The following is a 72,089-nucleotide window of genomic DNA, read 5'->3' on the forward strand; positions in this document are numbered from 1 at the left end:
GCACACAGCGTGTGGTCGACAGCCTCAGCTCTGTTCCTGTGTGAAGGTGGGTGTTCCCCTTCCCTCCAATCAGCTCTCAGACCTCTCCTCACTGAAGTCTGCAGAGTGTAATTTAAGCTCTCCGCCCCCTTTTTTCTGAACCCTCAGACAAGCTTTAACCACTTCCATACAGGGCACTTATACACCTTCCCGCCCAGACCAATTTTTAGCTTTCAGCGCTGTTGCGCTTTGAATGACAATTGCGCGGTCAGTTGGGATCAGTGGCAGGGCTGGCGGGGGGGGTTGGGATCAGTGGCAGGGCTGGCGGGGAGTTGGGATCAGTGGCAGGGCTGACGGGGAGTTGGGATCAGTGGCAGGGCTGACGGGGAGTTGGGATCAGTGGCAGGGCTGGCGTGGAGTTGGGATCAGTGGCAGGGCTGGCGGGGAGTTGGGATCAGTGGCAGGGCTGGCGTGGAGTTGGGATCAGTGGCAGGGCTGGCGTGGAGTTGGGATCAGTGGCAGGGCTGGCAGGGAGTTGGGATCAGTGGCAGGGCTGGCGGGGAGTTGGGATCAGTGGCAGGGCTGGCGGGGAGTTGGGATCAGTGGCAGGGCTGGCGGGGAGTTGGGATCAGTGGCAGGGCTGGCGGGGAGTTGGGATCAGTGGCAGGGCTGGCGGGGAGTTGGGATCAGTGGCAGGGCTGACGGGGAGTTGGGATCAGTGGCAGGGCTGACGGGGAGTTGGGATCAGTGGCAGTGCTGGCGGGGAGTTGGGATCAGTGGCAGTGCTGGCGGGGAGTTGGGATCAGTGGCAGGGCTGACGGGGAGTTGGGATCAGGGGCAATGTTGGCGGGGAGTTGGGATCAGTGCAGGGCTGGCGGGGAGTTGGGATCAGTGGCAGGGCTGGCGGGGAGTTGGGATCAGTGGCAGGGCTGGCGGGGAGTTGGGATCAGTGCAGGGCTGGCGGGGAGTTGGGATCAGTGGCAGGGCTGGCGGGGAGTTGGGATCAGGGGCAATGTTGGCGGGGAGTTGGGATCAGTGGCAGTGCTGGCGGGGAGTTGGGATCAGTGCAGGGCTGGCGGGGAGTTGGGATCAGTGGCAGGGCTGGCGGGGAGTTGGGATCAGTAGCAGGGCTGGCGGGGAGTTGGGATCAGTGGCAGTGCTGGTGGGGAGTTGGGATCAGTGGCAGGGCTGGCGGGGAGTTGGGATCAGTAGCAGGGCTGGTGGGGAGTTGGGATCAGTGGCAGGGCTGGCGGGGAGTTGGGATCAGTGGCAGGGCTGGCGGGGAGTTGGGATCAGTGGCAGGGCTGGTGGGAGAGTTGGGATCAGTGGCAGGGCTGGCGGGGAGTTGGGATCAGTAGCAGGGCTGGCGGGGAGTTGGGATCAGTGGCAGGGCTGACGGGGAGTTGGGATCAGTGGCAGGGCTGACGGGGAGTTGGGATCAGTGGCAGGGCTGACGGGGAGTTGGGATCAGTGGCAGGGCTGACGGGGAGTTGGGATCAGTGGCAGTGCTGGCGGGGAGTTGGGATCAGGGGCAATGTTGGCGGGGAGTTGGGATCAGTGGCAGTGCTGGTGGGGAGTTGGGATCAGGGGCAATGTTGGCGGGGAGTTGGGATCAGTGGCAGTGCTGGCAGGGAGTGTTACTCACTGTGTCTCCAACTTTGTGGTGTCTAGTAGCAGTGAGTAGCCCCTCCCACTTCACATTCCTCACCAGTCAGCTGACCTCTAGTCTCTCCCCCTCTATCCATGCCATGAACTGAATGGGTGGCTGCGAAGTGGCTGGGAGAGCAGTGCAGGCTTCAGGAACAGCCCAAGATTCAGTGACCCCTGGCAAATCATCATTCGACCCCCGAGGGGGTCCCGACCCCCAGGTTGAGAACCACTGATCTAATGGCTATAATGTGGCATTTTCCTGACAGAGATATTTCAGAAACTACTGTATTATAGCCACTAGATGGAGATGATGATCAAATAAACATATATATAAAAAAAAATATTCAATAAAACCTATTGAACAAATGCTGGGGAAAATTTGTTACAGCTGGGCGAATACCCTTGACATTCATCCAGCGAGTTTTTTGTAGCAATAAACCCTCTGAATGTGCATAATATGTGCACAATATATATATATATAAAACGATTTTACTGTGTATCAAAAATACAAAAAAACACAAATTAACTAAAAAAATTCTCAATCAACAAATCCCTTCCCTTTTATTGATGCCTTTAAGGATGCCACATTTGAAATTTACTTTATTTAACTGGGTCAGCATTATATTTTATTTCCAAGATGGTGATAAGCTGGCGGCCGTCCACCCGTCTGCACTATCTAGAGAGATTAGTCCGTTATCACAGGACAGGCTGAACACGACCTGACCTGTCATCAGTACAGCAAACAGGAGGTGAGGTCGCGTCATTGCGCCCAGCAATTGCTACTATATTTTACATGCACTGGAAGAATGATAGGAGGATGAAAGCCACGTGTGAGTTTCAGTGGCATTGTGGCAAACTGGTGAAGGTACTCATTCCAATAAAAATAAAAATAATTTATAAAGTAAAATAGTGTAGTGACTGCAACATATAACCTGTTTCTCACAGAACTAATTTTACAAAAGCAAGCCTGCATTAGAGGTCAGAACAGGGCTGGGACAAGGGGTGGGCATGAGGGGAAGCAAAGTGAAGCAAGGTGGTAAGGAATGGATGCAGGGTGGTTCACCTATTCTGCGGCATGTATTAACAGCGGAGAGGGAGGTGCCGTTCGGGATCCTTGCCCTGGGAGTTGAATGACCCTGTCCCGGTACTGAGTCAGAGTGACAGAAGGCTGGAGACCACACATGGGTTTCAGGAGCATTGTGCCCTTGAGGTCAGGTGGATTTTAAATCTTGATATATCTTTGGTGATGCCAAGTTAGACTCCAGTTCCACGTAAGACTGTGAAATAGAAGTTCATCTGGATACCTTACAATTGAAATCCCTCCTGACTGTAAGATGCCCAAAATGAACCCCATCATCCTGGTGGACACCAGAGCAGAAGCGTTGTCCTCCAATGAATAAAGTACTTAGCAAGCATTCTGAAGGTTGCAATAGAAAGTCATCAAAGTACCCAACCATTGGTATTCCTCTTGACCTCAAGATGGCTAACAATGGCAGCAGTGTCTTGGTGGACACCAGTAGGTTAAGATCTAAAGCATAATCTGTGACCTCTATTGAACACAAAGAGAATGATTTTATGTTTAATGCTGCATACACACGACTGTTTTTCGGGTTCTAAAAAATGAAGTCATTAAAAACGATCGTGTGGGCTCCAGAGCATTTTTCACGTAAAAAATGGTCGTGTGTGGGCTTTAACGACGTGAATAAAAACGCGCATGCTTAGAAGCAAGTTATGAGATGGGAGCGCTCGTTCTGGTAAAACTAGCGTTCGTAATGGAGTAAGCACATTCATCACGCTGTAACAGACAGAAAAGCGCGAATCGTCTTTCACTAACACCAAATCGGCTAAAGCAGGCCAAAGGGTGGCGCCATCCGCATGAAACTTCACCTTAATAGTGCCGTCGTACGTGTTGTACGTCACCGCGCTTTGCTACAGCATTTTTAATGATCGGGTTGAAAAAAATGTTGTTTTATCTACCCTTAAAAACGTTGGGCTAGATTCAGGTAGGGGGACATAAATTTGTGCGGGCGTAGCGTATGTTATTTACGCTACGCCGCCGCAATTTAGAGAGGCAAGTGCAGTATTCACAAAGCACTTGCTCCGTAAGTTGCGGTGGCGTAGCGTAAATCTGCCGGCGTAAGCCGAATTCAAATTGTATAGAGGTGGGCGTGTTTTATGCAAATAAAACATGACCCCACGTAAATTACGTTTCTCACGAACGGCGCATGCGCCGTCCGTGAACGTATCCCAGTGCGCATGCTCCTAATCACGTCGCAAATAGTCAATGCTTTCGACGTTAACGTAATTTACGCAAAGCCCTATTCGTGAACGACTTATGCAAACGACGCAAAATTTTACACTGGCCCGACGTCTATACTTAACATTGGCTATGCCTCATATAGCAGGAGTAACGTTACGCCGGGTCTTAAAAAAAAGTCTTAAGCAAACGACGTAAAAAAATCCGCCGGGCGCACGTACGTTTCTGAATCGGCGTATCCAGCTCATTTGCATATTCTATGCTGAAATCGACGGAAGCGCCACCTAGCGGCCAGCGTAAATATGCACCCTAAGATACGACGGTGTAGGAGACTTACGCCGCTCGTATCTTAGCCTAATTTAAGCGTATCTGGTTTCCATAATACGCTTAAATTTACGACGGTGTAGATTCAGAGTTACGACGGCGTATCTACTGATACGCCGGCGTAACTGTCTCTGAATCTAGCCCTTTATTTTTTAGAACCCGAAGAACGGTTGTGTGTACGCTGCATTATCCATCCAGAATCCAGATGTTGGACTCCATTTACAAGTAAGACCCAATATGCAATAGAAGGTCATCTGGGTACCCTACAATTGGTATCTTGACTGCAAGATGCCCAAAACTGACCCCATCATCCTGGTGAACCCCAGAGCAGAAGCTTTATCCTCCAATGAATAAAGGAAATACCCTCTTCCGCTGTACACAGCAAGCATTCTGAAGGTTGCAATAGAAAGTCATCCAAGTACCCAACCATTGGTATTCCTCTTGACCTCAAGATGGCTAACAATGGCGGCAGTGTCTTGGTGGGCACCAGTAGGTGAAGATCTAAAGCATAATCTGTGTCCTCCAATGAACGTGGAGAGAAGGATTTTACAGTAAGCACAAAACTCGGATTTATCATTTTGGTAGGACTCCATAGACAGCAGAGAGCCCCGCAGAGCCAGGCTAAGTGGGAAGAACATTTTTTTTTATGGTCGAAACCCTTTCAGCCGATCTGCGCACAGCTGATGCTTGTTTTGGAGACAAAATCCCCCTGACGTTTACTGACATCGCACCTTCCAATAAAATATTTACACTGCCTGCTTACGTTGTTTGCTATAATTATTCTCTTCTGCTGCTGGATTGTACATTGTTTGTTAGAGTTGTCCGCCTGCAAAAGAAACATAACAAAACGAAACATAACAAAGCTTTGCTGGCGGTATAGATGCCGTGCCCATTCATTTCAATAGGCAGGAGCGGCGGAGGAACGCTATACACACCGCTCCTTCACCGCTCCAAAGATGCTGCTAGCAGGACTTTTTTTAGTGTCCTGCCAGCGCAGCCCCCGGGTTTTTACGTCGGCAGAATAGCACGGCTGGGCAAAGTGACGTATATATACGTCACTTTGAAATTCCTGCCGTGCGGGCGCGCCCCTGCCACGAGCTCCGTGACCGTGCCCGCGGGACCCGCAGGCTTTATATCCGCCGGTGTCCCGGGATCGGGTCACAGAGAGTGCAGAACGGGGAGAGGTAAGTGTAAACATGCATCTCCCCGTTCTGCCTAGTGACACTGTCACTGATCGTCTGTTCCCTGTGATCAGGAACAGCAATCGGTGACGTGCAGGGCCGACCTGCCCTATAGGCTCACTATGCAAGCCGCTTAGGGCCCCGCAAAGCTGCGAAGGGCCCCCCAAATTACTAGAGGCCCCGCCTGGTGAGAAGTCATTTTTGCCCCCTCACCCCGCTTCTCAACTCGCTGGCTGCATGGGAGAAGAGGTAAGAAGTCAGCACCCCCTGCTTTTCAATTTAATGTAAGATGTCATTTCCGAAAGCAGAACACCCCCTACCCCCGCTTCTCAACTTTCTTTAATGTGACGTGTCACTGTCGTCAGCGCCCCCCGCTTCTCATTTTTAATGGGCCATGTCATTTTGCCTAGGGCCCCAGGGAGGTCAGGATCGGCACTGGTGACGTGTGTCACATGTAGCCACGCCCCCTAACAGTAAGAATCACTCCCTAGGACACATTTAACCCCTTCAGCGCCACCTAGTGGTCAACCCCTTCACTGCCAGTGTCATTTACAAAGTAATCAGTGCATTTTTATAGCACTGATCGCTGTAAAAATGACAATGGTTCCAAAAATTCGTAAAAAGTGCCCGATGTGTCCGCCATAATGTCGCAGTCACGATAAAAATCGCTGATCGCTGCCATTACTAGTAGAAAAAACAAATTATTAATAAAATGCCATAAAACTATCCCCTATTTTGTAGACGCTATAACTTTTGCACAAACCAATCAATAAACACTTATTGCGATTTTTTTTTTTTTACCAAAAATATGTAGAAGAATACGTATCGGCCTAAACTGAGGAAGAAAAATGTTTTTTTTAATATATTTTTGAGGGATGTTTATTATAGCAAAAGGTAAAAAATAATGTTTTTTTTTTTCAAAATCGTTGCTCTATTTTTGTTTATAGCGCAAAAAATATAACGTCAATTTTGTTTGGGAGCCACGCCGCACGCCCGCGCAATTGTCAGTTAAATCGACGCAGTGCCGAACCGCAAAAAGTGGCCCGGTCATTTGGCAGCCAAATCCTCCGGGGCTGAAGTGGTTAAAGGGCCCTGTAAGCAGAGCGCACCGGACAGCACTGGACTCCTGAGAGGATCAACAGGTATATGAAAAGAGCCTGGGGCAGATCCACAAAGAAAGTACGTCGGGCGTATCTACTGATACGCCGGCGTAATTTCAAATTTCCCGCGTCGTATCTTTGTTTTGAATCCTCAAAACAAGATACGACGGCATCTGGGTTAGATCCGACAGGCGTACGTCTTCGTACGCCTTCGGATCTTAGATGCAATTCTTCGGCGTTCGCTGGGTGGCGTTCCCGTCGTATTCCGCGTCGAGTATGCAAATTAGCTATTTCCGACGATCCACGAACGTACGAGCGGCCGTCGCATTCTTTTACGTCGTTTCCGTTCGGCTTTTTTCGGCGTATAGTTAAAGCTGCTATCTGGTGGCGTACGAAATGTTAAGTATGGCCGTCGTTCCCGCGTCGAATTTTAAAATTTTTATTTTGTTTGCGTAAGTTGTCCGTGAATGGGGCTGGACGCCATTTACGTTCACGTCAAAACCAATGACGTCCTTGCAACGTCATTTAGCGCAATGCACGGCGGGAAGTTTAGGGACGCCGCATGGGCAGTTCGTTCGGCGGGGGGACGCGCTTCATTTAAATGAAACACGCCCCCTACTCGCCGCATTTAAATTCCGCACTGTTACGCCGCGAGAGATACACTACGCCGCCGTAACTTATGGCGCGAATTCTTTCTGGATTCGAACCAAAGCCAGGTAAGTTTCGGCGGCGTAGCGTATCTCAGATACGCTGCGCCGGTGCAGATCTATGTGGATCTGCCCCCCTATATTTAACGTACATCCAAACAGGGTGATAGATAGTGTGGATATACTGGTAATCTGTGCCACCGTCCCGATATTGTATAGATCTGGCTGAAGACTAGTGGTTTTGGACTTTGAAGGCACACAGTACAAGTAGTAAGAAACTAGATAAGTTTATTTTAGAAAAATGTCATAAAAAAGCAGTTATAGATATAAAATCAAAGAAATTAAATGAATAACTGGTCCACACAGGTTAACACAATGGTGATACAATTCTACCACACGGGGCTAAAACATAGAGCATAGTTTTAGAGTTGACTTTACAATGTGTAACCAGGCGGTGGGTCCAGAGGACAGGAGGGCTTTCTCTAGATGTTACGCGTTACACATAACGCTTCCTCAGGAGCACCGACAAATCGATCTATTAAAATGTATACAAAATTAGTTATCTGTATAAGTACAATAAAAAACAAACAACAATTACATAATAGATACAAAAACATAAATAAATGTCGAGTGTGTGGCAGAGCAACAATAAAGCGATTACCCAACGAGCGCTGCGGGAGGGGCCTGGCATGCACTACCGCGATCAAGCATATATAGATTGTAAAGAATTTATAGTCATACCAAAGTCAACATTTATGGAAATTAAACCTACATTTTTACTTGTAGGGAACATGTGTACTCACATAGTTAGCCGCGTTGGTGGTAAACAACAACCGGTTTTTGTCTACACCTAGCATTAGCCGCGGTTCATAAAAAACACTCTCATTGGCTAATTTGGGAGGTATTATCTGTGAATAACAATGGTATCAAAAAATATAATAGTAAGTATCTTATTGATATGTGAACATTGCAAGGCCATAGATATGAGGGGTAAATGATCTCACCAATTAAACAGAAATATAGTGGTAAGTGACGAGGCAGTCATATGCTGGTAAGCAGGAACTATAGGCCAGATTCACGAATAATTGCGGCCGTGTAACGTAACCCGTTTACGTTACACCGCCGCAAGTTTTCAGTGTAAGTGCCTGATCCTCAAAGCACTTACCTGGAAACTTGCGGCGGTGTAACGTAAAGTCGTCTGGCGTAAGCCCGCCCAATTGAAATGGGGCGGGCACCATTTAAATTAGGCGCGCTCCCGCGCCGGACGTTCTGCGCATGCTCCGTTCGCAATTTTCCCGACGTGCTTTGCGCGAACTTACAGCGGCCCGACGTGTTTGTGAATCGCGACGTGCGTAACGTACTTACGCCGGGAAAAAAATTCAAAAGCGACGCGGGAACGACGGCCATACTTTAACATGGTGGAGTAATTTTACACCATGTTAATAGCACACCTAACTTTGCGACGGGAAAAAAAGACTTGCGCCGACATAACGACGGGAAAAACCTTTGTGGATCGCCGTAACTACTAATTTGCATACCCGATGCTGGAATACGACGCAAACTCCCCCCAGCGGCGGCCGAAGTATTGCATCCTAAGATCCGATGGTGTAAGTCAATTACACCTGTCGGATCTTAGGGCTATCTATGCGGAACTGATTCTATGAATCAGCCGCATAGATACGACAAGAGATACAACGGTGTATCAGGAGAAACGCCGTCGTATCTGTTCTGTGAATCTGGCCCTATGATCTTCAGGGGACACAAGGCTAGACAAAAGGCAGTGGCTAGATTGTGGGTCAGGCAGCAATAACCAGGAGGGAAATCCTGAATTGCAAAATGCTGGCTTGTCCAATCCAATAAGGAAAGGGATACAGGAGGTAGGAAGATCCTAAAATCAACAGACAGAGCAGTACATGGATTAATCCAGAAATCCTGCGTGTCATCATTCAGAAGATAGATTGCAGCCGTGCATATAAAAGGGAGCTTACCTTAAAGGGTTTGTAAAGGAAATTATTTTTTATCTTAATAGCTTCCTTTACCTTAATGCAGTGCTGTTTTCATGTCCTCATTGTTCGTTTTTGCTCTCAAGTTGCTGTAATTCTTCTCTGATCTCCACACTTCCTGGTTGTCTGTTTCCTGATGACCACAGTACTAGGAGCTTTCTCTCTGTGGTCACTAATCAAGGAGGTGTGATTACTGTGGGCCAGATCCACAGTGAGAGTACGCCGGCGTATCTATTGATACGCCGGCGTACTTTCAAATTTCCTGCGTCGTATCTTTAGTTTGAATCCTCAAACCAAGATACGACGGCATCTGGGTTCGATCTGACAGGCGTACGGCTTTCTACGCCTTCGGATCGTAGATGCAATACTTCGGCGTCCGCTGGGTGGAGTTCTCGTCGTTTTCCGCGTCGGGTATGCAAATTAGCTATTTTCGACGATCCACGAACGTACGCGCGGCCGGCATTCTCTTACGTCGTCTCTAGTCGGCTTTTTCCGGCGTATAGTTAAAGCTGGTATTTTGCGGCGTATAGTTAGATTTGCCATGTTAAGTATGGCCGTCGTTCCCGCGTCAAATTTTTTTTTTTGCGTAAGTCGTCCGTGAATTGGAATGGACGTAACTCACGTCTAAGTTAAAAAAATGACGTCCTAGCGACGTCAATTTAGCGCAATGCACGGTGGAAAATTTCGAGACGGCACATGCGCAGTTCATTAGGCACGGGGACGCGCTTCATTTAAATGAAACGCGCCCCCTACTCGCCCAATTTGAAATCCGCCACCAGAAATACACTACGCCGCCGTAACTTACGGCGCAAATTCGTTGTGGATTTGATACAAAGCCAAGTAACTTACGGCGGCGTAGCTTATCTCTGATACGCTGCGCCGGTGCCGATCTATGTGGATCGGCACCGGCGTATAAGACGACCCCCTAATTTTCCAGGAAAAAATTTGGTTTTGGGATATACTCACTGTATAAGACGACCCCCTTCCTACTAGTCTTTCTGGAAGCTGAGGGTTAGCCAGAACAACCGCTGACAGAAACAGGCTTTTTTCAAGCCTCACTATGCCATTACATGCCCCCACTGTGCCATTACATGCCCCCACTGTGCCATTACTTGCCCCCACAGTGCCATCACATTACATGCCCCCACAGTGCCATCACATTACATGCCCCCACAGTGCCATCACATTACATGCCCCCACAGTGCCATCACATTACATGCCCCCACAGTGCCATCACATTACTTGCCCCCACAGTGCCATCTCTTGCCCCCACAGTGCCATCTCTTGCCCCCACAGTGCCATCATTTGCCCCCACTTCCCCCCCCCCCTCACTGTGCCATCACTCACGTTTTGCAGGCCGGTGACAGTCTCCGTCTGCTTCGAGCGTCCATGATTTCAAAGCCGCGCCGTCTTCTCAGCGTGTCCTGTGATTGGCGGAACACAAATTTTCACAGTAGCGCCTCTGTTCTGTATTCCGCCAATCACGGATGCCTTCTCACCTCGTCCAAGGATGTACACTTGCCAATCACAGGACATGCTGAGAAGACGGCGCGGCTTTGAAATCATGAACGATCGCGGCTGCACGGAGACCGTACCCGGCGTATAAGACGACCCCCGACTTTGGATGCATTTTTTTGCATCCAAAAAGTCATCTTATACGCCGGAAAATACGGTAATTGGTGTACTGTTAACCAATGGGGTGTACAGCGTGCATAACACAACACACAACAGTGACTGAAATAGGCTAAGTTAAATGTCCATGCAACAAAAAACCTATAAGCATAACAAAGGAAAAATCCAAAAATAAAAGTGCAGGTGTAGATGCCAAAATAACGTGAAGAAAAGGTAGGTTTCCGGTGTTCTCTTCAAAATAAGTGAGGATGTCCCCTTGCCTTACTGCTGTAAGGTAACAGCATATCAGCCCAAATACACTTTCTGGTTGTGTCCGCATAGGATGTTATCCGGATGGACTGTAATTGAAGAGATAGATCCCTCTCGGTAGTCACGTCAGTCACGTCAGTGACTCGCACCCAGGGAGATAAAGTGCCAATAGTGCACTATTGTTTTAACCACTTCCAGACCTTAGGTGTTTTTCAGATTTGGTGTTTGCAAGACTAAAACATTTTTTTCTGCTAGAAAATTACTTAAAACCCCCAAACATTATATATATTTTTTTTTCTAACACCCTAGAGAATAAAATAGTGGTCATTGCAATACTTTTTGTCACACCGTATTTGCGCAGCAGTCTTACAAGCGCACTTTTTTTGGAAAAAAAACACTTTTTTGAATTAAAAAATAAGATAACAATAAATTTGGCCCATTTTTTTTATATATTGTGAAAGATAATGTTACGCCGAGTAAAATGATACCCAACATGTCACGCTTAAAAATTGCCCCGCTCATGGCATGGCGTCAAACTTTTACCCTTAAAAATCTCGATAGGCGACGTTTAAAAAATTCTATAGGTTGCATTTTTTGAGCTACAGAGTAGGTCTAGAGCTAGAATTATTGCTCTCGCTCTAACGATCGCGGCGATACCTCACTTGTGTGATTTGAACAGTGTTTTCATATGCGGGCGCTACTCGCGGATGCGTTCGCTTCTGCGCGCGAGCTCGTTGGGACGGGGCGCTTTAAAAAAAAAAAAATTTGTTTTCTTATTTATTTTTATTAATTTTATTACTTTTTACACTGAAAAAAATAATAATAAATTTGATCACTTTTATTCCTATTACAAGGAATGTAAACATCCCTTGTAATAGAAAAAAGCATGACAGGTCCTCCTAAATATGAGATCTGGGGTCAAAAAGACCTCACATCTCATAATTAGACTAAAATGCAAGAAAAAAAAAAAATTGAAGACACTGGGTGGGATTGACGTTTTGACGTCACTTCCGCCCAGCAGAGCTATGGGGACGGGTGAAGGAGATTTTTCCTTCAGTCGCAACCCCCAGTGAACAGCCGAATGGTCCCGATCGCCTCCGCCACTATAGACGGCTCCGGTAAGCGGCGGAGGGCCCAGGAGAGCGGTGGGAGGGGGGGGCCCTCTCCCGCCACCGATAACGGCGATCTCGCGGCGAAGCTGACGTTACCGAGATATCCATCTTTAAAATGCCGACGTAAATGTACATGAGCGGGTCTGGAAAAAAATAATACACTAGGTACTCACATAGCTGTGATAAAATCAGGCATGTAAAATGAAAGAGTGCGTTCGCCGACGTCACCTCCGGTACCTCTTGGTGGACTCTTGGTTACACTCGTACGCGTATTCGTCACCTCTCGTGACTTCTTCAGACTCCTGAAGAAGTCACGAGAGGTGACGAATACGCGTACGAGTGTAACCAAGAGTCCACCAAGAGGTACCGGAGGTGACGTCGGCGAACGCACTCTTTCATTTTGGCCTTCGGCTACCGCGTCATCTGTGGCTCTGCGCATGCGCATTGACCGCCAGTCCTCACGAAAAACGCCACCCCTGATGGGAGGTGACGTTAGAACCAATCAGGGGGGGTATATATAGACGTGGAGGACGCTGTTATGTTGTACAGGCCCCCTTCACGACCAGGGGATAAACACAGAGCTGCATATTCAGGCACCAGGCTTTTAAGGTAAGCTCCCTTTAATATGCACGGCTGCAATCTATCTTCTGAATGATGACACGCAGGATTTCTGGATTAATCCATGTACTGCTCTGTCTGTTGATTTTAGGATCTTCCTACCTCCTGTATCCCTTTCCTTATTGGATTGGAAACGTACAAGCCAGCATTTTGCAATTCAGGATTTCCCTCCTGGTTATTGCTGCCTGACCCACAATCTAGCCACTGCCTTTTGACTAGCCTTGTGTCCCCTGAAGATCATAGGGGGTAATCCACAAAGATCCGGCGTAACTTAATTTTTTCCATTTAAGTTACACTGCCTTAAAATTTCTACCTAAGTGCCCGATCCACAAAGCACTTACCTAGAAATTTTTGGCTGTGTAACTTAAATTCCGCCGGCGCAAGGCGTTCCTATTTTCATGGGGGCGATTCCCATTTAAATTAGGCGCGCTCCCGTGCCGGCCGTACTGCGCATGCTCGTGACGTCATTTTCCCGACGTGCATATCGCGAAATTGCGTTACGCCGAGCTTTGTGGATTGCGACGGGTCAATAAAGTTGCGTCGGGAAAAAAAAAAGATACGGCGCGAAAAAAAAAATTCAAAACAAAAAAAAAATCGCGACGCTGGACAGAAGGGTCTGTTTTTACAAGGTGTAAACAGTTTACACTTTATAAAAGCAGCCCTAATTTTGCATTTGCAAACTAAAACTTACGGAGAAAAAATGAAGCTGAAAAGCTTAGTGGATCTCCGTAAGTGCTAATTTGCATACCCGGCGCGGCATTTCGTGTACTGCATCCTAAGATCCGGCAGTGTAAGTCCCTTACACATGCCGGATCTTCTGCCTAACTATGAAAAACTGATTCAGGGATATGACGACGTAACAGCAGTTACGCCGTCGTATCCCTTTTGTGGATCTGGCCCATAGTTCCTGCTTACTAGGGATGAGCCGAACACCCCCCTGTTCGGTTCGCACCAGAACTTGCGAACACACCAAACGTTCGTGTGAACTTTAGAACCCCGTTAAAGTCTATGGGACTCGAACATTTGAAATCTAAAGTGCTAATTTTAAAGGCTAATATGCAAGTTATAGTCCTAAAAAGTGTTTGGGGACCCGGGTCCTGCCCCAGGGGACATGTATCAATGCACATTTTTTTTTTAAAAACTGCAGTTTTTTCGGGAGCAGTGAATTTAAAAATGCTAAAAGTGAAACAACAAAAGTGAAATATTCCTTTAAATTTCGTACCTGGGGGGGGTGTAAAGTTAGCATGTGAAAAAGCGCATGTTTCCCGTACTTAGAACTGTCCCTGCACAAAGTGTCATTTCTGAAAGAAAAAAAGTCATTTAAAACCGAACTTGTCGGCTCCCGGCAATTCAGAAAGGATTCATTCATAAAAAAATAAACGTGGGGGTCCCCCCAAATTCAATTACCAGGCCCTTCAGGTCTGGTATGGATATTAAGGGGAACCCCGTCATCAATTTAAAAAAAAAATGACGTGGGGTTCCCCCCAAATATCCATTCCAGACCCCTTATCCGAGCACGTTAACCTGGCCGGCTGCAGAAAAGAGGGGGGGGACAGAGTGCATCCCTCCTCTCCTGAACCGTACCAGGCCACATGCCCTCAACATGGGGAGGATGTCCCCATGTTGATGGGGACAAGGGCCTCATCCCCATAACCCTTGCCGGTGGTTGTGGGGGTCTGCGGGGGGCGCTTATCAGACCCCCAGATCCTGCCCCCCCCCATGTGAATAACGTTGTCTGTATCCAGTGACAGGTGATCTCCTCTCCTGTCCAGCAATGAGAAGATCATCCGGGATCCAGAGCAGCATCGCCGGCCTCCTCTCTCCGCCGGACACAGCACGACGAATGACGCGGCTGAAGCTGTGACATTTCTTTTATTGGTGAGGCGGGGCCACCCGTCACGTGACCCCATCCCACTCGACATTTATTTTTGTTTTTGTATCTATTATGTAATTGTTGTTTGTTTTTTATTGTACTTATACAGATAACTCATTATGTGTTTTTTGTATACGTTTTAATAGATCGATTTGTCGGTTCTCCTGAAGAAGCGGTATGTGTAACGCGTAACATGTACAGCAGGCCCTCCTGTCCTCTGGACCCACCGCCTGGTTACACATTGTACAGTCAACTCTAAAACTCTGCTCTATGTTTGAGCCCCGTATGGTAGAACTGTATCACCATTGTGTTAACCTGTGTAGACCAGTTATTCATTTTATTTCTTTGATTTTATATCTATAACTGCTTTTTTATGACATTTTTCTAAAATAAACTTATCTAGTTTCTTACTACTTGTACTGTGTGCCTTCAAAGTCCAAAGTCCAGAGGCAATTCAGTTCGCATGTGCAGCGCTATACAAGTCATTCATTCATTCATTCAAAACCACTAGTCTTCAGCCAGATCAACAAGTATACATTATTAATTGCAGATTTAACAAAATGCTTTTGATGGTACATTTCATACAAAAAAACGGTCAGTTAAAGCGACGGCGCACCGAATCGCAAAAAAATGCTCTGGTCTTTGGCCAGCAAAATGGTCCGGGGCTGAAGTGGTTAATAGCAATAAGATGCGACTTGCATGCGATTTTTGAGGGTTTACATTGCGGTCTGTGGCACTCAAGTCTCATAAAAGTCGGATCAAAGTAGTGCAGGAACCGTTTTTAAAATTGCTGCAACTTTAAGTCGCATAGATTTGAACAACTTCCATTAAAATAATGCGCGCCGCACTTTTCACATATTTTAAATAATGTTGAAAAACGTTTATTATTTTCCTTCCACTTCACAATTACGTGCCACTTTGTGTTGGTCTATCACATAAAATCCCATTAAAATATGTTGATGTTTTTGGCTGTAACATGACAAAATGTGTAAAATTTCAAGGGGTATGAATACTTTTTCAAGACACTGGGCCAGATTCTCGTCCAGCGGCGTATCTCTGCGGCGGCGTAACGTATCCGATTTACGTTACGCCGCCGCAACTTAGACGGGCAAGTGCTGTATTCTCAAAGCACTGTCTCCGTAAGTTGCGGCGGCGTAGCGTAAATCGCCCGGCGTAAGCCCGCCTAATTCAAATTTGGATCAGGGGGGCGTGTTTTATGTCAATGTGCTGTGACCCGACGTGATTGACGTTTTTCCCGAACGGCGCATACGCCGTCCGTGGAATTTCCCAGTGTGCATTGCTCCAAAGTACGCCGCAAGGACGTCATTGGTTTCGACGTGAACGTAAATGACGTCCAGCCCCATTCACGGACGACTTACGCAAACGACGTAACTTTTTCAAATTTCGACGCGGGAACGACAGCCATACTTAACATTGGTACGCCGCACTTATGCCTCATATAGCAGGGGCAACTATACGCCGGGAAAAGCCTAACGTAAACGGCGTAACTTTACTGCGTCGGCTGGGCGTACGTTCAGGAATTCGCGTATCTACCTAATTTGCATACTCAACGCGGAATTTCGACGGAAGCGCCACCTAGCGGCCAGCGTAAAAATGCAGTTACGATCCGACTGTGTAAGAGACTTACACCTGTCGGATCTAACAGATATCTATGCGTAACTGATTCTAAGAATCAGGCGCATAGATACGACTGGCCGGACGCAGAGATACGACGGCGTATCTGGAGATACGCCGTCGTATCTCCTCTAAGAATCTGGGCCACTGTGAGTATCAGGGGGCTCCTGTCACCTAAATGTTCTCCTGGGGTGATGTGCAGCAAATGTGACTTGCAGCAGAATCCATCCTTGAAGTGGTTAAAGGATGAGCTCAGTCCCCATTGGCCCAGCCTCCCCTCCTCTGTCCAGCAGTGACAGCACACTCACTGGGAGGACCGGGAACACACAGCTACAGGCAAGGATCTCAGGACTCCTCTGAGTGCTGGGACTCTTCAAGGACTGACCGAGCGTCTACTGGAGAGAGCGACCCACCGACAACAAAAGTAAGAAACATTTTGTACATTGATCATGTCCCTTCTTATCCCTACAAACACCGACCTCTGAAATATTAGAGACAGGGATTTCTGGCTTTATTTTGCAGGTTTTGCTAAAAAAAAAAAAGAGTAAAAAGTGGTCTCTGTATATTGGTATTTGGTAAGCCCCCCTGTGCACCTTATACAATGAGACCTCTGTTGTTGTTTTTTTGTTGTTTGTCTGTTTTTGTTTTTTATATATAAAATATCAGAGAGATTTTTTATTTTTTTGTGTGATATATATATATATATATATATATATAAATATCAGAGAGGATTTTTTTGTTTTTGTTTTTGTTTTTGTTTTGTTTTTTACATATAAAATATCAGAGAGTTTTTTTGTTGTGTTTTATATATATATATATATATATATATATATATATATATATATATATATATATAAAATATCAGAGAGTATTTCTTTTGTTTTTGTTTTTGTTGTTTTTTTGTTTTGTTTTTTTACATATACAATATCAGAGATTTTTTTTAGTTTTTTTTTTTTGTTTTTTTTAGGCGTAAAAGCAGATTCCCCATATGCAGCTTATTAAATGAGACCTCTGTCTTTATGAAATATTCAAAGGTCTCTGCGTTTTGTATTTGGTTAAGTCCCCCTGTGCACCGGCTTAGAGGATGAGAATTTATAAAATATTGGAGAGAGAGTTTATTCGTTTTTTTTTTGTGTTTTCCATTAGCAGGCTTTGTTAAAAGCAGATGTCTCTGTGTTATGTATATGTATATATATGTATATATATTATATGTATGTATATATATTTTATATATATTATATATATATATATATAGGGGCAGATTCACATACAATTGGACAGGCGCAGCGTATCAGAGATACGCTACGCCGCCGTATCTTACCTGGCTTAAATTTGAATCCAGGACGAATTCGCTCCGTAAGTTACGGCGGCGTAGTGTATTTCTGGCGGCGGATTTCAAATTGGGCGGGTTTGGGGCGGGTTTCATTTAAATGAAGTGCGTCCCAGGGCCGAATTAACTGCGCATGCGTCGTCGCGAAATTTCCCGCCGTGCATTGCGCTAAATGACGTCGCTAGGACGTCATTTTTTTAACTTAGACGTGACTTACGTCCATCCCTATTCACGGGCGACTTACGCAAAAAAAAAAAAATTTAAATTTCGACGCGGGAACGATGGCCATACTTTAACATGGCAAGTCTATCTATACGCCGCAAAATAGCAGCTTTAACTATACGCCGGAAAAAGCCGACTACAGATGACGTTAGAAAATGTGACGGCCGCGCGTACGATCGTGGATCATCGTAAATCGTTAATTTGCATACACGACGCGGAAAACAACGCGAACTCCACCCAGCGGCGGCCGAAGTATTGCACCTACGATCCGAAGGCGTACGAAGCCGTACGCCTGTCGGATCGAACCCAGATGCCGTCGTATCTTGGTTTGAGGATTCAAACTAAAGATACGACGCAGGAAATTTGAAAGTACGCCGGAGTATCAGTAGATACGCTGGCATACTCGCTCTGTGAATCTGCCCCTATAATATATATATATATATATAATTTCCTATGAACACCATAGAGAATTTATCTATATACTATATACTATATACTGCTTTTATGAAATATTAGAGATGCATTTTGTTAGCTTTTAATTTGCAGGATTTGTTTAAAACAGAAGACTTTGTGGCCAAATCCACGTACCTCCGCGCTTCTTTACGTCCGGCGTAGTGTATCTCAGATACACTACGCCGCCGTAACTTACAGCGTATTTCCCGTATCCACAAAGAATTTGCGCCGTAAGTTACGGCGGCGTAGTGTAACTGTGTCGGCGTAAGGGCGCGCAATTCAAATGGATGAGATGGGGGCGTGTTTTATGTTAATATGTCTTTACCCCGACGTAAATTACGTTTTTTCTGAACGGCGCATGCGCCGTCCGTGGGGGTATCCCAATGCGCATGCTCCAAATTAACCCGCAACAAGCCAATGCTTTTGACGTGAACGTCATTCTACGCAAAGCCCTATTCGCCACACGTTTTACGCAAACGACGTACACGACGGAAAATTTGACGCTGGCCCGACGTCCATACTTAACATTGGCTATGCCTCATATAGCAGGGGTAACGTTACGCCGAAAAAAGCCTTACGGAAACGACTTAAAAAAATGCGCCGGACGTACGTTTGTGGATTCGCGTATCTAGCTAATTTGCATACTCTATGCAGAAATCGATGGAAGCGCCACCTAGCGGCCAGCGTAAATATGCACCTTAGATCCGACGGCGTACCAAGACGTACACCAGTCGGATCTAGCCCAGCTTCAGGCGTATCTTGTTTTGTGGATACAAAACAAAGATACGCCGGAGCAACCTAGCAGTTACGCGGCGTATCAATAGATACGCCAGCGTAACTGCTTCGTGGATCTGGCCCTCTGTATTTTGTACATAGCTCATTCCCCATATACACTTGAGAGCAGTGGCAGTCGGTTCTCAATATATTAGGGGGTGGGGGTCGGTCAACTAACACCAAACTCCCCGCCGCCGTGGGAGATGGGTGTGAATGCATCGATTGAACTCCCCCCTCCCGCAGGAGACACACAGGAATGTGATAATCGACCCTCCCCCCCATGAGAGACGGACGGGATGGCGGCGATCAGGGCATCACCTTTGGAGTCAGGAGGAATGAAGCGTCGGGCTGTTGATTCTCCTCCCTGGCAGGAAGTGTGTCCTGATACACGATTGGGAGTCCTAAGACTCCTTGGCCAATCGGGTCACAAGAACTGCTTCCTGATTGGCCAGGAGGAGAATTAGGAAGACAATAGAGAATAATAATTTGCTATTGTCACACAACTGGGTGGGCTCGGGGCGTAGTGCTCTGCGCCCCGAGCCCACATATTATTAAAGCCAATTAGAGCTTCAGGCTCTAATCATGTGCTTAGAAAAAAAAAACCCCATTGGAATCCATGCGTCCGGCACCCTGTATGTAGATTAGGGGCCGGGCGCATGGATTAGGGGGGCGGCGCTGCCACTGTTTGAGAGAATGAAACTTTTGCTTTTTGCTTTTAATGGCTATAGAAATACTTGTGGGATTTTTAAGGATGCATGTACTAATAAATTGATCCAAGGAGGTATATTAACCACTTCAGCCCCGGAAGAATTGGCAACCCAATCACCGGGTCACTGCGTCACTTTAACTGACAATTGTGCGGTCGTGCGACGTTGTACCCAAACAAAATTTATGTCCTTTTTTTCCCACAAATAGAGCTTTCTTTTGGTGGTATTTGATCACCTATGCATTATTATTTTATTTTTTGGCGCTATAAACAAAAGAAGAGCGCCAAATTTGAAATAAAACACAATATTTTGTAATTTTTGCTGTAATAAATATCCCAATTTTTTTTAAGAAACATTTTTTTTTCCCTCAGTTTATGTATTCATCTACATATTTTTGGTCACATTTTTTTTGCAATAAGCGTATATTTATTGGTTATAGCATCTACAAAATAGGGGGTAGTTTTATGGCATTTTGATTATTATTTATTTTTTTACTAGTTATGGCGGCGATCCGCAATTTTTATCGGGCCTGCGACATTATGGCGGACACATCGGACACTTTTGCCACATTTTTGGGACCATTGGCATTTATACAGCGATTAGTGCTATAAAAATGCACTGATTACTGTCAAAAGTCACTGGCAGGGAAGGGGTTAACACTAGGGGGAGATCAAGGGGCTAAACGTATTCATTAGGTGTGTTCAAATTGTAGGTAAAGGACCTGGCCGGTTTTTGCGGTTCGGCACTGCGTCACTTTAACTGACAATTGCGCAGTCGTGCGACGTGGCTCCCAAACAAAATTGGCGTCCTTTTTTTTCCCACAAATAGAGCTTTCTTTTGGTGGTATTTGATCACCTCTGCGGTTTTTATTTTTTGCGCTATAAACAAAAATAGAGCGACAATTTTGAAAAAAAAATTCAATATTTTTTACTTTTTGCTATAATAAATATCCCCAAAAAAGATATAAAAAAAAACATTATTTTTTCTCAGTTTAGGCCGATACGTATTATTCTACCTATTTTTGGTAAAAAAAATCCCAATAAGTGTTTATCGATTGGTTTGCGCAAAATTTATAGCGTTTACAAAATAGGGGATAGTTTTATGGCATTTTTATTAATATTTTTTTACTACTAATGGCGGTGATCAGCGTTTTTTTTTCGTGACTGCGACATTATGGCGGACACATCGGACAATTTTGACCCATTTTTGGGACTATTGTCATTTTCACAGCGAAAAGTGCTATAAAAATGCACTGATTACTGTGAAAATTACAGTTGCAGTTTAGGGGTTAACCACTAGGGGGCGCTGTAGGGGTTAAGTGTGACCTCATGTGTGTTTCTAACTGTAGGGGCTGGACGTGTGACGTCAGTGATCGTCGTTCCCTATATCAGGGAACAGACGATCACTGACATTGCCACAGAGAAGAACGGGGAAGGTTTGTTTACACTCCCCTCTCCCCGTTCTTCAGCTCCGGTGACCGATCGCGGGTAAGTGCCGGGCGGGGGGGCAATCTGACTGGCAGCATTTTACAGGGCACTGTGGGGACAATTGATGTGGGCACAGTGGGGACAATTGATGTGGGCACAGTTTGGACAATTGATGTGGGCACAGTGGGGACAATTGATGTGGGCACAGTGGGGACAATTGATGTGGGCACAGTGGGGACAATTGATGTGGGCACAGTGGGGACAATTGATGGCATGGCACAGTGGCTGCGTTTGATGGCGCAGTGGCTGCGTTTGGCATGGCACAGTGGCGACAATTGATGTGGGCACAGTGGGGACAATTGATGTGGGCACAGTGGGGACAATTGATGTGGGCACAGTGGGGACAATTGATGTGGGCACAGTGGCGACAATTGATGGCATGGCACAGTGGCTGCATTTGATGGGCACAGTGGCTGCCTTTGATGGGCACATGTCTGCCTTTGATGGGCACAGTGAGGCTGCAATTGTCTTTTTTTTTTTCATTTGTTTGCGCCCCCCTAAAAATTTTGAGCACCAGCCGCCACTGGTCTGTGTGTACTGTGCCACGCCATATGTTAGAGATCCAGGAAGTGCGTCCTGTAGAGAACCATTTGTTCGGTGCGGTAGCAGCGCTTGTGCCAAGAGGAACATTTACTTATCGCCTCTAATTGCTTCCTAGTAGAAAGTGTGTCCATGTGTGTGTGTGGGGGGGAGGGGATTTGGGACTCAGGGATGGGTTGCAGCTCCTCATAATGGACACAGCAGGTAAGTAGACCTGAGAACTCGGCACAGGGATGGTGGGAACCCCTCATAGTGGACACAGGAGGTGTGCAGACGCAGGAACTCAGCAAAGGGATGCGGGAACCCCTCATAATGGACACAATAGTTGTACACAGGGGCATTGCTAGGTGGCAAAAAGAACAGGGACTTAAAGCGGTTGTATACCCTTTTGAACCACTTGCACCTGCATTCACACCTAGGCGTATATACGCCTGAAGCGCGACGCCGCAGCCGCCCCTCATACGCTGGAGGGGTGATTTTACATGGTCGGCTATGGAGATGGTTCACATCTCCACGCCGAACGCCGGACGCCTGCCGCCTGAAAACAAGTCCCGGACCTTTTTTTCAGGCGTCTTTCGGCGTTCGGCATAGGAGATGTGAACCATCTCCATAGAGGGGGTGAGGCTGCATTCACAATCGCGGCGTTTTGTCGCCGCGAATCGCGGTACAAAACGCCGCTATTTGCCGCCGCAATTCGCGGGACAAAACGCCACGATTCAGTACGCGGAGGTGTGAATGCAGCCTTACCTGTAGGTGCTTGCAATATCTCCTTAACCCATGTGGTTAAGGAGATATTTGCAATGAGCACGCCGGCTCTTGAATGGGAGCCTGAAGGAAACGTGCGCATGTGCGGCGATCATGCCGTTCCACGTGCGAATGCGCGAGAGTGATGTCATCGCCGCTACGGCCGGTCACAGAGCCGGAGCAGCGATACCTGGAAGTCACTCCGGGTATCATGGTGGCGACGGAGGACTGAGGACCGATGCAGGGTAAGGTAGTAATTGATCTAAGGTAAGAAATTGATAATGAGCTAGTATGCTAGTCATACTAGCTCATTATGCCTTTGCCTTGCAGGTTTTTTTTCTTTTTTGTTTTCTGGGTATACAACCGCTTTAAGCCCGAAGTCCGTGGCCGGCACCAGGGGGGTGGATGGGGTTAAGCTCACCTACCTTACATACATACACTGACCTACCTGACATACATACACTGACGGTAGTGACATACATACACTGACGGTAGTGACATACATACACTGACGGTAGTGACATACATACACTTACCTACCTGATCAGGAGACAGACTTCATGTGCCCGGCAACTCTGCTCAGCCTAAGCCATAGTGTGCGCGCGCCCATCATCATCACAGTAGGCAGCCAAAGGAGGAGAGCCGCCCACCTGAGCGCCGAGCGGGGACCGGGGATCTCATAGTGATGTGGCGGCACTGTAATTCCCGCCTTCTGGAGCCTGCAGCGCCTATGATGGACGTCACACATCCTGCAGTCCCGCATTGGACCAATGGGGCGTCCATCATAGGCGCTGCAGGCTCCAGAAGGCGGGACCCACTATGTCACTCGGCCACACTTGGCGGCGCTCGGGATCAGATCGGTCCCCGCTCGGCGACCGCCGCCAGCGCTCAGGGCTAACAAATGGACAGTGTATGCCTGAGACACAACGCTGAGTGATCTGCGAGCGCCCAGCATGGTGCACACTGTTCACCTTTTTGGACGCCTATTAGAATGGCCCAGTCAAAGTCCAGACCTAAATCACATTGAAAATCTGTGGCAAGACTTGAAAATTGGGCCCCCTGGTGGAGATTTTCAAGCAGCCGTGCCACATGGTGTTGGCAGCATCATGTTGTGGGGATGCTTTTCTTCAGAACTTCAAGGCACTGTAAGATAAGAAGTGCATTACTGGCTGGATCACCAGGTGAATAATTTTTTTTTTTTTTTTAGGAAAAGTAATGCAGCCGTCACATATAAATACTGGTAAGCTGTAATACATTTTTGTTTTTGGGCTTTAATAGCGCTTTAAGCATTGAACCCCCAATTGGCTTACAGGACAACCCACGAAATGTTTTATAGCCGGCGTTGCTGGTAAAACCGATAGAAATGCTCGCTGATCCTCCGAATGTCTGCTCTGTTTCTATACCAGATCAATATTCAGGATCCGTAGGAAATGGCACTGGAAATGTAATTACATCACGCTGTGACTGCTAGATTAAGCGCTCGCCATCTGCAGAGGTGCTGCGCGGCGATTGCCGGAGGGGAACTGCCTTGCAACACCAGTAATTGGATTGGAGGAAGTAAATTGTAACTTTGTGGCTAAAGAGTCTTTTCTTCTTCCAGGTAATTATATGGGATTCGGCACGTTGTATCCATATCGGTCCCTGCCCTAATGAGCTTACAATCGAATGTCTCTATTTCATATACATATAATAGGGCCAATAATGATTGGAGACGGCGAACCCTACATATAATAGGGCCAATAATGATTGGAGACGGCGAACCCTACATATAATAGGGCCAATAATGATTGGAGACGGTGAACCCTACATATAATAGGGCCAATAATGATTGGAGACGGTGAACCCTACATATAATAGGGCCAATAATGATTGGAGACGGTGAACCCTACATATAATAGGGCCAATAATGATTGGAGACGGTGAACCCTACATATAATAGGGCCAATAATGATTGGAGATGGTGAACCCTACATATAATAGGGCCAATAATGATTGGAGACGGCGAACCCTACATATAATAGGGCCAATAATGATTGGAGACGGCGAACCCTACATATAATAGGGCCAATAATGATTGGAGACGGTGAACCCTACATATAATAGGGCCAATAATGATTGGAGACGGCGAACCCTACATATAATAGGGCCAATAATGATTGGAGACGGCGAACCCTACATATAATAGGGCCAATAATGATTGGAGACGGCGAACCCTACATATAATAGGGCCAATAATGATTGGAGACGGTGAACCCTACATATAATAGGGCCAATAATGATTGGAGACGGTGAACCCTACAAATAATAGGGCCAATAATGATTGGAGACGGTGAACCCTACATATAATAGGGCCAATAATGATTGGAGATGGTGAACCCTCCAACATGTGTTTGGAGTGTGGGAGGAAACCACGTACACATATATTACTCCTAGTCACTCCCAGTGTAAGATGGAGGAAAATCTTGCAAATTGAAGGAGATGTTGGTAGCAGAACTTTTTAGTTGCTCTCTTTTTCCATGGGAAGGTGGGCATTTGGTGGCAAGTGGGCCGGCACAGGTGAGCGAGCTAATAAGGTGTTCACAAAAGGTAGGGGTAGTGTTAGGGTAACAGGGAGGGTTAGTGTTAAGGTTACAGGGAAGTTTAGTGTTGAGATTACAGGGAAAGTTAGTGTTGAGATTACAGGGAAGGTTAGTGTTGGGGTTACAGGGAAGGTTAGTGTTGAGATTACAGAGAGGGTTAGTGTTGGGGTTACAGGGAAGGTTAGTGTTGAGATTACAGAGAGGGTTAGTGTTGGGGTTACAGGGAAGGTTAGTGTTGAGATTACAGAGAGGGTTAGTGTTGGGGTTACAGGGAAGGTTAGTGTTGAGATTACAGAGAGGGTTAGTGCTGGGGTTACAGGGAAGGTTAGTGTTGAGATTACAGAGAGGGTTAGTGTTGGGGTTACAGGGAAGGTTAGTGTTGAGATTACAGAGAGGGTTAGTGCTGGGGTTACAGGGAAGGTTAGTGTTGAGGTTACAGGGAAGGTTAGTGTTGGGGTCACAGGGAGGGTTAGTGTTGGGGTTACAGGGAGGGTTAGTTTCAAGGCTACAGGGAATATTATTTTTGAGATTACAGGGAAGGTCAGTGTTGAGGTTACATGGAGGATTAGTGTTGGGGGGTTACAGGGAAGGTTGGTGTTGAGGTTACAGAGAGGGTTAGTGTTGAGTTTCCAGGGAAGTTTAGTGTTGCCGTAACAAGGAGAGTTAGTGTTGGGGTTACAGGGAAGGTTAGTGTTGAGATTATAGAGAGGGTTAGTGTTGGGGTTACAGGGAAGGTTAGTGTTGAGATAACAGAGAAGGTTAGTGTTGGGGTTACAGGGAAGGTTAGTGTTGAGATTACAGAGAGGGTTAGTGTTGGGGTTACAGGGAAGGTTAGTGTTGAGATTACAGAGAGGGTTAGTGTTGGGGTTACAGGGAAGGTTAGTGTTGAGATTACAGAGAGGGTTAGTGCTGGGGTTACAGGGAAGGTTAGTGTTGAGATTACAGAGAGGGTTAGTGTTGGGGTCACAGGGAGGGTTAGTGTTGGGGTTACAGGGAGGGTTAGTTTCAAGGCTACAGGGAATATTATTTTTGAGATTACAGGGAAGGTCAGTGTTGAGGTTACATGGAGGATTAGTGTTGGGGGGTTACAGGGAAGGTTGGTGTTGAGGTTACAGGGAAGGTTAGTGTTGACGTTCCAGGGATGGTTGGTGTTGAGGTTACAGGGAAGGTTATTGTTGAAGTTACAGGGATGTTACGGGGAAGGTTTGTGTTGAGTTTGCAGAGAAGGCTAGTGTTGCGGTTCTGTGGAACGTGTTAAGTTTCCAGGGAAGTTTAGTGTTGAGGTTACAGGGAGGATAAGTGTTGAGATTACAGGGAGGGTTAGTTTTAGAGTTACAGGGAAGGTTAGAGTTGAGATTACAGGGAGGGTTAGTTTTAGAGTTACAGGGAAGGTTAGAGTTGAGATTACAGGGAGGGTTAGTTTTAAAGTTACAGGGAAGGTTAGTGTTGAGATTACAGGGAGGGTTAGTTTTAAAGTTACAGGGAAGGTTAGTGTTGAGATTACAGGGAGGGTTAGTTTTAAAGTTACAGGGAAGGTTAGTGTTGAGTTTCCAGTGAAGTTTAGTGTTGAGGTTACAGGGAAGGTTATTATTGAGGTTACAGGAAGGATCAATGTTGAGGTTACAGGGAGGATTAGTGTTGAGGAAACAGGGAGGCATAGTTCTGAGGTTACAAAGAAGGTAAGTGTGAGGATAACATGGAAGGTTAGTGTAAGGGTTACAGAGAGTGTATAACAGTTAGTGTTAGGGTTTAAACATGGGATTAATTTGAAGATAATTTTTAAGGTTAGGATAGTGGGAGTGTTAGGGTAAAAGGTTAGTGTAAGGATTAGTGTTAGGACTCCTGGGAGGATTTGAGATAGGGATAGAATTAGGGTTACAGGGAGAGTCATTGTAAGGATTAGTGTTAGGGTAACAAAGAGAGATAATATGAAGATTTGTTTTAGGTTAGTGAGTGTGAGAGGGGGAGTTATGCTGCGTACACACGATCGGGCTTTTGCCCGGCCAAATCACATCGGAATTCTGACGGAATTCCATTGGAAAAATATAGAACACGTTCTATATCTAAACTCTGATGGAATTCATCGGAATTTCCGATGAAAAATCTCTGATGGGGCTACACACGATCGGAAAATCCGATGGAAAAAGTCCTGATCGTGTGTACGGGGCATAAGTGTGGGAGGTACAGGAAGGGTTAGTGTTGGGTTTCTTCTGGCTCTGGAACCTCATGTATCATCCTTAAGGGGCTCCATAGATAATTAATGGGCAGACACAATCTGGCCCTCTCAGGTAGCAGGATCGGGGGGTGGGTCTACGTACATGATCTTTTGTTTGGCCAATCACCAGGCCCGAGATTCCTCACATGGGCGGCGGCTGTGCGCCCAGCAATAAAAGTATACTCTCTACCCAGTGGTGCCTGGTGTTATCTAATATTTGATTGGTTGAAGACGGGTATGCTCTAACTTATGGCAATGACTGGCGGGCACAATTTTTAATCCAGCGTATATGTTATTGTTTCATTTCATGTTTAATGTGATAATAAATGATAAGTGAGATCAGAAGCAGATTTCTCTGTTTTATAATCAGGCAGCTGTCCACAATCATTAGACGTTCCCCTCGCATGCATTAGATGGCTTCCAGCAAGGTAACGAATGATAATGATTTGCTCTTTACAGTGTAACCTAATTAAGACAATATCTGTGTGGCGATGATGTCATTAATTAGGACAAAGATCATTGGACTGATTATCACATTGTGACAATATTTGCTAATCGTATTTCCTCCCTCTTAGATAAAAATTTCTGTCTTTGGTGAGTCACCTGCTGACGTGTGCCTGAACTCTGTGAGAACTTTGCACACTCAACCAACGATGAATAGTATTATCGTAATTGTAATGAATCGTAATATTATCTGACTGAGGTTCGGGTAACAATGGATGCTAAGGCCCAGATACTCAGTGGAGATACGACGGCGTATCTCCAGATACGCCGTCGTATCTCTGCGTTGTGCCGTCGTATCTATGCGCCTGATTCATAGAATCAGTTACGCATAGATATCTATTAGATCCAACAGGCGTAAGTCTCTTACGCCGTCGGATCGTAAGTGCATTTTTATGCTGGCCGCTAGGGGCGTGTACGTTGATTTAAGCGTCGAAATATGTAAATCAGCTAGATACGCGAATTCACGAACATACGCCCGGCCGACGCAGTAAAGTCATGCCGTTTACGTTAGGCTTTTCCCGGCGTATAGTTACCCCTGCTATATGGTGGCGTAAGTGCGGCGTACCAATGTTAAGTATGGCCGTCGTTCCCGCAACAAAATTTGAAAATTTTACTTTGTTTGTGTAACTCGTCCGTGAATGGGGCTGGATGTATTTTACGTTCACGTCAAAACCAAAACCTTGCGGCGTATTAGGAGCAATGCACACTGGGAGATTTCCACGGACGGTGCATGCGCCATTCATGAAAAACGTCAATCACGTCGGGTCACAGAACATTTACATAAAACACGCCCCCCTGTTCCAAATTTGAATTAGGCGGCTTACGCCGGCCGATTTACGATACGCCGCCTCAACTTACGGAGCAAGTGCTTTGAGAATACAGCACTTACCCGTCTAAGTTGCGGAGGCGTAACGTAAATCGGATACGTTACGCCGCCACATAGATACGCCGCTGGACGAGAATCTGGCCCTAAAAGTCTATAGCCCAAACTTTTTAAGAAGATTTTGGTTACAGTAAGGAAGGGTTAGGACCCCTGTCTGTTTATTTATTGCTTCTGCTGAACTTCTGCTTTGCAACACTAAGGTCATCGTCTCGAATCCCAACCATGACACTATCTTCATTGACAAAATTTGGAGTAAAGCCTCACATAGAAAAATATAATAGACCAATGTTTGTTTCTTTTATACATTATTATATATTAACTAGATAGATAGATAGATAGATAGATAGATAGATAGATAGATAGATAGATAGATAGATAGATAGATAGATAGATAGATAGATAGATAGATAGATAGATAGATAGATAGATCTATATCTATGTATATATATTAAAAAAAAACATATTTTTATTATACTATAAATACTTAAAAAAATATATATTTTTTTCCATATATTTTTTTTTATTTACTGGTATATAAATATATATATATATATCTCTACCTTTAATTTATATTTTATATGATCTATCTATATATAGTATATAAAAATACTACATATTTTTATTATACTATAAATACTAAAAAAATATATATATGAAAAAAATATATATATTTTTTTCCATATATTTTTTTATGTATTTATATAAATATATATATATATATATCTACCTTTAATTTATATTTTGTATAATCTAACTTTCATATAGGTTACTAAGATTGCATGTTTGGTGATCCATATTCAATTTTTTTTGTCTTTTATACGTATATAAACATTCATTATGTTATATACATCATATACTATTATACTGTGTGTACATAATATGTACAGTATATATATATACTGTACATATTATATACACACAGTATAATAGTAATAATAACAATAATAATATGATGGATATAATATAATGAATGATGTAAAAATATAATACTGCATAAAAGAAACATATACAAAAATGTTGTAAATACTGTATATATATAGTTTTATTATTATTGTTATATATATATATAGATAGATAGATAGATAGATAGACAGTAAGGGCCAGATTCACAGTGGAGATACTCCGTCGTATCTCTGTTTCTATCTATGCGACTGATTCATAGAATCAGTTACGCATAGATATCCATAAGATCCGACAGGTGTAATTGTTTTACACTGTCGGATCTTAGGATGCAGTACAGCGGCCGCCGCTGGGGGGAGTTTGCGTCGTAAACCAGCGTCGGGTATGCAAATTAGGAGTTACGGCGGATCCACAACGGTTTTTCGCGTTCGCCAAGTCGCCGCTAGTCTATTTTCCCGTCGCAAATTTAGTCGTCGTTTTGGGTTCCTTAACTTTACACAGCAAACGTATTGCTGTATAAAGTATGGCCGTCGTTCCCGCGTCGAAATTTAAAAATTCACGTCGTTTGCGTAAGCCATCCAGGAATACGGAATTACGCTACGCGCGTCGCCGTTCGAAAAAATTACGTCACTGCGCGCAAAGCACGGTGGGAATTGCGAAACGGAGCATGCGCAGTAGGTCCGGCGCGGGAGCGCGCCTAATTTAAATGGCACACGCCCATTTAAATTACGCGGGCTTACGCCGGAGGCCGCCGGCGTAATTTTTCACGCAAGTGCTTGGTGAATCAGGCACTTGCGATGAAAAATTGTGGTGGTGTAACGTATCTACGATACGTTACGCCGCCGCGATTCTACGTGAAACTGGCCCCAAGTGAGGATGAGGATTATAGATAGATATATAGAGTGATAGATAGGGAGATAGAGATAGATAGATAGATAGATAGATAGATAGATAGATAGATAGATAGATAGATAGATAGATAGATAGATAGATAGATAGATAGATAGATAGATAGATAGATAGATAGATTTATATTCATTTTTTATCTTTTTCAGCAAGTAAAATAATTCCTATACCGTACATGTACACTCCACATGTGTATTCCTCTGTTTGGCTAGACTTCCTAGACGTTCTCATGTGTGCTCACAGCTTTAGGAAGAATGATCTGTAATCTTCAGTACTGGTACCTCTCAGGAATGATTGCTCTGTATATATTATTTATGAAGACAACCAATCAGACTGGTACTATCCATGGATACTATTGACAGCTGAGGACACTTGCAGATAATTGGACTAATCACATTATAGGTGGCTGCAGGGAGCGAGGTGACTAATGATATAGGTCAGACCTGTGCACAGCGGTCCGCCGGGATTGTTCTAACAGCGGCAACCGTGGTTGCAATCATCAAAGCCGAGCATACAGTTTAAAGCGAACCTGCGCTTTGACCATAAAGGCAAGTCAAGTGGTTCTCACAAATCCCAGTGCTGGCGCTCGTGCACGCGATCACACGTGGCCAGCGGCGATCTGCACGCTGGCCACCCGCATTGGGTCCCCCACCACACAGCGGGCGGCCGCGCCCTCTGGTGGCCGAAAACGGATAGGACGTACCCATGCGGGATTCCGCTCAGGAGAGCCATTGTGCCGCAGTATATCTGCGTGACACGGTCGGCAAGTGGTTAAAGTCTACGGGCACAAGTCGGATAGTAGTCACCTTGAAATAGTACAGGAACCTTTTCTAAAGTCGGAGCGACGTCAGTAGAGCCAATTAAGACCGTTCTCATTGACCAATATGGGATTTCACAAGTCAGGTCATTTGGGGCCTCACAAGTCGCATCCCGAGTCTCAGCAGTGTGAACCGACCCTAAAAGTGTATACTGTATGCGGCACATGTATGCGGCACATCTATTTCTCCATGTTTACAAATACAGAAAAAGGCTGAATGATCCTCGCAGAGATGCACTCAGGTCCTAATTTCCTGTTGTAGACTGACAACACTGAGCCTTTTCTGAGTGGTGTCAGCCCTGCCCAGTTGTCTTTTGCTAAACCCTCTAAATTTCTCCTGTATTGAATTGTATTATAACTGTACTGTTTGCCCTCATGTTGTAAAGTGCTACACAAACTGTTGGCGCTATATAAATCCTGTATTATAATAATAATAATAATAATAATAAAGAAACTAAAGTGGACCAATCCTGACTGCCAGCAAATCCATTTAAAATTGACTTTTCTTTAGCTTTACAAGTCTGCATGAACATTCCTTACATGTCCTAATATACAGCGGGCCAGATCCACGTAGCTAGGCGTATGTTTACATGGGCGTAGCGTATCGTAGTAACGCTACGCCGCCACAACTTTGCGAGGTAAGTGCTGTATTCACAAAGCACTTGCCTCTAAAGTTACGGCAGCGTAGCGTAAATCTGCCAGCGTAAGCGCGCCTAAATCAAATGAGGGACAGGGAGGCGTGTTTTATGTTAAATAAGCTTGACCCCACGTAAATGACGCTTTTTTCGTACGGCGCATGCGCGTGCATGCTCAGTATCACGTCGATTTTTCTAATTAAATTACGCCCGCTCAATGCCTAGACGACGTGAACGTAATTTACGCAAAGCCCTATTCGCGAACGTTATACGCAAACGACGTAAGCGACGGAAAATTCGACGCTAGCCCGACGTTCATACTTAACATTGCGTACACCTCATAGAGCAGGGGTAACGTTACGCCGAAAAAAGCCTTACGTATACGACGGAAAAAATGCGCCGGGCGGACGTACGTTTGTGGATTGGCGTATCTAGCTAATTTGCATACTCAATGTGGAAATCAACGGAAGCGCCACCTAGCGGCCAGCGTAAATATGCACCTTAGATCCGACGGCGTCGGCTCTGATAGGCTCTCCGATTACAGCCTGTAATCGAGGGAGGATGGCTGACCAGAGAAAGGTAAGTGTTGGGGGACGGGGGGCAACAATCTGTCGGTTTTTGAGGGGGGCAAACTGGCGACAATTGATGGGCACAGTGGCGACAATTGATGGGCACAGTGGCGACCATTGATGGCACAGTGGATGCCTTTGATGGCACAGTGGCTGCGTTTGATGGCATGGCACATTGGTGTCAATTGATGGCACAGTGGCGACAATTGATGGGCACAGTGGTGACAATTGATGGGCACAGTGGTGACAATTGATGGGCACAGTGGTGACAATTGATGGCACAGTGGTGACAATTGATGGCACGGTGGCTGTGTTTGATGGCATGGCACAGTGGCTGCGTTTGAGGGGCACAATGGCTGCGTTTGATGGCACAGTGGCGACAATTGATGGCACAGTGGCGACAAATGATGGGCACAGGGGTGACAATTGATGGCACAGTGGCTGCGTTTGATGGCATGGCACAGTGGCTGCGTTTGATGGCATGGCACAGTGGCTGCGTTTGATGGCACAGTGGCTCTCCGATTACAGCCTGTAATCGAGGGAGGATGGCTGACCAGAGAAAGGTAAGTGTTGGGGGACGGGGGGCAACAATCTGGTGGTTTTTGAGGGGGGCAAACTGGCGACAATTGATGGGCACAGTGGCGACAATTGATGGGCACAGTGGTGACAATTGATGGCACAGTGGCTGTGTTTGATGGCATGGCACAGTGGCTGCGTTTGAGGGGCACAATGGCTGCGTTTGATGGCACAGTGGCGACAATTGATGGCACAGTGGCGACAATTGATGGGCACAGTGGTGACAATTGATGGCACAGTGGATGCCTTTGATGGCATGGCACAGTGGCTGCGTTTGATGGCATGGCACATTGGTGTCAATTGATGGCACAGTGGCGACAATTGATGGGCACAGTGATGACAATTGATGGGCACAGTGGTGACAATTGATGGGCACAGTGGTGACAATTGATGGCACAGTGGTGACAATTGATGGCACAGTGGCTGTGTTTGATGGCATGGCACAGTGGCTGCGTTTGAGGGGCACAATGGCTGTGTTTGATGGCACAGTGGCGACAATTGATGGCACAGTGGCGACAATTGATGGGCACAGTGGTGACAATTGATGGCATGGCACAGTGGCTGCGTTTGATGGCATGGCACAGTGGCTGCGTTTGATGGCACAGTGGCTGCGTTTGATGGCACAGTGGCTGCGTTTGATAGCACAGTGGCTGTGTTTTATGGCACAGTGGCGACAATTGATGGCATGGCACAGTAGCGACAATTGATGGCATGGCACAGTGGTGACAATTGATGGCATGGCACAGTGGCGACAATTGATGGCATGGCACAGTGGAGACAATTGCTGGGCACAGTGGTGACAAATGATGGGCACAGTGGCGACAATTGATGGGCACAGTGGCTGCAATTGATGGGCACAGTGGCTGCGTTTGATGGGCACAGTGGCTGCGTTTGATGGGCACAGTGGTGGCAATTGATGGGCACAGAAGCTGCGTTTGATGGGCACAGTGGTGGCAATTGATGGGCACAGAAGCTGCGTTTGATGGACACAGTGAGGCTGCAATTGATGTTTTTTTTTTTTCATTTGTTTGCGCCCCCCCAAAAATTTTGAGCACCAGCCGCCACTGTGTACATGGAGTTGTCCTTTAACTCTGATTGCTTTCTGGCCCAGATCACGTCACCCCTCCTCTGCCCCCACCGCTCGCCTGCGCAAACCACGCGTAGTAATCGGCACGCTAAGTGAGAGTCTTAAGCTTGTTTAGCTAATGGCCACCGGCAGGAACACACCTTCTCTTATCAATTAAAAGGGTGCAGATCAGTCAAAACATCCGCCATCCCATCAATCACTTCCCATTAAACACCAATAAAGGTGGATTGAACGGGCTACACACCTCCTGCAACCAATCTCCTTGATTCGTCGAGCGTCTGCCACACCCCGCTGGCAACGCCTCCATCCTAGATTGAGAGTTTACGAGGATCAATTTCACACCTTTGTGCTTTCAAAGCTCCATAAAATGGTGTGAAATGTAAACCGAGGGTTGGCCACCTTCCACCTGGCTTCTCTGGTCTAGTACGACTTTTTTAAAGTGGCCATGTTGCTACAGCAAAAAAAAAATGGTGGCCACCTTGTAAAAGAAAAAGACATTTGATGGGACTCTCTCTCAACAGTAGATCCTGCCCAGCAACAATAGAACCCCCCACAACAATAGATCCCCCAGCAACAATAGACCCCCCCGCAACAAAATATCCCACTGGCAACAATAGATCTCCAAACAGCCAACATCAGTAAACCCTCTAGCAGCCAAAACAAAAAAGACCCCTTCCATTAACAGTAGATCCTATCTTGCAACAGTAGAACCCCCCACAACAATTGATCCTCCAGCAAAAATAGACCCATCCCAGCAACATAAGTCCCCCCCAGCAACAAAAGACCCCCGCAAAAAAAAAAAAAACCTCCAGCTCACCCCAGCATCCCTTGCCATTACCTACATTTAGGTGCCAGAACCGCACCCCACATCACGCACTGGTTGCACCTAAGACATACATGATCGTAAGTGCAGCGCTCTGCAGGCTTCATTGCAAACATTTAGTAAATGCACCAGGGCCGTCTTTAAGGCAGGGCAAAAGGGGAAGCTGCCCTGGGCCCTGTCATTGTTATGGGGCCCAAGGAAAGCTGCCTCATAATTGCCAACTATCCCAGGGTCCAATCAACATTTTTGTTGCCCAGGATTTTTGCCCAGGGTCCAATCAACGTTAAAGATGGCCCTGAAATGCACATTGATCATCATATCATAGTTACTGCATTTTCTACTTTTTGCAAAAGGTGGACTGTTCCTTTAAATTCTTGATTATAGTGATAGGGTCACTTTGGTTCAGATTCACAAAGCACTTACGCCGACGTATAACAAGTTACGCCGACGTAAGTGCAAATGTGCGCCATCGTATCGGTGCGCCAGACCCACAAACAGACATGCGCCTAAAACCAGGCTACACCCCGCCGACGTAGCTTGCCGGCGTAGGGTGGGCGCACATTTAGGCATTGATTAGCCATTCAATCATGCAAATGAGGGAAATACGGCGATTCACGAACGTGCGTGTGCCCGGCGCATGCTACGCGAGATGCGCGTAAGTTGTACGTTCGGCGTAAAGTTATTCCCCATAAAGGAGGTGCAACCCGGCAACAGACATGCACAGGTCTGCACCAGGGAACACAAGCTGGTGTATTGTGCGTTGGACGTGTGTCTGGCTGGGCGTAGGTTATGTTCACGGCGTACGCAGTGATCCGGCGTAGCTTAGGAAGTTTTGCCGGCGTGGTTGTGAGCAGGCACATGGGGTTGCATCCACGTCACGGTGCATGCGCAGTTCGTGATACGTACCTGTCTGGCGCTCGGCCCATCATTTGCATGGGGTCACTCCTCATTTGCATGGGTTCACGCCCACTTCCACCTACGCCGACGTGCGCCTTCGAAACTCACGCCACGCTGGCGCAGCGTTGGGAGCACTGGCTTGCTGAATGCAATGCTTGCCTCTCTGCACTGCGTTGGCGTAGCGTACAGCGGTTACTCTACGGCAGGGTAATGTGCGCCTTGTTCTCTGTGAATCTGGACCTTTAAGTCCTTGGATCCATCAAAACCCAGGGGAGACTTTCCATAGAATGTACTAGAAGGTGTATTTGCATTAGCAGGAAGAGTTATTGCACCCAATTACCTCTGAACATAACAATCCCATTTACTATATAAAAAGAAAAAAGTGGACCCGGCGGGGATGTCAGGGACGACGCTAGTCCGAGGAGGAATGAAAACAGTGCCGGCTGTGTGAACAATACAGATGTAAAGATTGCTCTTTAAAATTGTTCAAACAGCCACTGACGCAACATCACTTAACTCCTTCGGCCCTTTTTGATAAGGACCCGACACGGGAAAAAATACCGCAACAAGTATCCTAGTGTACACTACTGTGCAAACGTTTTAGGCAGGTGTGAAAAAATGCTGGAAATGAAGAATACTTACAGAAATTAAAGTGTTAAAAGGGGAGTAAACTCTTTACTACCACTTTTACCTACAGGTAAGCCTATAACAAGGCTTACCTGTAGGTATAAAGAATATCTCCTAAACCTGTACGGTTTAGGAGATATTCCCCGCGCAATGCGCCGCTGATTGCAGCGGCGCATGCGCAGCGGGGATCCTCAGCTAAAGGGCCGGCAGCCGCCGGACCTTGCCGGAATGAAGTCTCCCGCACGACAACAACGCCGACAACATCGCCGCTCCAGCCAATCACAGCGCTGGAGCGGCGATACCTGGAAGACACGCCGAGGCAAGATGACATCTCGTTCGGCGTGGTCCAGGTAAGTTCTCTACACCTCGTTCCAAGGTCAGTATTTTATAATGAGCTAGTATGCGGTGCATACTAGCTCATTATGCCTTTTGCCTTGCAGGTGTAAAAAAATAATAATAATTATTGCGGCTATACAAACGCTTTAATAGTTTATTTTTATTCATTAACAAAATACAAAGTAAACAGAAGAGAAATACAAATCAAATCGAATATTTGGTGTGATTGCCCTTTGCCTTGAAACCAGCAATTCTTCTAGGTACGCTCAGTAGTTTATTTAGGTTTTGTGCTTGCCTAGGCCTGACTAAACTTGTGCACCCCCTAATTTAAGTTATGACCCACCCCTTCCTGTCAAGGCCACACCCCTTGCTGTTTAAGACCCGCCCTGAAATTTTCAAATGGGGACACTAGATTTGAGGGCCTGGGGGGGGGGGGGGCAATGGATTCCCTTATTTGCATAGATTTCCTCTCACTTCCTGTTTGGCTATGGACTCCACTTCGGAGGTTTGGCACTTTGGCCACAATTTTTCCATGAAGACCACATCTGGCCAGAATTCTCTGCACAGTAGATGGGTGTACCTGGGTCCCACTGGTTTCCACCATTTTTTTGCTAATGGCGCTGCTGGACATCTTCAGATGTAAAAGGGAAGTAAGCATGATGCTTCATTAAGTTTTCTTGGCCGACCACTGCATCTATGGACCTTAGTGTTACCCGTTTCTTTGTGCTTCTTCAAAAAGAGCTTGAATATCACATGTTGAAACCCCAGTCCGCTTTTAAATCTTTGCCTGGGAGAGACCTGGCTGATGCAATATAACCACCTTGTGCTCAGTCTTGCCATGTTGTATGACCTGTGACATGAAACTGTCTGCCACAACCTCACCTTAGTAGCAGAGTTTGGCTGTTCCTCACCCAGTTTCAGTGGCACCTGGTGCTTAGCCCCCCTCACTCGCACCGGGAGACCGACGGGAAAGCGGCGGCGATCCCCCTACCCCCCAGCGAGATGGATGGGAAGGCGGATGATTAGATGCCTTACCTTAGGAGGCAGATGACGAGTATCCAGGGTAGGGCTGCTGCTCCTCGCCCCAGCTTTCCAGGGGCGTTGCGTCTCCCTGTTCTAAGACTCCCTGGCCAATCGGGTCTCAGGACCCGCTTTTTGATTGGCCGGGAGGAGAATCAGGAAGACAATAGTGAATAATAATTCGCTATTGTTACACAACTGGGTGGGCTTAGGGCACAGTGCTCTGCGCCCCAAGCCCATCCTTTTTTTAAGCCAATTAGAGCTAGATAGATAGATAGATAGATAGATAGATAGATAGATAGATAGATAGATAGATAGATAGATAGATAGATAGATAATAGGTGATACACCTTTGCTTACTTGTATAGTAACCATAATCAGTTCACAGCAAGTGAGAGCCCCCCACCCCCATTAGAGTCACAGGCAATAAAGACCTGTGGGTCAGAGGGGCCAACCCTTCCCTACCATATTGCATATATATAGATATATAGATATATACAGATAGATAATAAATAGGTAGGATAATGATAGATAGATAGATAGATAGATAGATAGATAGATAGATAGATAGATAGATAGATAGATAGATAGATAGATAGATAGATAGATAGATAGATAGATAGATAATTAGATAATGTAGGTAGGTCGATGTAGGTAGGTAGATAGATACTGTAGATAGATAATTAGATACGATAGATAGATAGATAGATAGATAGATAGATAGATAGATAGATAGACAGACAGACAGACAGACAGACAGATAGATAGATAGATAGATAGATAGATAGATAGATAGATAGTGTAGGTAGGTCGATGAAGGTAGGTAGATAGATACTGTAGATAGATAATTAGATACGATAGATAGATAGATAGATAGATAGATAGATAGATAGATAGATAGATAGATAGATAGATAGATAGACCCGGAATTCAGAAAGGACTTACGCCAACGTATCTTCTGATACGCCGCGTAAGTCCACGGATGCGCCGTCGTATCTATGCGCCTTATTCAGGAAACAAGATACGCCTGAATTTTGGCTTGATATGACCGACGTAAGTCTCCTACGCCGTCGTATCTTGGGCGCATATTAACGCTGGCCGCAAGGGGCGCTTACATTGATTTACGCGTCGAATATGTAAATGAGCTAGATACGCCGATTCACGAACGTACTTACGCCCGTCGCTGTAATCTCTGCCGTTTACGTAAGGCGTACGTCCAGCGTAAAGATAAGCCTCATAAAGCAGGGGTAAGTCATGTTAGGGTATGGACGTCGGAACAGCCGTCGGATTTTACGTAGTTTGCGTAAGTCGTACGTGAATGGGGCTGGGCGTAGGTTACGTTCACGTCGAAGGCATTGAGCCGTCGTATCTTAGGGAGTATATGCAACGTGATTCTGATCATGCGCGCGCATGCGCCGTTCGTTCGGCCCTTCATTTACATGGGGTCACGGTTAATTTAAATGTATCACGCCCACTACCTTCCTACTTTGAATTAGGCGGGCTTACGCCGGCCAATTTGCGTTACGCCGGCGCAAGTTTGGGAGCGAGTGCTTTCGTGAATACTGCACTTGCCTCTCACAGTTACGTCGGCGTAGCGCATATGAGATGCGCTACGCCGGCATAAAGATACGCCGATCTACGTGAATCTGGGCCCTAGAAAATAAAGAAAGAAAGAGAGATTATTGATAGAGTTATCTGCAATAGATTGATTGATTTGAGATAGATAGATAGATATTTGATAGATAGATAGATAGATAGATAGATAGATAGATAGATAGATAGATAGATAGAAAGATTGAAAGATTGATCTGCAATACATAGGTATAGAAAGAAAGACATAGATTATTAGCCTGGCAGAGAAAGAAAGGGAATAGACATTCAGATAGTTGGATGGCGCTCTGGCCCGGTAGGGTGTAGTAATACAGAATAATGAAGACGGTATAAATCAAAGTATTATCACAGACAGAATAATTGTGAAGATGATGACTCCATGTTGGGGGAATGGCGGTTTCTGGCACATTTCCCGGTCCTTATTGGCCACTCTTGAACTCCTCGGATAATCGGAGTTCTCAGGCCATGGAAGCCAGGGTCAGAGTGATAAGTGGACTTCAATGCATCTCAGAGGTTGTTGCCTGTTATAAATCTATTTTGTGAGATAATAGAATGGATGTGTAGAGAGAGGATTCTGTACATTCCTCAAATACCGATAGTAAGAAAAAGGAACTTGTACAAGGCTAATCACTGAGCAAACACAAACTTTAGAATTCATTGAGATCCCGCGCTTTGCCAGTTAAAGGTCTCATTATTGTTTATTTGCAGTCTAGTTTGGTTAAAGCTCAACTCCCAGCAGACAGCTAAAATAACAGTTGACATATATACAGTATGGGAACTGATTTATGTGTCAGAGGGTTTGTACTCCTGTTTGGACAGCCTTGTGATCCAATTACCCCTGCCAAACAGCACAGCCCAGTCTAAGACCTCACTTTTCTCTATTGCACTTAGGCAATACAGTCTGGTCCAGAACCTGCCCCTTCCTGCTGATTGGACCGTGAAGAACCAGCACTTAGATATGGACATTATTGTTTTCCTCGATCCTGTGTGTTCAGACATCATTGGGCTAAACAATAGGGGCCAGATCCACGTAGATCGGTGTAATTTTAAGCAGGCGTAGCGTATCGTAGTTACGCTACGCCGCCGCAACTTTGAGAGGCAAGTGCTGTATTCACAAAGCACTTGCGTCTAAAGTTACAGCGGCGTAGCGTAAATGTGTCGGCGTAAGGGCGCGGAATTCAAATGACAAAGATGTGGGCGTGTTTTATGTTAATTCAACTTGACCCCACGTAAATGAAGTTTTTTTTAACGGTGCATGCGCCGGCCGTGGGGGCATCCCAGTGCGCATGCTCGAAATCACGTCGCAAATAGTCAATGCTTTTGACGTGAACGTAATTTACGCAAAGCCCTATTCGCAAACGTTTTACGTAAACGACGTACACAGCGGAAAATCAGACGCTGGCCCGACGTCCATACTTAACATTGCGTACGCCTCATAGAGCAGGGGTAACGTTACGCCGAAAAAAGCCTTACGTAAACGACGTAAAAAATGCGCCGGCCGGACGTACGTTCTGAGAATCTGCGTATATAGCTAATTTGCATACTCTACGCAGAAATCAACGGAAGCGCCACCAAGCGGCCAGCGGAAATATGCACCTAAGATCCGACAGCGTACTAAGACGTATGTCAGCCGGATCTAGCCCCCATTCAGGCGTATCTTGTTTTGTGGATACAAAACAAAGATACGCCGGAGCATCCTAGAAGTTACGCGGTGTATCAATAGATACGCCAGCGTAACTGCTTTGTGGATCTGGCCCCTAGATGTTTGATTAGCTCTGTCCTCCCAGTTTGAGTTCTGCTCAGGGGGATGACCTTCAAAAACTCTGTCACTAAACTCATTCAGGATTAAATCATAGGATCTCTTGAAAGAACAACCCATCCACCCAACCCTCTGATGCTTGCCTGCATGGCACTCCTCTACCGTTTCACCTTTAGGAAATAGTAATACCCAGTGTTTTTGGGTACCTATTCCCCTTTCTCCAAGGATGCAGCAGTCAATTGCCTGGACTCAATACTGAAGAAGGGAAGAAAGTTGCCAGCCCTGTGTGAGCTCCAACACCATCATCACACCTAGCTTACACAATGTTACAAGTCCTGGCTCTGATGAACGAATGGAGTAGTGGGGGACCAAGTTAAATGGAGCAAAAACCTACCTACATTTTTGAAAGTATCTGGAGACCCCACCAAATGATGGCAGTCAGGTGTTTTTCCCAAAAGTATGTAAAGACCCCTCCAAATGAAGGCATTCAAGTGTTTTGAAAAGTATGTGTAATATCCTCCAAATGATGGCAGTCAGGTGTTTACAAAAGTATGTGGCGACCACTCAAAATTATGGCAGTCAGGTGTTTCCAAATGTGTTGTGAGACCCCTCCAAATGATGGCAGTCCGTGTGTCCAAAAGTATGTGGAGACCCCTCCAAATCATGGCAGTCGGTGTGTCCAAAAGTATGTGGAGACCCCTCCAAATCATGGCAGTGAGGTGTTTCCAAAAGTGTGTTGAGACCACACCATTTATGTTGGTCGGGTGATTCCAAATTATGTGGCGACTCCTCCAAAATGATGGCAGTCAGGTGTTTCTAAAAGTGTGTTGAGAACCTTCCAAATGATGGCAGTCAGGTGTTTCCAAAAGTGTGTTGCGACCCCTCCAAATGATGGTAGCCAGGTATTTCCAAGAGTATATAGAGACCCTTTCATATAATGGCAGTTAGGTGTTTACAGAAGTATGTGGAGACCCTTCCAAACAATGGCGGTTAGGTGTTTCCAAAGTATGTGACAACCCCTCCAAATGATGGCATGAAGGTTTTTCCAAAAGTGTGTTGCGACCACTCCAAATGATGGTAACCAGGTATTTCCAAAAATATATGGAGACCCTTTCATATAATGGCAGTTAGGTGTTTACAGAAGTATGTGGAGACCCTTCCAATCAATGGCAGTTAGGTGTTTCCAAAGTATGTGACAACCCCTCCAAATGATGGCAGGAAGGTTTTTCCAAAAGTGTGTTAAGACCACTCCAAATGATGGCAGTCTGGTGTTTCCAAATTATGTGGAGACTCCTTCAAAAGATGGAGGTCAGGTGTTTCTAAAAGTATGTGGAGACCCTTCCCAACCATGCTAGATAGATGTTTACAAAAGTATGTGGGACCCTGCTAAATGATGGTGGTCAGGTGTTTACAAAAGTATGTGTAGTCTCCTCCAAAGGATGTCAGTCTGGTGTTTACAAAAGTATATGGAGGCCCCTCCAAATTATGGCAGTCAGGTGTTTCCAAACTATGTGGCGACTCCTCCAAAATGATGCAGGTCAGGTGTTTCCCAAAGTGTGTTGAGACCCCTCCAAATGATGGCAGTCGAGTGTTTCCAAAAGTATGTGGAGACCCTTCCATATGATGGCAGTTAGGTGTTTACAGAAGTATGTGGAGACCTTGCAAACAATGGCGGTTAGGTGTTTCCAAAGTATGTGGCAACCCCTCCAAATGATGGCATGAAGGTTTTTCCAAAAGTGTGTTAAGACCACTCCAAATAATGGCGGTCAGGTGTTTACCGACATTAAGGTAACAGTTTGGGAACGGCCCTTTTCTGTTCAAGCATGATTGTGCCCTGCATACAATGCCAACTCCATAAAGACCTGGTTTGATGAGTTTGGTGTGGAGGAACTTAAATCTCCTGCACAGAACCCTGACCTCAACCCTACAGAACACCTTTGGGATGAACTGGAAAGACATTCCTGAGTCAGCTCTTCTCATCCAATATCACCTGACCTCACAAATGGGCACAAGATGCCCTCCTAAATCTTGTGGGAAGATTGACTGACTCTTAGGCCCCGTACACACGTCCGAGAAACTCGACGAGCAAAACACATCGTTTTGCTCGTCGAGTTCCTTGTGAAGCCGCCGAGGATCTCAGCGAGCCAAGTTTCCTCATTGACTAACGAGGAAATAGAGACCATGTTCTCTATTTGGCCCGATGAGATCCTCGTCGGTTTCCTCGGCCGAAAGTGTACACATGACCGGGTTTCTCGGCAGAATACGGCTCCGATCGAGTTTCTGGCTGAATTCTGCCGAGAAACTTGGTCGTGTGTACGGGGCACGGGGCCTCATGCCGCACACACGCTCGGAATTTCTGACAACAAATGTTCAATGGGAATTTGTTGTTGGAAATTCCGACAGTGTGTATGCTCCATCGGACATTTTCTGTCGGAATTTTGGTTCTCAAATTTTCCGACAACAAAATCCGTTCTTGTAAATTCCGATCGCGTGTGGACAATTCCGACGCACAAATTTCCATGCATGCTCTGAATCAAGTACGAGACGGAAGCGCTCGGTCTGGTAAAACTAGCGTTCGTAATGGAGATAGCACATTCGTCACGCTGTAACGGACTGAAAAGCACGAAGCTGAAAAGTGCGAATCGTCTCTCACCAAACTTCTACTAACACGACTGGTATTGAACCTTTAATAGTGCCGTCGTACGTGTTGAACGTGACCGCGTTCTTGGCGTTTGAATTTTTCGACAACATTTGTGCGCCTGTGTGTAATGCAAGACAAGTTTGAGCGAACATTCGTCTGAAAAAATTCCATGGTTTTGTTGTTGGAATGCCCGATTGTCTGTACGCGGCATTATAGCCACAAAGCAGGACAACTCCATATTAACACCCATTATTTTGGAATGGGATCACCAACAAGGCCATGTAGGTGTGATGGTCATTGGTCAGGTGTCCACAACATTTGGCCATGTAGTGCATTGTAATTGTACTGCGCTGTGTAATTCTCTAGAGATGTTTAACAAGCTGTCTTTATTAGTCCTTTTAGGAGATGAGCTGGAGACACTGAGAATTCTGCCTTCAGATCTTAAGTGTTTCTTCCATACTTATAAACATTAATAAGTATCCCATCCATCATCTTCCATCACAGTTTGGACGAACGGCCCTATTTCCTATCTGTAATAACATTTCCTCCAGAGGATGTGACTTCCTAATCTTTTGTGTCATCCTGATCCTCCTAAAGAGGAATTATAATCGATATTCAGTAACCACATATTGTGAGCTATCATTAACTCAATGCGACTTTCACAGATTGCAATCTTTGCTGTACCTTATTTTCATTACTGTATTATTTTTATAGGCTTGTGGATCCTCACTATATTCAGCCAGTCAGACCTCACTATGTTCAGCCAGTCAGACCTCACTATATTCAGCCAGTAGGACCTCACTATATTAAGCCAGTCACAATTCACTATTTTGAGTCAGACCTCACTATATTCAGCCAGTCATAACTCACTATCTTCAGTCAGACCTTACCATATTCAGGCAGTAAGATCTTACTATATTCAGCCAGTCAGACCTCACTATATTCAGCCAGTCAGACCTCACTATATTCAGCCAGACCTTACCATATTCAGGCAGTCAGACCTCACTATATTCAGCCAGTAAGATCTTACTATATTCAGCCAGTCAAACCTCACTATATTCAGCCAGTCAGACCTCACTATATTCAGCCAGTCAGACCTCACTATATTCAGCCAGTCAGACCTCTCTATATTCAGCCAGTCACACCTCACTATATTCAGTCAGACCTCACTATATTCAGCCAGTCAGACCTCACTATATTCAGCCAGTCACAACTCACTATATTCAGCCAGTCAGACCTCACTATGTTCAGCCAGTCACAACTCACTATATTCAGCCAGTCACAACTCACTATATTCAGCCAGTCAGACCTCACTATGTTCAGCCAGTCAGACCTCACTATATTCAGCCAGTCAGACCTCACTATGTTCAGCCAGTCAGACCTCACTATATTCAGCCAGTCAGACCTCACAATAGTCAGCCAGTCAGACCTCACAATATTCAGCCAGTCAGATCTCACTATATTCAGCCAGTCACACCTCAATATGTTCAGCCAGTCACACCTCACTATGTTCAGCCAGTCACACCTCACTATATTCAGTCAGACCTCACTATATTCAGCCAGTCAGACCTCACTATATTCAGCCAGTCAGACCTCACTATATTCAGCCAGAAGGACCTCACTATATTAAGCCAGTCACAACTCACTATATTCAGCTAGAAGGACCTCACTATATTAAGCCAGTCACAACTCACTATATTCAGCTAGAAGGACCTCACTATATTAAGCCAGTCACAACTCACTATATTCAGCTAGAAGGACCTCACTATATTAAGCCAGTCACAACTCACTATATTCAGCTAGAAGGACCTCACTATATTAAGCCAGTCACAACTCACTATATTCAGTCAGACCTCACTATATTCAGCCAGTCACAACTCACTATATTCAGCTAGTCGTAATTCACTATTTTCAGTCAGAACTCACAATATTCTGTCAGATCTCACTATATTCAGCCAGTCAGACCTCACTATATTCAGCCAGTCAGACCTCACTATATTCAGCCAGTCACAATTCACTATATTCAGCCAGTCAGACCTCACTATATTCAGCCAGTCAGACCTCAATATGTTCAGCCAGTCACACCTCACTATTATCAGCCAGTCAGACCTCACAATATTCAGCCAGTAGGACCTCACTATATTAAGCCAGTCACAATTCACTATTTTGAGTCAGACCTCACTATATTCAGCCAGTCATAACTCACTATTTTGAGTCAGACCTCACTATATTCAGCAAGTCACAATTCACTATTTTCAGTCAGAACTCACTATATTCAGTTAGTCAGACCTTACTATATTCAGTCAGACCTCACTATATTCAGCCATTCAGACCTCACCACATTTAGTCAGTCAGACCTCACTATTGTCAAATAGTCAGACCTCAATGTCTTTAGTCAGTCAGCCCTCACTATTTTCAGTCAGTCAAAATTCACTATCGTCAGTCAGTCAGATCACACTATATTTAGTCAGTCACGGTTCACTATATTCAGTCAGACGTCACTATCTCCAATCAGATAGACCTCGGTATTGTCAAATAATCAGACCTCACTATTTTTAGTCAGTTAGACCCCAACTGTCTGCAGTCAGTCATACCTCACTATTTTCAGTCACTCATGCCCTGTACACACGATAGGTTAGTCTGATGAAAACGGTCTGATGGATTTTTCCATCAGTTATCCGATGAAGCTGACTGATGATCAGTCGTGCCTACACACCATCAGTTAAAAAAACGATCGTGTCAGAACGCGGTGACGTAAAACACAACGACGTGCTGAAGAAAATGAAGTTCAATGCTTCCAAGCATGCGTCGTCTTGATTCTGAGCATGCGTGGATTTTTAACCGATGGACGTACCCACAGACGATCATTTTTTTCTATAGGATTTTTATCCATCAGATAATTTTAAAACAAGTTCCTATTTTTTTAACCTATATATAACCACTTAAGCCCCGGACCAATATGCAGCCTAAAGACCCAAGGGGTTTTTACAGTTCGGGACTGCGTCGCTTTAACAGACAATTGCGCGGTCGTGCGACGTGGCTCCCAAACAAAATTGGCGTCCTTTTTTCCCCACAAATAGAGCTTTCTTTTGGTGGTATTTGAGCACCTATGCGGTTTTTATTTTTTGCGCTATAAACAAAAATAGAGCGACAATTTTGAAAAAAATGCAATATTTTTTACTTTTTGCTGTAATAAATATCCCCCAAAAACATATATAAACATTTTTTTTTCCCTCAGTTTAGGCCGATACGTATTCTTCTACCTATTTTTGGTAAAAAAAATCGCAATAAGTGTTTATCGATTGGTTTGCGCAAAATTTATAGCGTCTACAAAATAGGGGATAGTTTTTTTGCATTTTTATTTTTTTTCCTACTAATGGCGGCGATCAGCGATTTTTTTCGTGACTGCGACATTATGGCGGACACTTCGGACAATTTTGACACATTTTTGGGACCATTGTCATTTTCACAGCAAAAAATGCACTTAAATTGCATTGTTTATTGTGAAAATGACAGTTGCAGTTTGGGAGTTAAACACAGGGGGCGCTGTAACATTTAGTGTTCACTGTGTATGTGTTTACTAGTGTAGGGGGGTGTGGCTGTAGGACTGACATCATCGATCGAGTCTTCCCTATAAAAGGGATCACTCGATCGATGCGCCGCCATAGTGAAGCACGGGGATGCCGTGTTTACACACGGCTCTCCCCGTTCTTCAGCTCCGGGGAGCGATCGCGACGGAGCGGCTATAAACAAATAGCTGCGCCGTCGTCCCGGATCGCTCCCCAAGCGGACCAGACCTCCGCATGTACCGGGGGGGGGGTCCCGATCGGACCCCCCACCCACGTCAAGCAGAGGACGTACAGGTACGTGCTTGTGCCTGTCCGTGCCATTCTGCTGACGTATATGTACATGAGGAGGTCGGGAAGTGGTTAAATAACCGATGGGGCCCACACACGATCGGTTTGGTCTGATGAAAACGGTGAAAGGGGGCAGTCTGGAGGAAGTAAAGGGGCCGCCCGACACATCTAATTATCCAGAAATAGCATTTGGAGCTAAATGAAGTACCAATTATGAAAACTCCACCCGTGATTATTTATGCAATATCGTGTCAATGAAATTTAGTTAATTATGTAGAATTAAGATTCATTTAATTAGAATAGTCTCGGTGCATGAAAAAGATAAAAAAATATATATAAACAATAAATTTATAGGAATGACATCTGATGATTCATCTGTACATAAGCTGGGTGGTAAAATACACACAATACCTATAGGTCGGGTCCTACCCAAAGAGATGTCACGTATGCCAGGGCCAGACACAGGGCCGGAACCAACATCACTGGAAGGGGACAAACCCAAAAGCTCAGCAGCGCGCACTCCGCACAGTACTGGGAGGGGAGGAACCGGAGCCGGAAACAGAGCCAGGCAGGCACAGCTGACTCCTGTGACATCACTGGTTGCTAGACGCGAAGCGGGGCCGGCCCTAGCAACCAGTCAAGAAAATGCAGTGGCTGCACTGGCTGACAGGCTGGGTCCTCGATCTCATTCCGGGATACTGTATTGTCCCGGAATGAAGATAGCTGGGACATACGTGGCAATTGCGGGATAGTCCAGGGCAATCTGGGACACGTGGGCACCCTACTTACAGTGGAGGTCATTGGCAGAAGGGCCCCCATACAGTAGTGGTATTTGGTAGAAAGGCCCCCTTACAGTGGTGATTATTGGCAGAAGGGTCCCCTAAGGCCTCGTACAGATGGACCGTTGGACCGTTTTCAGCGGACATGCCCGCCCGGAGATTTCTGTCTGATGGTTGTACACACCATCAGACAGAAATCCGCGCATACACGATACGCGGTGACGAGGCCGTGCCGTCGCCGCGACGATGACGCGGCGACGTGCGCGGCCCTGGAAGTTCAATGCTTCCACGCATGCGTCTAAGTGATTCGACGCATGCGAGGGATTGCGGCCGATCGGACATGAACGGTGAGTCTGTACAGACGACTGAACATGTCCGACGGACAGGCTTCCAGCGGACATGTTTCTTAGCATGCTAAGAAACATTTGTCCGCTGCAAAACGGTCGGCTGGACAAATGTCCGCTGGAAACCTGTCCGGTCGGCCATACACACGACCGAACATGTCTGCTGAAACTGGTCCGCGGACCAGTTTCAGCAGACATGTTCAGTCGTGTGTACGGGGCCTTATAGTGGTGGTCTGTGATTATTGGCAGAAGGGCCCCCTTACAATGGTGATTATTGGCAGAAGGGCCCCATTACAGTGGTGATTATTGGCAGAAGGGCCCCGTTACAATGGTGATTATTGGCAGAAGGGCCCCCATACAGTAGTGGTATTTGGTAGAAAGGCCCCCTTACAATGGTGATTATTGGCAGAAGGGTCCCCTTATAGTGGTGGTGATCATTGGCAGAAGGGCCTCCTTACAGTGGTGATCATTGGCAGAAGGGCCCCCTTACAATGGTGATTATTGGCAGAAGGGCCCCCTTACAATGGTGATTATTGGCAGAAGGGCCCCCTTACAATGGTGATTATTGGAAGAAGGGTGCCCTTATAGTGGTGGTCATTGGCAGAGGGGCCCCCTTACAGTGGAGGTCATTGGCAGAAGGGCCCCCGTACAGTAGTGGTATTTGGTAGAAAGGCCCCCTTATAGTGGTGGTATTTGGTAGAAAGGCCCCCTTAGAGTGGTGATTATTGGCAGAAGGGCCCCCATACAGTAGTGGTGATTATTGGCAGAAGGGCCCCCTTACAGTGGTGATTATTGGCAGAAGGGCCCCCTTACAATGGTGATCATTGGCAGAAGGGCCCCCTTACATCAGTGGTCAGTAGGAAGAATGACCGCATTACAGATAGCTGAAAATGTCATTGGTGTTGGTGGTTATGTATCTGAGGGGCAAAAATTGCTCATTGCTCAAGGAACACCCTAGCAACCTCTGGAGGAACCCTGGTGGAGAAAGACTGGTTTAGATACTATGTGGCAGGCCCCATTATTTACTTCTGTAGGGTGTGAGTACAGTCAGAATTACACAAACATCCCCAACAATAGCAATGGGCATTCTCTTCAATGGAAAAATATCATTTGAATTGTGAGAAATTCAACATAAAGCTTCCAGAATATAATACTGGCACAAATATGTACAAGAGCCTGCCAACCGTTCCAAATGTGAAAGCACAGAGTAAGCAATGGGACATTAGTACTGTAGATTGTAGAATTCCAGGACACAATTCACATTTCAGACGGATACACAAAGAGCGGAATCATCCAGCGGAAGAGAATCTCCACCGAGAACGCTTATTACTTATTCTAATGAGCCTCCCGGGACTTAGCCTTGTTTACACAGTTCAGTTCATTGTGTGCTTTCACTATCGCTGTTTCTGTGAACATCCTGAGAAGTTTGACTGGGGATCCATGAGATTAAAGGGAACCTGTTCCGACAGAAGTATCTGCACTGGCAATGATAATTTTGCCACAAGGGCAGCCGATAGGGCAGTACAGCCAACCCTCCTGTACTGGGCCCGGGCCTCACCGCTTCAAAAGGGGGGCACAGGCATCTGATGAGCAGGCAGGCTGGCTGCACTGCCTTATTGCTGATAATTGCGACTCCCCCTGCAGCATTGCTGGTTTTTACTCTTCTTTCTCCCTTGGGCTGCATTGCTTGGGGGTCGGTTCTTGAATCTGCGCCCCTGTTCTCTGTTCTGTCAATATCTCCAACCTATCAGAAACTCCAACCACGTCACTTACGGTTTATTTAAAACCTTAGTAATCAGAGATTTCGACGAATTGGTGGTTGGACACAACACCGACAACCGAAAAGAGTCTGATACAGGAAGACTGAGCTGTTTTGACAGCACAGCGGCTAACGAGAACAAAGTTGTCACCACCACGGAGGTGGCCATTTTGTTGGCTAGTATCGGAGCAGAGTAAGAATCTCCGCTCATAATACCCTGCACCGGACTCTATTTGGTTGACAGTGTTGTGTCCAACCACCAATTCTTCAAAAACTATTACTATTACTGCTGGTTTTAAATAAACCGGAAATTAAGCAGTTGGAGTTTCTGATGGGTTGGAGAACTTGACCCCCTTCCACGTGCTGTCCAGGACCCTCTGTGTGCCCCTTTTCTCTGAAGCGCTTCCGACTACCCTCCTCTCCAGGCACACAGGGGGATCGGTTTCAGGATAAAGAGCGGGGAGGGGACCGGTAAATATACCATATACAATATTTTCCGGCCCCTTCCTTTCCTGAATGAACACATTAAGCAATCACTTCTGTGTCACTTCTGTGTCCATTCATCACTGAAGCATAGTAAACTGAATGAACAGCCTCAGATCACTTCCCATTTATTCACTGTCCAGTGCAGCTGAGGCTACAGAGAAAAGGACTGAAGAATCTGTGTCCTCTATCCATTTCTCTGTCTCAAATGTGAGACATCAGGGGTCTATTTAGACCCATATTTCACCAAAGGGCCCCCAAAAGTCAGTAAAAATAGAAAAAAATAAACAAAACAAAAAAAGTAAAAAAAAAATATTAAAAAAAATTAAGGAATTGCTCAAATATACTTTATTCTTTGAAAAACAGTCAGCATCTGGATCATTCTTCAAAGAGCATTTGAAAGGCAGTGAGGAGGCATATTTCCTCTTCACTGCCTACTTTAATACCACTGTAGCGCAATCACCCTGCAGAGAAGCACTATTCAGTTGAATGGGTCCTGTTCGATGGAGGTATAATTTCTGCCATGCCTTTGATGCATAGCATCGTGGCTGCAGCATTTTAGCAAAAAATATATTTTCATTATTCAGAAGAGAGGCCCTGTCAGGTAGGCTAACAACAGCCCTACTAGCCACCAATGTCAAAATCTCCCACCTCCATGTTTATTCCAGGCCACCAGCAGTATGCATAATTACTCTACCAATGCTACTATTTCTGACAAGTTTCCATTCTGTCATGGTGATCCAACAAAGGAGCCACTGATAATGTTGGGGGGTCAGGGCCCCCTATGGCCCCACCCTGATGACACCTCTGACTGACCCTGAACAAATATGCAGAATTGGGGTCCCGACTTCACCAGTTGCATTCTTCCAGGTCAACTAGGGGGGTAGAGGAACCAGAGGATCAGAATGACAGCCGCGCATATCTTGTAGCATCATCTCCATAACAGGTTCTCATGAAACATTTTCATAAAAACTGGACTGTATACAAAATGGTCATCACTGGGGAGGAACAAGTAGAGAAGGTGCACTTTATTAAAGGAAGGTTGTGTAATACTTTCTGATAAGTACTGTCACAAGTCATTGGCTTGGTGGCTACGCACATAAGGCCTCGTACACACGACCGAAACATGCCCGCTGAAACTGGTCCGGCGGACCAGTTTCCGCGGACATGTTCGGTCGTCTGTACGACTCACCGGACATGTCCGCTCGGCCGAAAGCCCTCGCATGCGTCGAAGTGATTGGACGCATGCGTGGAAGCATTGACCTTCCAGGGTCGCGCACGTCGCGGCGACGGCGCGGCCACGTCACCGCGTTCGCTGTCCGCGGGAAATTTGGTCTGATGGTGTGTACAGCCATCAGACCAAAATCCGATCATCATCGGACATGTCCCGTCGTGTGTACGAGGCCTAACACGAGCATCCTTTTCTACTTGAGTGGCTTCCCTTGAGCTAATCTTGTATATTCTTAGTAAGGAAGCAACAAAACTTGTGAAAATCCTTGACCGTTCCAAAAATATTTTCAAAACCGCACATCAAAAATGATCAAGTTATATAAACCTACAGCAAAGATGGCGAGCTAGTCTTTAAAAGCATACTTCTCATAATAAAATAACTGCTTATACCTTATCCATTTCCACTGTTATGATTCATATTTCCTCCCACATATCCCCAATTTTTTTGTATATCTAGTAGCAGGTAATCTAAATAAACTGGTCTTGTTTTGTAAGGTTTGTAGCTTCTTCAAATCACTTCTTCAGTTCTATTGAGTCTCAGGAACCCCATAGGTATCCACATAGGTAACTCTAATACCTTAATCCTTAATGCCTTAATAATCTAATGTCCAAGGCATATATCAAGTCACAATCAACAGGGCTGTCATGTTGAAGACATATTTAGGTAGATTCAGAGAGATTGGCCCAACTTTGCGGCGGCGTAGCTTAGCGTGTTTAGGCTACGCCGCCGTAAGTTAGCGAGGCAAGTACAGTATTTATCGCGGTATAACGCGCTCCCGCGTATACCGCGCACCCCTAAAGTTGCCGTGAATCCTGTGGAAAAAAAGTTTTTTTTGTACTTACAGTTTTGGTGTCTTGCGCGGCGTCCATCGGCGGCCTCGTCGGGTCCGGCGTCCGTCTGCGGCTTCGGGTGTCCTCTTCGTCGGGTCCGGCGTCCTTCTGCGGCTTCGGGTGTCCTCTTCGTCGGGTCCGGCGTCCTTCTGCGGCTTCGGGTGTCCTCTTCGTCGGGTCCGGCGTCCTTCTGCGGCTTCGGTTGTCCTCTTCGTCGGGTCCGGCGTCCTTCTGCGGCGTCCTCGCATCCTCCCCGCTCGTTTCCCGCGCCGAGTTTGAATACTGCGCCGACATATACCGAGCGCAGTACACTCGTGTATCGTCGGGCAGGCTCGGCAACTCTCGCGCTGACGTCCTGTACGCTCAGGACGTCAGCGTGAGAGGCGCCGAGACTGCCCGAAGATACACGAGTGTACTGCGCTCGGTATATGCCGGCGCAGTATTCAAACGCGTGGCGGGAAAGCGGGTATCGGCGTATATCGCGCACCCACGATTTTGCCCTGATTTTCAGGGCAAAATAGTGCGCGGTATACGCCGATAAATACGGTACTTGATTCTCAAAGTACTTGCCTGCTAAGTTACGGCGGCGTAGCCTAAAGCGGGCGGGCGTAAGGGCGCCTAATTCAAATTTGTCTAAGGGGGCGTGCTTTATGTTAATGGGGCTTGACCTGACGTTTTTGACGCTTTTTTAAAACTGCACATGCGCCGGGCTCCTACATTTCCCAGTGTGCATTGCGGATAAGTACACCGCACGGGCCTATTGATTTCGACGTGGACGTAAACAACGTAAATCCCTATTCACGGACGACTTACGCAAACAACGTAAAATTTTCGAATTTCGACGCGGGAACGGCGGACATACTTTAACATTGTCTACGCCACCTAGGGGGCAGCTTTAACTTTAGGCGGCCTATCTCTTACGTAAACGGCGTAAATGTACTGCGGCGGCCGGGCGTACGTTCGTGAATAGGCGTATCTACTGATTTACATATTCTACGCCGACCGCAATGGAAGCGCCACCTAGCGGCCAGCCGAAATATTGCAACCTAAGATAGGACGGCGCAAGCCGTCGTATCTTAGATATGTTTAAGCGTATCTCTGTTTGAGAATACACTTAAAAATAGGTCGGCGCAGATTCTGAGTTAGGTCGGCTTATCTACTGATACGCCGGCCTAACTCTACCTGAATCTACCTAATTGTAACTTCTCCAAGCCAAATCTTCCGTTCTAAAGAGTGTCGGGAGTATACCCCAATATTTATATCCACATAGGTAACTCTGATACCTTAATCCAATCTCTAATGCATATATCAAGTCACATGTTGATTGTCCAAGAACAGGACTACTATATTTAGTAGTAGTTAGTCACAATCAACTTGTTCTGTCTTGTTGAAGACATTTCGTAACTCCTCCAAGCCACATCTTTTAATTACTAATGAGTGTTGGGAATATACCCCAACATTTATATCCACAGAGGTAGCATAGACACCTTCATCCAATCAATATGGGATATGTCAAGTTAGATGTTGATTGTCCATGAGCAGGATGGGAAAGTCACCTAATCCCATCCTTGGAGTCCTAGGCAAATGTTCATTACTGTCCATGAACGCTTATTACTGCAGGTGATAAACTGATCCTTTCCTTGTGGTGGTTAAAGCCATGTAGACTTAAGCCATCTATAAATGATTAAAATTAGGCCCATTCAGCAGGGACCGGCCACATTTCTATCCATGTGCAGGGACGTTGTACAGAAGTCAATCTACCCATCAACTTCTGTTCAACCGCCTGGTCAGAAAAATGAACTGGACTTGTTCTGTAAGGTTTGTAGCTTCTTCAAATCACTTCTTCAGTTCTACTGAGTCTCAGGAACCCCAACATTTATATCCACATAGGTAACTCCAATACCTTAATCCAATCTCCAAGGCATATATCAAGACATATATCAAATGTTGAAGACATTTTGCAATGTCTCCAAGCCACATTTTCAGTTCTAATGAGTGTCGGAAAATATACCCCAACATTTATATCCACATAGGTAACTCTGAGGCCCCGTACACACGACCGAGAAACTCGACGGGCAAAACACATCGTTTTTCTCGTTGAGTTTCTTGTTCGGCTGTCAGAAAACTCGTCGAGCCAAATTTTCCCATTGCCCAACGAGGAAATAGAGAACATGCTCTCTATTTGGCTCGACGAGTTTCCCGACGGGTTTCTCGGCGAAAAGTGTACACACGACCGGTTTTCTCGGCAGAATACGTCTCCCATCGAGTTTCTTGCTGGATTCTGCCGAGAAACTTGGTCGTGTGTACGGGGCCTGTATGTACGTATCTTGTTTTGAGGATACGCCGGTGTACTTGCTCTGCGAATCTGGCCCTATGTTGGGAATGAAGGGGAGAACTGGGTTTTTAGGCTACTGTGAAAAACATTTGGTGGGCATCTTGGGCCATTTTTGAAATAACTTTGACGACATGTTTTTGAACGTTGCTAATCCAATTTCTTTTTTTATCCCTAGAGGACATGAAGACACGATGGCACCACCTCCGGAAGAGAAATATTTATACCTAGCTATATATATTATAACTCTTCTGACAGGCTTTCCAGCCAACCTTCTTGCACTTCATGCCTTCATTCGTAAACTGCGTGTTAAGGCCACGCCAAACGCAATTCTTCTCTTCAACCTGACTATATCAGACTTGTCATTCTTGGTTTTCTTGCCTTTCAAGGTAACAGAAATCTTACAAGGCCAATGGACAATGCCATCATTCCTCTGCCCGCTCAGTGGACTATTCTACTTCAGCACCATCTACTCCAGCACCTTGTTCCTCACAGCTGTCAGTGTAGAACGGTACCTTGGCGTAGCCTTTCCACTCAAGTACAAACTCTACCGCAAGCCCAGCTATGCGGCCGCCGTCAGTGGTTTTCTGTGGATCTGCTCGTTTGCCCATTGTAGCATCGTCTATATCACCGAGTACCACCAGACTTCCAATGCCAGCAACAGACTCATCTGCTATGACAACTTCACCAAAGAGCAGATGGAAGTTCTGCTCCCGTTCCGTCTTGAGTTGGGACTCCTCTTGTTCTGCTTGCCTTTCCTCATCACCTGTTTCTGTTATGTTAGTTTCATCAAGATCCTCGTATCTTCAACGCACATCCACCGCGAGAAGAAGCAACGAGCCATTGGGCTGGTCCTTACCACCCTGAGTGTGTTTGCTGTGTGTTTTGCCCCCTACAACGTCTCTCATGTGGTGGGATTTTTTCAGAAGAAGAACCTCAAGTGGAGAGAGAAGGCCTTGCTTCTGAGCACGTTTAATGCTAGCTTGGACCCCGTCATCTTCTACTTCTCCTCCACCGCTGTCCAGAACTCATGCAAGTGCTGCTTGATTAAACTAAACATTTGCCACCCTAGGCCAGCTCCACATAAAATCATGAACCAGCAGAGCATTAAAATGGAAAAACCACAACTTTCTGAAAGCCAGATATATAGTTCCAGAGGTTAACCTTTACCTTATTTATTTGTTTAGTGACGCTAACATGCGTTTATCTACTTTTCACAGAGTTACATTGTAACACTGCTATGTTTACAGTGCCTACAGCCTTTGGAAGTGGTGGCTCCTAAACTGTCTAGGAACATAGGGCCAGATTCACAAAAGAGATACGGCGGCGTATCTCCTGATACGCCGTCGTATCTCTGTGTTAGGGCCGTCCTAACTATGCGACTGATTCATAGAATCAGTTACGCATAGCTAGCCCTAAGATCCGACAGGTGTAATTGAATTACACTGTCGGATCTTAAGGAGGCAATTCTAGGCCGGCCGCTAGGTGGCGAGGCCATTACGGTCGGAGTAGAATATGCAAATGAATACTTACGGCGATCCCCGTACGTCCGAGCGGCCCGTCGATCTAACTGTACGTCGTTTCCGTCGAGTTACGCCGCGTAAAATTAGGGCTACCTCCTAGGTGTCCTAAGCCATGTTTAGTATGGCCGTTGTTCCCGCGTCGAAATTTAAAAACCAACGTCGTTTGCGTAAGTCGTCCGTGAATGGCGCTGGACGCCATTTACGTTAACGTCTCAGCAAATGACGTTGGTGCGACGTCATTTAGCGCAGGGGTTGACAAATTTGTTCGGAATCTAGGAGCCAGACAAAAAAGTTAGGAGCCAGAAAACGCGCCCCGTCCCGACGAGCTTGCGCGCAGAAGCGAACACATACGTGAGCAGCGCCCGCAATTGTTAACGGTGTTCAAACGCAATTTTGAAGCGTGACATGTTGGGTATGAATTTACTCGGCGTAACATTATCTTTCATAATATTAAAAAAATGGGGATAACTTTACTGTTGTCTTATTTTTTAATTAAAAAAAGTTAATTTTTTTCCCAAAAAAGTGCGATTGTAAGACCGCTGCGCAAATACGGCGTAACAGAAAGTATTGCAACGATCGCCATTTTATTCTCTAGGGTGTTAGGATAAAAAATATATATAATGTTTGGGGGTTCTAATTAGAGGGAAGAAGATGGCAGTGAAAATAGTGAAAAATGACATTAGAATTGCTGTTTAACTTGTAATGCTTAACTTGTAATACCAACGGCCACCACCAGAAGGCGCCAGCTCACATCTGGTGGTAATAACTTGTAATACCAACGGCTCACCACCAGATGGCACCAGCTCACAAAAAGCCAGATGCCCACCTTCCAAGCCAAGTCGCCAGGACACTATTTCTAGTCGCCATGGCGACCTGGCGCCCGGGATTTGTCTATCCCTGATTTAGCGCAATGCACATCGGGTAATTTACCCGACGGAGCATGCGCAGTACGCTCGGCGCGGGAACGCACCTAATTTAAATGGTGCCTGCCCCATTTGAATTGGGCGGGCTTACGCCGAGCGCATTTACGATACACCGCCGCGAGTTTACAGGTAAGAGTTCTGAGAATCAGGCACTTACGCTGTAAACCTGCGGCGGTGTAACTTAAATCACATACGTTACGCTGCCCAGGAGCAACGTAATTCTATGTGAATCTGGCCCATAGTAACTTCTTCTTGGGTCAGGCATATTTCCAAATGGGCATGGCAGGGCACGTGATGGGTTATTAGCCTTATTAGCTCTGACCAAAAACCATGTCTGTACCAGTTGGTATGTTTGAATTTTCTTTGTGTGAGTTTTCACCTGGGCGTTTTGGGGTTCCCCTCAACAATACAAAAAGTCTGGTGGATTTATTAGCTTCTAAACTCAGTGGCCCTGGAGTCAACGCAGTATGTTGGCCTAGGCCTAATGCAGCACTTTGGAGGGGGGGGGGCAGCACGGAAAGTGTCCCCGCCGGCTTGTGCTACACTGTTAGTGTAACACAAGCTGCTTCTAATTTTGACTGTCCTATCATTCTGGACCACAAACCTTATTGGCATGGTTATATCTTCTTAGTCCTCTCCATAAAATGATCAGAAATTCGTGCTTATAGGTAGATTCAGGTAGAGTTAGGCCGACTTATCAGTAGATAAGTCGACCTAACTCAGAATCTATGCCGACCTATGTTTAAGAGTATGCTCAAACAGAGATACGCTTAAACACAGCTAAGATACGACGGCTTGCGCCGTCCTATCTTAGATTGCAATTTTTCGGATGGCCGCTAGGTGGCGCTTCCATTGCGGCCGGCGTAGAATATGTAAATGAGTTTCGACGCCGATTCACGAACGTACGCCCGGCCGCCGCAGTTGATTTACGCCGTTTCCGTAAGGCGTTAGGCGGCCTAAAGTTATTCCACCTATTAGGTGGAATAACAATGTTAAAGTATGGCCGCCGTTCTCGCCGCGAGGTTCGAATTTTTGACGTCGTTTGCGTAAGTCGTTCGCGAATCGGGAGTTACGTCGTTTATGTCCACGTCAAAATCGATAGGCCCGTACGGCGTACTTAGCCGCAATGCGCACTGGGAAATGTAGGCGCCCGGCACATTCGCAGTAGCCAAAAAATGTCAAAAACGTGAGGTCAAGCCTCATTACCATTAAACACGCCCCCCTCCAACCCATTTGAATTAGGCGCCCTTACGCCCGCCGCGTTTACACTACGCCGCCCTAAGTAAGGAGGTAAGTGCTTTGAGAATCATGTACTTTCCTCTCTTACTTAAGGCGGCGTAGTGTAAACACGCTAGGCTACGCCGCCGCAAATTAGTGCGCCCCTACCTGAATCTACCTATTAGAGTAGCAACACTTTTTTTCATTTTGGATAGAGTAAGGGGGGGAGGGTTATAGCCCCCGTCAGTTTATTTTTTATCATCCCTGTCCCATTGCAGAGATTTCCCTTCACTTCCTCCCAAATAGCCAAACAGGAAGTGAGAGGTTATCTATGCAAATTAAGGGAATCCAATGCCCCCGCAGGCCCTAAGAAATTGTGTCCCTCAATTTCAGGGCGGGTCTTAAACAGAAAGGGGTCTGGCCTTGACAGGAAGGGGTGGGTCATATTTAAATTAGAGGTTTAGTCAGACCTAGGGCAGCACAAAACCTAAATACACTACTGCCAGGAGTATGTGTGACTGTGGCAGTGACAGTAAACTGTCCTAGGGGAAGGACTACCGTATATTTGTTGGTGCTCTAAGAACATGCAAAATAAAAAATAAATATGATTATGTAACTAAGGAAACAACTGTCAGAATTTGAATTTGTTGTTTTTCTTTTGTGTTCGTAACTACATTATAGTAGATGTAAACCCTAATTAAATGGCATTCATTTTGCGAAAGCATAGTGTATCACAAATAATTGCATTGTTTATTAAATTACTTGTTTTCAACCTTTTTTCCCCACCATTTCTTACTCATGTCCAAAATGTGCACCTCACTATACTTATAGGAACGCCTGGATTAACCTCCCTGGCGGTATGATTCTGTCTGGAATTACGTACCAAAAGCGGTACAATTATTTGCAAGGAAATTTGGCGTTTTATACTGTAGGCCTGTAATTCTTAGGAATAACTCACTTAAATCTGACCAAACAAGAGTCTTGTAGGCATCCCGGGTATGATTTTTTTTTTAAAACAAAATTAAATTATAATATAATAAATAATTATAAATAATTATAACAAATAATAATATAATTATAATAAAAATTATTCAATAATGTAATCAACTCAAAATCACTGAAATTTGCTCAGTTGCAGAATTGTCGCTGTCATTACTTTTATTTTTTTATGACGTATTTCCCCACAAATCGCTATCGCACAATTCTGCAAGTGATTATAATTTATTATCGCTGTTTTCTAGCTGCTCTAAAACCATTTTTGACATAAAGGGACACTTTTGGACAATCTATAGTTTGCAGGCAGAAAGAATAGTTTTTATTATATAAAAGTACATGTAGGGCACTGGGCAGACCACTAGGGACAAGGGGGGTGTGTATTTTTTACATACAGTACTGTAATCTATAAGATTACAGTATACTATATGTAATGTGTTTGTTTACTTTTTTGAATTTGGCGCCGTTCTCCGCTCCCGTGCGTCGTAACGTCGCAGGGAACGGAGATCGGCGGCACACGGGGACACTGTGAATCGAGCGAGGTCCCGCTCGCTTACACAGCGGGGATGCATCGCAGGATCCAGGGACAAGGTAAGTAACTTGCCTGTGGATGCTGCGAAGGTAAGCCGCGCCGCTGCACACTCTGCACATCTTCCCCGAGCGTGACTCGGGGATACCGTTCTTAGCATTAAAAATCCACCCCGAGTCACGCTCGGGTTTACCGCTAAGGGGGTTAACTGTGGGTATAGAATGGGGTATATGGGATTGTATGATATTGTTGTTGTTTTGTTTATGTTTTTTTTGTTTTTATGGTTGAACTGGATGGACTTGTGTCTTTTTTCAACCTGACTAACTATGTAACTATAACTATGTCCCTTGTTCTTAATATGTAGCAGAGCTTTGCCTCCTATATGGGCCAAGCCATGAACCAGGACTTAGTGTACCTCACTATACTTAAAGGGGTTGTAAACCCTCATGTTTTTTCACTTTAATGCATCCTATTCATTAAGGTGAAAAAACTTCTGTCACTGACCTGCCCCCCCGTTTTACTCACCATAGTTCTATGATTCACACGCCGGATACGCGCTCTTCCCCTCTGCCTGTTGTCTCTTGATTGGTTAGATTAATAGCAGCGCAGCCATTGACTCCCGCTGCTGTCAATCAAATCCAATGAGGCGGGCAATGGGGGTGGAGGCGGGACCAAGTCCAGCATTCTGTGTCTATGGATGCAAAATGCTGGACTCGGGAGCACGCCCGCAAGGTGACCCCCTGGGAGAGCACTTCTCCTAGGGGGTTATACGATACAGGGAGGAGCTACCATGGCCACCGGGGGACCTCAGAAGACGAGGATTGGGGCCACTCTATGCAAAACGACCTGCACAGTGGAGGTAAGTGTGACATGTTTGTTATTTAAAAAAAGCCTTACAATCACTTTAATGCAATTCCCCTTCTTCTTAATGTATAGGATGACTGCTGAGTCCAACCTGCAGAGTTTGCCCTCCTATATTGGGCCAAGCCATAAATTATGGAAATAGAACAGGGTGGCTTCACAAAGTTCACAACTCCCGTCAGATTCTTGGAAATCAACATTTACCTTGACACATTACATGACCCTACAATGATTGTATTAAAGCGGAGGTTCACCCGAAATTTTGACTTTGGCTCAAGTAAACTAGCAGGCAGAGACAATAATGAATCCATTGTTTGTTTTTAATGGCGATCCTTACCTTAGTCCTGCAGCAGTTTCTCCCCTGTCACTCAATATTCCCCGCGGGAGTGGGCGTTCCTAATCACATACTGCGCTTCACGAGTTGCCGAAAGAAGCCGAACGTCGGTGCGGCTCTATACGGCGCATGCGCACCGACGTTCGGATTCTTTCAGCAACTCGTGACGCGCAGTATGCGCCGGTCAGAAGCACGTCAATCACAGCCTGTGATTAGGAACGCCCACTCCCAAGGGAAAGCCGGGGGTCAAAATAGCGCTATACCGGTATGTACGAAAAAAAAAAAAAACAACAGCATACTGTTGGTCTCCTAGGTCGGCTCCATGTATTGTTAGAATATTTTTTTAGGGTGAACCGCCGCTTTAAGGTGACTGAATTACCTTTGAGGCTTTAACTCTTAAGCCTCGTACACACGGGTGAAACACATCGTTTTCCTCGTCGAGTTCCTTGTTAGGCTGTCGCGAAACTCGACAAGCCAATTTTCTACATTGGCTCGTCGAGTTTCTCGACAGTTTCCTCGACGAAAATGTACACACGACCGGTTGCCTCGGCAAAAAAATATCTCCCAGCAAGTTTCTTGCTGGTTTTTGCCGAGAAACTCAGTCGTGTGTACGAGGCCTTAGGAATGAGTTTTCCCTCCTATGTTGGGCCAAGCCATGAATTATGGAAAGAGAATTGGTGTTGCTTAACAAACTTTCACACCTCCCATGTCACGTCCTTGGAAATCAACATCTGTCTTGACACATTACATGACCCTACAATGATTGGATTAAGGTGACTGAGTTACCTTTGAGGCTTTGACTCTTGAGTCTGTTCCTGACACTTATGCTGCGTACACACGACTGTTATTCATGTCATGGAAAAGAAACAAAGTTTTTCTCAACGTGATTCCTCTTTAGCCTGCCTTGTATACACACGATCGTGAATAAAAAATGCAAAAGCAAAGCGCGGTGACGTACAACACGTACGACGGCACTATAAAGGGGAAGTTCCATTCGAATGGCGCCACCCTTTGGGCTGATTATGCAAATTTCCCTTCTCATAACTTGCTTCTGAGCATGAGCGTTTTTTTCTCCATCGTTAAAGCCCACACGCGACCGTTTTTCATGACGAGAAAAACGACGACGTGAAAAACTAAGAGAAAAAATAGAGCAGGTTCTAGATTTTTAATGCCCATTTTTCTTGTCGCGAAAAATGCTCTGGAGCCTACACACGACCGTTTTTCACGACCAATTTTATAAATTGCATTTTTCTCGTCATGAAAAACGGTCGTGTGTATGCGGCATTAGAAAGAAGAAGTCCCCAGGATTTCTGTCTTGACACATTACAGGACCCTACAATGATTGGAATAAGGTGATTGAGTTACCTTTGAGGCTTTAAGTCTTGGGAATGATCCTGACTCATTAGAACCGAGAAAGTCCCTTGGATTAGCAAGTAAAACCTCCTCAACAATCCATGATTAATTAATATTAGCTATACCAGGGCTCAAAATTTCAAGTCCTGAGCTACTAGCCAGGCCTCAAGGCGTACTCGCCACCAGTTGCCCCACCCAACCCCTACCATGTCCCGCCCCCAATCCCGCCCCTAGACACGCCCTCATAAATCTCATGAAATGGCACTTCAATGTTTTATGCAGAATTAAGTCATAAAAATAAATATTAACAACAACTTTATCCATGCCCAAAAATGCAGCCTGCCCATGTCTACCAATGCAGCATGTGTACCCAGTGCAGCAAAATGTCCCCATTTTGCAGCTAGAGTTCCCCCACCACATCGCAGCCAGAGTTCCCCCACAATTGCAGCCAGGAGTCCCCCCCCCCCCCACATTACAGCCAGGAGTTCCCCCCACATTGCAGTCAGGAGTTCTCCCCACATTGCAGCCAGGAGTCCCCCCCCACATTACAGCCAGGAGTTCCCCCCACATTGCAGTCAGGAGTTCCCCCCACATTGCAGCCAGGAGTTCCCCCCACATTGCAGCCAGGAGGTCCCCCCACATTGCAGCCAGGAGGTCCCCCCACATTGCAGCCAGGAGGTCCCCCCACATTGCAGCCAGGAGTTCCCCCCACATTGCAGCCAGGAGTTCCCCCCACATTGCAACCAGGAGTTCCCCCCACATTACAGCCTACCTGTGCTGCTGAGTAGGAGAGGAGCCAGAGCCGAGCCACCGCCGCCGCCTGTTTGTTAATAGCGCGGGGAACATTACAGCTTTCAAATCAATAGCTGCCGCCGCCGCGAGCGTCATATACAACCCCTTCCCCTTGTCCGGGAAACTTTGATAGACAGGTCACCCATCCAATCCTGGGATGGGTGATCTCTCTATGAAAAAAATGCCCAGAAAAGGGGGAGGCGCTGTATATGACACGCACGGCGGGGAACACAGCTATTGAATTGATGCTGTAATGTTCCTGCGCTATTAACAAACAGGCGGCGGCGCGACTCTCCTCTGCTTGCTCGCCCCCGCTCCCAGGCAGCACACACTCGCCAGCCCTCAAAATTTACTCGCAAAATGCGAGCAGGCGAGTTAAATTTTGAAGGGCTGAGCTATACTATGACTTTGATAAATGAGAACATTCACAGACATATCTCTAACAAGGCTTGTATATTGAGTCTCACCACCAATTATATTGGGTTGATATTCTGGTTAACGGTCAATATAGATGTTGAAGAAACATTTTGTGTGAGCGCAAGATAGTGTCAAAGCCTCCATCTTTCTTCAGTTTGACGTAAATAGCTGCTTTTATGCCTCTTGTGAACCAGTTGTCCTCTTAGGTCCACTAAGTGCACCTCACTATCCTGAAAGGAATGACCCTTCATTTTAATGTGTAGGAAGGTTGTTGAGTCCAACCTACAGAGTTTTCCCTCCTATATTGGACCAAGCCATGAATTATGGAAATTGAATTGGTGTTGCGTAACAAACTTTCACACCTCCTGTCACGTTCTTGGAAATCAACATCTGTCTTGACACATTACATGACCCTACAATGATTGGATTAAGGTGATTGAGTTACCTTTGAGGCTTTACCTCTTGGGGATATTCCTGACACTCATTAGAACCAAGGAAGTCCACTGGATTAGCAATAAAACCTCCTTAGAAATCCAGAACAAGTTCAAGTGACCAATAATTAGCTAATAGGCCAATAGGCTATACTATGACTTTGATAAATGAGAACATTCACAGACATATCTCTAACAAGGGAGTCTCTGGAAGGGGTGCCTGGTTTGAAAAATCAGTGCTCCCGGCTGTAGGTCCGTGTGAGGCCTCGTACACACGGCCGAGGAACTCGACGTGCCAAACACGTCGAGTTCCTCGGCGAGTTCAGCCCTGAAGCCGCCGAGGAGCTCGGCGGGCCGAGAGCTCCCATAGAACAACGAGAAAATAGAGAACATGTTCTCTATTTTCTCGACGAGTTCCTCGGCGGCTCCATCGGGCCGAAAGTGTACACACGACAGAGTTTCTCGGCAGAATCAGGCTCTGACCGAGTTTCTCGCCGAATTCTGCCGAGAAACTCTGTCGTGTGTACGAGGCCTCAGTGTCTCACCGCCCATTATATTGGGTTGATGTTCTGGTTAACAATCAATATAGATGTTAAAGAAGCATTGCGTGTGAGCGCAAGATAGTGTCAAAGCCTCCATCTTTCTTCAGGGATGGTCATCCCAGTTTGATGTAAATAGCTGTTTTTATGCCTCTTGTGAACCAGTTGTCCTCTTAGGTCCGCTAAGTGCACCACACTATCCTTAAAGGAGTGACCCTTCTTTTTAATGTGTAGGAAGGTTGTTGAGTCCAACCTGCAGAGTTTGCCCTCCTATATTTGGCCAAACAATGAATTATGGAAAGAGAATTGGTGTTGCTTAACCACTTGGCGACCACTGCACGACTATATACGTCAGCAGAATGGCACGCCTGGGCATATGGACATATATATACGTCCCCTTTAAGAAGTGGCATTGTGGGCACACGAGCGCCCCTGCCGGCTCATGCACACACACGCCGCGAGCTCCGTGAGTGTGACCGCGGTTCCAGTGGACTCATTGGGGCAGATTCACATAGATCGCCGCAAATTTGTGCGGGTGTAACGTATCTGATTTACGGTACGCCTCCGCAAGTTTTTTCAGGCAAGTGCTTTATTCACAAAGCACTTGCCTGTAAAGTTGTGGCGGCGTAGCGTAAATCACCCGGCGGAATTCAAATTCGGCGGGTAGGGGGCGTGTATCATTTAAATGAAGCGCGTCCCCGCGCCAAACGAACTGCGCATGCGCCGTCCGTAAAATATCCCAGTGTGCATTGCTCCAAATGACGTCGCAAGGACGTCATTGGTTTCGACGTGAACGTAAATGACGTCCAGCCCCATTCACGGACGACTTACGCAAACAACGTAAATTTTTAAAATTTTGACGCGGGAACGACGGCCATACTTAACATTGGCTGCGTCTCATAGACCCAGGGGCAACTTTACGCCGGGAAAAGCCTAACGTAAACATCAGAACTTTACTGCGTCGGCCGCGCGTACGTTCGGGAATTCACGTATCTAGCTAATTTGCATACTCAACGCGGAATTCGACGGAAGCGCCACCTAGCGGTCAAAAAAGGGCACAGTGACATGCACAGTGGCAACAATGGGCACAGTGGCGACAATAAAAGGGCACAGTGGTGACAATTGGCACAGTGGCGACAATTGAGGGGCACAGTGACTGCGTTTGATGGCATGGCACAGTGACTGCGTTTGATGGCATGGCACAGTGGTGCAAATTGATGGCATAGTGACTGCATTTGATGGCATGGCACAGTGGTGATAATTGATGGCACAGTGGCTGCATTTGATGGCATGGCACAGTGGTGACAATTGATGGCACAGTGGTGACAATTGATGGCAAAGTGGCTGCGTTTGATGGCATGGCACAGTGGTGACAATTGATGGCACAGTGGCTGCATTTGATGGGCACAGTGAGGCTGCAATTTTTTTTCTTTTTTCGTTTGCGCCCCCCCAAAAATTTTGAGCACCAGCCGCCACTGCTCTTGGGGCTGTTCCTGACACTCATTAGAAACAAGAAGTCCCCTGGATTAGCAACAAAACCTCTTCAACAATCTAGAACAAGCCCATTTGACCATGACTAATATTAGCCATACTATGACTTGGATGAATGAGAACATTCACAGACGCATCTCTAACAAGGCTTGTATATTGAGTCAATGTCACACCGCCAATTTATATTGGGTTGATGTTCTGGTTAACGATCAATAAAGCCTTAACCTTATAAGACACGTTCTTGGGTTAGCGCAGAAATGGCTTCCATAATGATTCCCTCGCCATAAACAGACCATCTGTCACGTGTCTGCAAAACAGGTAAAGCACAAAATAATCTAATTTTCCGGCCAGCGCAGGCACATTTGCTTGGTGTCTCTTTCCTGATTGGCTTTTAGCGCGACGCTAAAGAATAAAATGTTTTTTTCCTTCAGCCGGCATCGGGTTATTTCTGGAAAGAAATCTAAGGAGGACAGCCAGGAATTCTAATGCGAGAGACTAAAAATTAGATTTTCAATTCTGAGTTACGATTCAGTTATAAGGTTTTTAAGACGAGCGTTCCAAATCTTACTCCGCATCTGGCAGAAGGAAGAAGCGCAGACGGATTTATGACATATTATCTTTATCGCTTACATCAAAATCTGTCCAATTTTATTCCAAAATAAGTAAACAACGCAAAAGCGGCTCCAGACAAACATTATACCTAATAACAGTATATAAAGTAATACGAGATCTAAGTTGTACAGACCTCATCTGGAATATGCAGTTCAGTTTTGGGCTCCAGTTCTCAGAAAGGATATCAGGGAACTGGAGAAAGTGCAGAGAAGGGCAACCAAACTGATAAGAGGCATGGAGGAGCTCAGCTATGAGGAAAGATAGAGGAACTGAATTTAGTCACTCTTGAGAAGAGGAGATTAACCACTTAAGCCCCGGACCATTTTCTGCTGTCAATCACATCCAGTGACGTGACGCGGCGCGCCGAGGGGTGGGGCCGAGTGATACAGTGAGCGGCTATGGCCGCTCGCTGTATCACGGGGGGCGCGCCCGCAATTACTGATCACCATGCGAGCTCTCTCACATTACTGTGGTGAGTAATTGCGGGGAGGACCAGAGACAGCCACCGAGGGACCCCCAGAAGAGGAGGATCGGGGCCACTCTGTGCAAAACGAACTGCACAGTGGAGGTAAGTATAACATGTTTGTTATTTTGAATGACATTTTTTTTCTTTACTAACGCTTTAAGGTTGGATTTTGCTCATCCAAAACATTGGATACATTTACAGCTGGAAATTGCATGTTGCCAAATATTCTGTATCATCCATTTCTGATTAATTGTTTGGAGGGAAAACAGACGTCACATGTCCATCGAGATCCATGGATTGTCCCCAAAAAATATTATTGGAATCGCTGAATGAAATCCTGGATGGCTGTGATGTCACACATGGGGAATAATGATGTCATTAAAGGATCTCCAGAAAATCTGTAAGGTTGCAAATGACATCATTAACATCGAACTACAGAGAGATATAAAAAGACGCTAAACAATGCAGCTCTGTGTTGTGTTTTAATAAAGTTAAATCCAAAAGCCGTATTAAATCCAAAAGCAAACATTTATTGTATTGCAGCCTGCCAATTATTAGATGTGATGGCTGCATTCGTTTTCTTTTTTTTAGGCTTTCTTTCTTTTGTTTTCATCTGGCGATCCAGCCATCGAGTCTGTTGTTTTTCAAAAGCACAAGGTCTTCAGCAGAATGTATCAGTTACATGAGACAAACCATTTACCACTGTGCTTACAATGATCAGTGTTTATTTATTTATATAAAACCTTTATCACAAAAGGAAGAAAAAAACTGTCTGCTATAACTGATTATACAGCACAGCGGAACCTCGGATTACGAGCATAATCCGTTCCAGGAGAATGCTCGTAATCCAAAGCGCTCGCATATCAAAGCGAGTTTCCCCATAGAAGTCAATGGAAACGAAAATAATTTGTTCCGCATTGACTTCTATGGCATGCAATACCGCATGTGGCCAGAGGTGGGGGGGCGCCGGAGAGCGTCGAAAATACTCGGAAAGTCCGATCGTGTGTATGAGGCATATAGGACCCAAGACATCTGCATCTTTAACCACTTAACGACCGCCGCACGACGATAGATACGTCGGCAGAATGGCACGACTGGGCAGATCGACGTATCGGCACGTCGTTTACATCTACCTAGCCCTGGGTCGCGGGCGCGTGCCCGCGCCCCGGCCCAAAGCTCCGGGACAGGGACCGCGAGACCCGATCGCCGCTGGGGTCCCGCGATCGGTCCCCGGAACTGAAGAATGGGGAGAGCCGTGTGTAAACATGGCTTCCCCATGCTTCACTGTGGCGGCAGCATCGATTGCGTCACATCCCTTTTATAGACGGACACAATCGATGACGTCAGACCTACAGCCACACCCCCCTACAGTTGTAAACATACACTAGGTGAAACATAACCCCTTCAGCGCCCCCTGTGCTTAACTCCCAAACTGCAACTGTCATTTCCACAATAAACAATGCAATTTAAATGCATTTTTTTGCTGTGAAAATGCCAATGGTCCCAAAAATGTGTAAAAATTGTCCGAAGTGTCCGCCATAATGTCGCAGTCACGAAAAAAAACGCTGATCGCCGCCAATAGTAGTAAAAAAAAAATATTAATAAAAATGCAATAAAACTATCCCCGATTTTGTAAACGCTATAAATTTTGCGCAAACCAACCGATAAACGATTATTGCAATTTTTTTTACCAAAAATAGGTAGAAGAATACGTATCGGCCTAAACTGAGGAAAAAAAAGGTTTTTTATATATTTTTGGGGGATATTTATTATAGCAAAAAGGAAAAAATATTGCATTTTTTTCAAAACTGTCGTTCTATTTTTGTTTATAGCGCAAAAAATAAAAACCGCAGAGGTGATCAAATACCACCAAAAGAAAGCTCTATTTGAGGGGAAAAAAGGACGCCAATTTTGTTTGGGAGCCACGTCGCACGACCGCGCAATTGTCTGTTAAAGCAACGCAGTGCCGAATCGCAAAACCTGGCCTGGGCATTTAGCTGCCTAAAGGTCCGGGGCTTAAGTGGTTAATGGAAGGACCTTCACCATTTCCAGCGTGAGGAGCTCAGGCATGGAATATTCATGGGACGTAGAATACACATTTTTGTAAAAAGTTTTGGCTTTAGACATACTGTACAATAATATGGAGTAGAGATGCACTGATACCGGTACCGGTGCCGATAGAAATTATTGGTACTTGCGCAAATGCTCCCGATACCAAAATTGATACTTTGCAATGCGATTTGCATCAATACAAAATGAATGGGCGCAAATCACACTGCAAAGGGTTAAATGCAATTTGAACAGGAATGCGGTGCGATTCCTGTCTGAATCCTGTCTGTGAATAGAAAGGGAAAAGCGCCATCTAGTGGGCAGTTTATCAAAAAAGTTAGAACAGTACATACTATGGGCCAGATCCACGAAGCAGTTACGCTGGCGTATCTATTGATACGCCGCGTAACTTCTAGGTTGCTCCGGCGTATCTTTGTTTTGTATCCACAAAACAAGATACACCTGAAGCTGGGCTAGATCCGACTGACGTACGTCTTAGTACACCGTCGGATCTAAGGTGCATATTTACGCTGGCCGCTAGGTGGCGCTTCCGTCGATTTCCGCTTCGAGTATGCAAATTAGCTAGATACGCCAATCCACAAACGTACGTCCGGCCGGCGCATTTTTTTACGTAGTTTCCGTAAGGCTTTTTTCAGCGTAACGTTACCCCTGCTATATGAGGCGTAGCGAATGTTAAGTATGGACGTCGGGCCAGCGTCTAAATTTTCCGTTGTGTACGTCGTTTTGCGTAAAACGTTCGCAAATAGGGCTTTGCGTAGAATGACATTCATGTCGAAAGCATTGGCTTGTTGTGGGTTAATTTGGAGCATGCGCACTGGGATACCCCCACGGACGGCGCATGCGCCGTTCAGAAAAAACGTCATTTACGTCGGGTCAAGACGTATTAACATAAAACACGCCCCCATCTCATCCATTTGAATTGCGCGCCCTTACGCCGACACAGATACACTACGCCGCCGTAACTTACGGAGCAAATTCTTTGTGGATACGGGAAATACGCTGTAAGTTACGGCGGCGCAGTGTATCTGAGATACTCTATGCCGGACGTAAAGAAGCGCCGAGGTACGTGGATCTGGCCCTATATCTGGCCAAATGCTAAATCTGCATAGGTGTCCCGGTCCTGCTGATGATAGCAAATCACGGTCGCTGGAGATGCTCACAGGGCTGAAGGAGATGTCTGGCGGTCCGCCCCCAAGCTGACATCACTTCCACCCTATACCCATGGGCAGTGGCATCGGGGGGTGGCAAACAGACCTCCCTACCCCCCTCCTGCCTGGTGGGTGGTACTCACGCGGTAGGGCTCTTGGCGGCGATGCAGAGCCAATGACGGCAGCCATCTCCCTTCCCCCTGTACCAGCCAATACAATCGCTTCTCCTCTCAGCCAATCACGCTCCTGCTGCTTCCTGATTGGCCAGGAGGAGAAGCAGGAAGATAATAGTTAATATTAAGTTGCTATTGTCACAAAAACGGGTAGGCTCGGGGTGCAGTGCTCTGCGCCCCGAGCCCACCATTTTTTAAAGCCAATTAGAGCCTTAATCATGTGCTTAAAAAAATAAAGAAAAACCATTGGAATCCATGCGTCCGGCGCCCCGCATGTAGATTAGGGGCCGGGCGCATGGAGTTGTCCGGCCGCCATAGGAGAGACCTATCAAAGTGGGCCAGTCTGGATGAAGTCCAGGGACAAATTTTCGTCCCAGTCCAGCCCTGGCATTAGGGTGTGCACCCCGAAACTCAAACACACACTACCAATCACTCATGATGTTCATTCAGAAAGAAAGGGGGCTGGTAAATTGCATACTTACCGGCCCCTTCCCTTATTCATCCTAAAACATCCCGGTGAGAGAGGAGAGAAGGGAAGCCGGCAGCGCTGCAGGGGGGAAAGGAGGGAGGAGCCAGGGCGGTAGCGGGAATCTGTGCTGTACAGGGTGATTAGGGTGTGCCTGGGCACACCTGGCACACCCTGTGCGCACACCTATGGTAGCCAATGTCTAAGCAGAAATAAGATTCAGTTTCAGATGG

The 72,089-nt window shown here is 46.0% G+C and overlaps 2 protein-coding genes across 2 annotated transcripts in view; one reads left to right on the forward strand and one right to left on the reverse strand.

Moving 5' to 3' along the window:
• The first annotated feature begins 16,565 nt into the window (after positions 1-16,565).
• Positions 16,566-56,881, forward strand: LOC120916341 (free fatty acid receptor 2-like). The gene is made up of 2 exons (XM_040327250.1): positions 16,566-16,684; positions 55,696-56,881. The coding sequence occupies exon 2, from the start codon at positions 55,712-55,714 to the stop codon at positions 56,678-56,680; it is 969 nt and encodes a 322-aa protein (XP_040183184.1). The 5' UTR covers positions 16,566-16,684; positions 55,696-55,711; the 3' UTR covers positions 56,681-56,881.
• An 11,223-nt stretch (positions 56,882-68,104) lies between these two features.
• LOC120916000 (H-2 class I histocompatibility antigen, alpha chain-like) overlaps positions 68,105-72,089 on the reverse strand; it is an 18,232-nt gene continuing 14,247 nt past the window's right edge. The window contains exon 5 of the mRNA XM_040326842.1: positions 68,105-68,397. The gene's annotated coding sequence lies outside the window, so the exon portion shown is untranslated. The remainder of the gene's footprint in view (positions 68,398-72,089) is intronic.

This window comes from Rana temporaria, chromosome 10, assembly GCF_905171775.1.
Source record: "Rana temporaria chromosome 10, aRanTem1.1, whole genome shotgun sequence".
Taxonomy (NCBI): domain Eukaryota; kingdom Metazoa; phylum Chordata; class Amphibia; order Anura; family Ranidae; genus Rana; species Rana temporaria.

What these genes read in the sequence shown, in the direction of transcription:
- LOC120916341 (XM_040327250.1), top strand. Translation starts at nt 55,712, where the DNA reads ATGGCACCACCTCCGGAAGAGAAATATTTATACCTAGCTATATATATT.